General features: G+C 42.2%; 1 pseudogene; it reads left to right on the top strand.

Moving 5' to 3' along the window:
• The first annotated feature begins 3,699 nt into the window (after positions 1-3,699).
• On the top strand, positions 3,700-42,117 carry LOC140464784 (cytochrome P450 3A40-like; annotated as a pseudogene).
• Positions 42,118-72,089: the final 29,972 nt, after the last annotated feature.

Raw genomic sequence — 72,089 nt, forward strand, 5'->3', positions numbered from 1 at the left:
GGAATAAATGTTGATTTCAACAGCTTCCTCAATTCTCCCCCCCCCCCCCCCCCACAGTATCCCAGTCCCAAGCCTCCAACTCGGCACCACCCTCTGGTCCTGTCCATCACTCCCCCCTCTGACCTATCACCTTCTTCCCCACCTTCATCCACCAATGGCTTTCCCAGCTACCTTCCCCCCCCCAGCCCCACCCCGCTCCTATTTATCTCTCAGCCCTCAGCTCACAAGCCTCATTCCTGATGAAGGGCTTGTTGCCTGAAACCTCGATTCTCCTGCTACTCGGATGCTGCCTGACCTGCTGTGCTTTCCCAGCAACACACTCTCGACCCTTTCCTAATCCTGTCTGATTCCTTTTTCAGGGGGGGCCATGCACCATGGCTATGCAGAGTAGTTTAGGTCATCCGGGAAGCTGGTTCTGAGATCTTGACATTTTTGAGGAGATTGTAAGGTGGGGCAAAAATCCCCATCAGGTTGTGGATATACCCCGGAATAAAACCCTCTGAACTTTGGACATACGTTCATGGAACTTTTGCACTCAAGAAACGATAGGCCTCATCGAACTCAGGGACGGCTGATTGGGACAGACTGTGTAATAACCAAGGTAAAAACAATGACTGCAGATACTGAAAAGCAAATACTGGATTAGTGGTGCTGGAAGAGCACAGCAGTTCAGGCAGCATCCAACGAGCAGCGAAATCGACGTTTCGGGCAAAAGCCCTTCATCAGGAATAAAGGCAGTGAGCCTGAAGTGTGGAGAGATAAGCTAGAGGAGGGTGGGGGTGGGGAGAAAGTAGCATAGAGTACAATGGGTGAGTGGGGGAGGAGATGAAGGTGATAGGTCAAGGAGGAGAGGGTGGAGTGGATAGGTGGAAAAGAAGATAGGCAGGTAGGACAAGTCCGGACAAGTCAAGGAGACAGTTACTGAGCTGAAAGTTTGAAACTAGGATGAGGTGGGGGAAGGGGAAATGAGGAAGCTGTTGAAGTCCACATTGATGCCCTGGGGTTGAAGTGTTCCGAGGCGGAAGATGAGGCGTTCTTCCTCCAGGCGTCTGGTGGTGAGGGAGCGGCGGTGCAGGAGGCCCAGGACCTCCATGTCCTCAGGAGAGTGGGAGGGGGAGTTGAAATGTTGGGCCACGGGGCGGTTTGGTTGATTGGTGCGGGTGTCTCGGAGATGTTCCCTAAAGCGCTCTGCTAGGAGGCACCCAGTCTCCCCAATGTAGAGGAGACCACATCGGGAGCAACGGATACAATAAATGATATTAGTGGATGTGCAGGTGAAACTTTGATGGATGTGGAAGGCTCCTTTAGGGCCTTGGATAGAGGTGAGGGAGGAGGTGTGGGCACAGGTTTTACAGTTCCTGCGGTGGCAGGGGAAAGTGCCAGAATGGGAGGGTGGGTCGTAGGGGGGTGTGGACCTGACCAGGTAGTCACGGAGGGAACGGTCTTTGCGGAAGGCGGAAAGGGCTGGGGAGGGAAATATATCCCTGGTGGTGGGGTCTTTTTGGAGGTGGCGGAAATGTCAGCGGATGATTTGGTTGATGCGAAGGTTTGTAGGGTGGAAGGTGAGCACCAGGGGTGTTCTGTCCTTGTTACGGTTGGAGGGGTGGGGTCTGAGGGCAGAGGTGCAGGATGTGGACGAGATGCGTTGGAGGGCATCTTTAACCACGTGGGAAGGGAAATTGCGGTCTCTAAAGAAGGAGGCCATCTGGTGTGTTCTATGGTAGAACTGGTCCTCCTGGGAGCAGATACGGCGGAGGCGGAGAAATTGGGAATACGGGATGGCATTTTTGCAAGAGATAGGGTGGGAAGAGGTGTAATCCACGTAGCTATGGGAGTCGGTGGGTTTGTAAAAAATGTCAGTGTCAAGTCGGTCGTCACTAATGGAGATGGAGAGGTCCAGGAAGGGGAACGAGGTGTCAGAGACAGTCCAGGTAAATTTAAGGTCAGGGTGGAATGTGTTGGTGAAGTTGATGAATTGCTCAACCTCCTCGCGGGAGCACGAGGTGGCGCCAATGCAGTCATCAATGTAGCGGAGGAAGAGGTGTGGAGTGGTGCCGGTGTAATTACGGAAGGTCAACTGCTCTACATAGCCAACAAAGAGACAGGCATAGCTGGGGCCCATACGTGTGCGCATGGCTACGCCTTTGGTCTGGAGGAAGTGGGAGGATTCAAAGGAGGAATTGTTAAGGGTGAGGACCAGTTCGGCCAAACGAATGAGAGTGTCAGTGGAAGGGTACTGTTGGGGACATCTGGAGAAGAAAAAACGGAGGGCTTGGAGGCCCTGGTCATGGCGAATGGAGGTGTAGAGGGATTGGATATCCATGGTGAAGATAAGGTGTTGGGGGCCGGGGAAATGGAAGTCTTGGAGGAGGTGGAGGGCGTGGGTGGTGTCTCGAACGTATGTGGGGAATTCCTGGACTAGGGGGGATAGGACAGTGTCAAGGTAGGTAGAGATGAGTTCAGTGGGGCAGGAGCATGCTGAGACAATGGGTCGGCCAGGGTGGTCAGGCTTGTGGATCTTGGGAAGGAGGTAGAACCGAGCAGTGCAGGGTTCCCAGACTATGAGGTTGGAAGCTGTGGGTGGGAGTTCTCCTGAGGTGATGAGGTTCTGTATGGTCTGGGAGATGATGGTTTGGTGATGGGGGGTGGGGTCATGGTCGAGGGAGCAGTAGGAAGAGGTGTCCTCGAGTTGGCGTTTGGCTTCAGCGGTGTAGAGGTCAGTGCACCAGACTACCATTGCGCCCCCTTTATCCGCTGGCTTAATGGTGAGGTTGGGATTGGAGCAGAGGGATTGGAGGGCTGCGCGTTGTGAGGGTGAGAGGTTGGAGTGGGGGAGGGAGGTAGACAGGTTGAGGCGGTTAATGTCCCGGCGGCAGTTGGAAATGAAGAGGTCGAGGGCAGGTAATAGGCCAGCGTGGGGTTTCCAGGTGGATGCAGTGTGTTGGAGGTGGGCGAAGGGGTCCTCGGAAGGTGGGCGGGAGTCCTGATTGTGAAAGTAAGCTCGGAGGCGGAGGCGACGGAAGAATTGTTCGATGTCGCGTCGTGTATTAAATTCATTGATGCGTGGACGGAGGGGGATGAAGGTGAGTCCTTTGCTGAGGACTGATCGTTCGTCCTCAGTGAGTAGGAGGTCTGGAGGGATGGTGAAAACTCGGCAGGGCCGGGAGCTGGGATCTGGTGTGGGTGTGGAGCTGGGAGTGGGGTCGGAGCCAGTATCTGGAGTGGGTGTGATGGTGGGGGGAATAACACAAGCCTAGGGGCAGCTGTCTGGAACAGAGGTTAGCTTGCAAAGTGAAAGAAAGACCTCCATTCATGCCCCAACTTAAAACAATGAAAGCCAGATTGCAGAATAAGACAACTTTAGACACAGCCATTTCAACTTTCAATCAGTGCTCGGATACAAAAATACCGAACATTCCCCATCTTTGTGCTACATGTAAACCTGTTTCACCTTTGGTTCTTAGAGCTTTCAAACGACTTTTAAAGAGCAGCCATTGAGAGAAAATGCTGGACATTCCAAACCATTGAAAAACCATTTACACCCATTCAGTAATCAGGAGGCTCATCCAGCTGTGAGGGAGGAACAATAGCTCAGTGATCGAAACCAGATTTAGCGAGAGATAAGGGGCCTGCAGTTGAGTATAACTGTGGGAGCCCCGCTATACAAAATCAAAGAGAAGGACAGAAAAAAGACACAGAATGGAGCAGCACCAGCAACACCCACCAACATCCAGGACAAGAGGAAAAATCAGCATTCGTGGTCAGCAGCAGAGCCCACCTACAACACGAGACTGTGAACGATAGCAAGCCAGGCTTGTGTTCAAACTCCAGGGTGGCCCAAGGTCATCGATCCTCTGTCCCAGCTTGGTTAGTTAGGATAATGGGAGGTGGGCTTTGGGGCCAATCATGTAGGGCATCCCCAGTGAAGCAGGGTAGGATTCTGGGATTAGCAAATTTTGTTTTCCTCTCTCCCTATCTCTCTCTTTTCTCTGTCACCCATCAGTCAACCACTACACACTGCGGTCTTAAACTCACAATATCAACACTGGGCTGTGTTCATTCCTGATGAAGGGCTCCTTACCGAAACATCAATTTTCCTGCTCCTTGGATGCTGCCTGACCTGCTCGACTTTTCCAGCACCACTCTAATCTACACTGGGGTTCAAGTTAACTGCCAGACGTGTCTCAGACATTTGATTTCGATCCACAATAGTTGGGTTTGAAACATTATTTTTTTTTCCTTTTGCTGCACATGTATTAAATTCACTTGTTATCAATAGATTTATAGTATTCTTTGCTGCTGAAACATCTGCCTGTTGTGTTTTCCACCACACCACATTCCACAACATAAGCCCAGTGTCAGAATCAGAGGGCTGGTGAACAAGAAAGCAGGCAACAGTTCCTATAAAAAGACTGTAAGACGTAAAGTGCAGAAGTAGGCCGTTCAACTTATTAAGTCTGCTCCACTATTCAGCAAGATCATGTTTTGATTGAAGAAACCTCAATTCTACTTTCCCACCTTTTCCCCAGAATCCTTGATCACATTACTATTTCAAAATTTAGCTCGGCCTGGAATATACTCAATGACTCAGACTTAATAACCTTTTGTGGTGAGGAATTCACAAGTTCACCATCCTCTTCTCTGCTGCTGGCCTTTGGAGGCTTTCTTCATTAAAAAGTATTCAGCTCCCCTTTTCTTAAAGTGCGTGACTTCACATCTCCCCACTGATTCCCAAGTTTTTGCTCACTCACTTAGCCTGACTATAGCCCTCTGCAGACTCTTTCCGTCAGCATCATTGCTTGCCTTCTAACTATTTTTGTGTCATATGCAAATAGGGCTAAATAAAGTACATTTGCTTTTTCTCTCTTTTTTCACTCTACTCAGTATTTACTGCCCATCCCTAATTGCCCAGAGGGTAGTTAAGAGTCAACCACATTGCTTTGGGTCTGGATCACATGTAGGCCAGACCAGGTAAAGATGGTAGTCTTCAATATAAATTGCAAATCATTGTGACCCTGACACCCAAATAGTTACAGGTTGCCTTCATGAAAATGTCCCCCTTATCTCAACTCTCTGTCATCTGCCAGTTAGCCAATTCTCTGTCTATGCTAATATACTCCCTCCAACACCATGAGCACTTATGAAGTAGCCTTAAGTGTGGCACCTGACCAAAGACCTTTGGAAAATCCAAATATATTACATCCACTGCTTCCCCTTAATTTATCACATTTGTTACCTATTCAAATAATTCCTGCACATCTATCAGACATGATTTCCACTTCATGAAGCTTTGCTGACTTTGTTTGAAGATGATATATTTCTAAATGCTCTGTTTTACACTCCCTTTATCATAACAGATCCCAATAACAGATTTAAGATAACTGGCCTGTAGTTACTTGTTATTTTTGTCTTCTTCCCTTTTAAAGTTAATTCCAAGGGTCTTCTCCTGACTAGAAAAATGTGTTGCTGGAAAAACACAGCAGGCCAGGCAGCATCCGAGGAGCAGGAGAATCGACGTTTCGGGCATAAGCCCTTCTTCTCCTGAATAAGAAACACAGGAAGCGGAAGGTAAGTCAACGCAGCGACACATTTGTGTTCTGTCCTATGATGTGGGTTTTATTAAATTGGGCATTTTAATGAACTTGGATTACTCAGAGTTAGATTAAAAGAGGCATCTTGTTCGCACGCGATGTTTTAGGCTTGCTTTCAAGACTCCCGAGATATGTCATAATATCTGAGCAGGTTGCTTAAAAAATATCCATCTATGAAAAGATTAAGACACCTTGTTCGCACGCGATGTTTCATCACCTGATTTTGCAAATATCAGTTAGAGTGTTGAACATTGATAGTTTGGTGTGATGAAGCAATCCTGATCCCGCCCTCTGGCTCTCTGCCCTTCCCCCCCACTCCCTATAAACACAGCCAGCACTAGCTGAGGTTGCTCACAGTTGCTGCCTGCTGTTTGATCTCGGGATGGCTGGCACATTCCAAGGTCCAAGACTACGTGTTGAGGGACGCGCTGAAGCTTGGGGCAGCTGCCGCCAAGGCGCGGTGGGGAAAGACCACCGTGTAAGATCGGCCTGCCTAAAGAAGAACAGGGGGCCCATGCGGACGTTTTTGGGCTCTGCTGATGCCTCAGCCAAATATTTGTACAAGATTGAAAAATGCACAGGATTGTAAATGACAAGGATAAATTCGAATCTATGTTTGTAAATGTGGACATATGTACGGCATGATCAAATGTACAGACCATCAAATCATTTTATGAATAAAGTATATTTTTGAAATTAAAAAAAAAGTCCTTTTTGCAGAGAGTCTGGGGGCGATCCGGGCCGCTCTGTCCGACCAGACCTGGATCCTTCTCATCACTTTCCTGCTCCTGCTGGCCTGGTAAGTGTCTGCGGGATCTCTTTATCGCCTCGTCCAGCTTCCAACGATGGGACAAAACAGTCACAAAGTTCACCTGCAGTCGCTAACGGGGAAAGTTTGTCACCAGGTGGTCTGTGTGTTTGAACTCTGTGTGTGTGGCAGGAATTAAATCATTTCACCACTGTTTTCCAAGTTTCCACTTTGGGGGCAGACGTGAATCTCGGCAGGTGAATTTGAAACTTTGCATTTAAAGCATTTACACTAAACTGCAGCAAGGGAAGATGTCGAAATCTGGAGTTGGTTTTGTTTAAAAGACTTGTTCTGTATTTTCCAGTTTCTGAACAAAGGGAAGCATTCACAATATTAAACTACATTTCTCTGTAATAAAAGACACCACCATGGGTTTGTAGGATATTCCCTTACCCATGTTCTAAAACCTGCCACTGAAGAAGATGCTAATCATTTTGGTGGTTAAAATTATTTTTTAAACAACTTGTCCTGATCCATCTCCCCAACATGTACCCAGGCTCACATTTTGATGCTTAACGGCTGTCTTAACCTCGTCTGATAACAACAAATGCAAGATTGGGAATAAACCATTTGCAGAGGATTTTGAGTGCTACTTAAAATTATGTCACTTTTACTGTTCTCTTGCTATGGCAGGTTTTGAAGAGGACTTGGAGTCATAGAGATGTACAGTACGGAAACAGACCCTTCGGTCCAACGCGTCAATGCCAACCAGATATCCGAACCCAATCTAGTCCCACCTGCCAGCTCCTGGCCCATATCCTTCTAAACCCTTCCTATTCATATACCCATCCAAATGTCTCTTAAATATTGCAATTGTACCAGCCTCCACCACTTCCTCTAGCAGCTCATTCCATACACGTACCACCCTCTGTGTGAAAAAGTTGCCCCTTACGTCTCTTTTATATCTTTCCCCTCACCCTAAACCTCTAGTTCTGGACTCCCCCACCCCAGGGAAAAGACTTTGTCTATTTATCAAGTCCATGCTCCTCATAATTTTGTAAACCTCTATAAGGTCACCCCTCAGCCTCCGATGCTCCAGGGAAAACAGCCCCAGCCTGTACAGCCTCTCCCTGTAGCTCAGTTCCTCCAACCCTGGCAACTATCCTTGTAAATCTTTTCTGAACCCTTTCAAGTTTCACAACATCCTTCCGATAGGAAGGAGACCAGAATGGCATGCAATATTCCAACAGTGGTCTAACCAATGTCCTATACAGCTGCAACATGACCTCCTAATTCCTGTACTCAATACTCTGACTGGTAAAGGAAAGCATACCAAATGCTTTCTTCACTATCCTATCTACCTGTGACTCCACTTTCAAGGAGCTATGAACCTACATTCCAAGGTCTCTTTGTTCAGCAACACTCCCTAGGACCTTACCATTAAATGTATAAGTCCTGCTAAGATTTGCTTTCCCAAAATGCGGCACCTCACATTTATGAATTAAACTCCATCTGCCACTTCTCAGCCCATTGGCCCATCTGATCAAGATCCTGTTGTAATCTGAGGTAACCTTCTTTGCTGTCCACTAGATCTCTAATTTTGGTGTCATCTACAAGCTTACTAACTATACCTCTTATGCTCACATCCAAATCATTTATATAAATGACAAAATGCAGTGGACCCAGCACCGATCCTTGTGGCACTCCAGCGATCACAGGCCTCCAGTCTGAAAAACAACCCTCCACCACTACCCTCTGTCGTCTGCCTTTGAGCCTGTTCTGTATCCAAATGGTTAGTTCTCCCTGTATTCTATGAGATCTAACCTTACTAACCAGTCTCCCATGGAGAACCTTGTCAAACGCCTTACTGAAGTCCATATAGATCATATCAACACTCTGCCCTCATCAATCTTCTTTGTTATTTCAAACAACTCAATCAAGTTTTTGAGACATGATTCCCCACGCACAAAGCCATGTTGACTATCCCTAATCAATCCTTGCCTTTCCAACTACATCCTGTCCCTCAGGATTCCGTCCAACAACTTGCCCACCCCCAACGTCAGGCTCACTGGTCTATAGTTCCCTGGCTTGTCCTTACTACCCTTCTTAAACAGTGGCTCCACATTAGCCAACTTCCAGTCTCCAGCACACCTGTGACTATCGATGATACAAATATCTCTGCAAGAGGCCCAGCAATCACTTCTCTAGCTTCCCACAGAGTTCTACGGTACACCTGATCAGGTCCTGGGGATTTATCCACCTTTACACATTTCAAGATATCCAGCACTTCCTCCTTTGTAATATGGACATTTTCAAGATGTCACCATCTATTTCCCCACATTCTATGTCTTCCATGTCCTTTTCCATAGTATATACTGATGCAAAATACTTGTTTAGTATCTCCCCATTTTCTGTGGCTCCACACAAAGGCTGCCTTGCTGATCTTTGAGGGGCCCTATTCTCTCCCTAGTCACCCTTTTGTCCTTAATATATTTGTAAAAACCCTTTGGATTCTCCTTAATTCTATTTGCTAAAGCTATCTTATGTCCCCTTTTGCCTTCCTGAGTTCGCTCTTAAGTGTACTCCTACTGCCTTTACACTCTTGATCTATCCTGTCTATACCTGACATATGCTTCCTTCTTTTTCTTAACCAAACCCTCAGTTTCTTTAGTCATCCAGCATTCCCTATACCTACCAGCCTTTCCTTTCACCCTAACTTTCTCTGGATTCTAGTTATCTCATTTCTGAGGGCTTCCCATTTTCCAGCCATCCCTTTCCCTATGAACATCTTCGCCCAATCAGGTTTTGAAAATTCTTGCCTAATTCCGTCAAAATTGGCCTTTCTCTAGTCTATCCTTTTCCATCACTATTTTAAATCTAATAGAATTATGGTCGCTGGCCCCAAAATGCTCCCCTACTGACACCTCAGTCACCTGCCCTGCCTTATTTCCCAAGAATAGGTCAAGTTTTGCACCTTCTCTAGTAGGTACAGCCACATACTGAATCAGAACATTTTCTTGTACAAACCTAACAAATTCCTCTCCTCCTAAACCCTTAACACTATGGCAGTCCCAGTCTATGTTTGGAAAGTTGAAATCCCACCCTATTATTTTTACAGATAGCTGAGATCTCCTTACAAATTTGTTTTTCAATTTCCCTCTGACTATTAGGGGGTCTATAATACAATCCTAATAAGGTGATCATCCTTTTCTTATTTCTCAGTTCCACCCAAATAACTTCCCTGGTTGTATTTCCGGGAATATCCTCCCTCAGCACAGCTGTAATGCTATCCCTTATCAAAAATGCCACTCTCCCTCCTCTCTTGCCTCCCTTTCTATCCTTCCTGTAGCATTTGTATCCTGGAACATTAAGCTGCTAGTCCTGCCCATCCCTGACCCATGTTTCTGTAATTGCTATGATATCCTAGTGCCATGTTCCTAACCATGCCCTGAGTTCATCTGCCTTCCCTGTTCGGCCTCTTGCATTGAAATAAATGCAGTTTGATTTATTAGTCCTACCTTGTCCTGACTGTTTGACTCGCTTCTGTTCTCAACTGTACCAGTCTCAGATTGATCACTTTCCTCACAATCTCCCTGGGTCCCACCCCCCACCTTACTAATTTAAATCCTCCCAAGCTGCTCTAGCAAATCTCCCTGCCACTATATTGGTCCCCTTCCAATTTAGGTGCAATCTGTCCTTCTTGTACAGGTCACTTCTACCCCAAAATATATTCCAATGATCCAAAAATGTGAATCCTTCTCCCATACACCAGCTCCTTAGCCATGCATTCATCTGCTCTGTCCTCCTATTCCTGCCGTCACTAGCTCGTAACACCAGGAATACTCCAGACATTACAACTCTCAAGGACCTCCTTTTTAAATTCCTGCCTAACTCTCTGTAATCTCCCTTCAGAATCTCAACCTTTTCCCTTCCTGTGTCATTGGTTCCAATGTGGACAATGATTTCTTGTTGGCCCCTCTCTCCCTTGAGAACATTCTGCACCCTCTCTGAGACATCCTTGATCCTAGCACCAGGGAAGCAACACACCCTTCTGATTTTGCACTGCTAGCCACAGAAATGTCTGTTTGTACCTCGAACTAGGGAGCACCCTAACACATTTGATCTCTTAGAACCCAATGTACCCCTCATTGCATTAAAGCCAGTCTCAATACCAGAAACGTGGCTATTCGTGCTACGTTCCCTTGTGAATCTATCACTCCCTGCATTTTCCAAAACAGCATATTTGTTTGAAATGGGTGTAGCCACAGAAGGCTCCTGCACTACCTGCCGATCTCTCTTACCTTTCCTGGAGTTAACCCATCTATGTGACTGTATCTGCGACATTTCCCCTTCCTATAACTGCCATCCATCACATACCATTGCTGTTGCAAATTCCTCATCGCTTCTGTCTCTCCAACCCATTCATTCAATCTGATATGATTCGCAACCAACAGCATTTATTGCAGATATAATCCACAGTAACCCGTAACTCTCCTTAAACTCCCACATCTGACAAGAAGCGCATATCACTCTACTAATGGTCATTTTTGCTCCTTCACAATCTACAGATCCAGAAAATAACACCGTCTTATTCCTCCAAAAAACACTGCTCCTGGTTAAATTTAATAGTTATGGCTTATATTTTAAGTTTAATCAAGAGACATATATCTCAAAAAACTATAATCAAGAAAGAGCTCACTCTACTCACTACTGTAGACTTTCTGTAGGCCACACTTAAAACAATTCACTTATCTGTTTCTGTGCTGTGACTTCACCCAAACAGTTATTCCAAGATCAGCTGTGAATTTCTAGAACATTCTTTTTACAACAACGAACAAAACATTACAGGAACAGGCCCTTCAGCCCTGCAAGCCTGTGCTGACACACTTTGCCCTTCCGTACTCAAACAGTCTTCAATTTGTTATGGACCAGGCCAGACCCCCTCAAAACATTTCAAGAAAGTCGCCCAGACCCTAACTTTGCTAGTTGTTTTTATCAGGTGTAAAGTGGATATTCCAGGAGAGACTAGCTGGTCAAACCACATAGTTTTAAACAAAACAGAATTTATTTCCAAGGTTACCGAATGAAACACAAACAAAAGAGAGCGGAATACAGATTAACTTAACCTGTCCAAAAACCCAACAGATTACACCAACTCCATGATACACTTTCAAATTCCTGTGTCTATTAGCTACAGTCAACTTGGCCCTAAAACCCTTCAAACTTAGACTTTTCAGAGACTGTGTCTTTTATGACTTCTCAGGGAAAGAAGGACACCCCTCTTGCTTGAACAATCAATATCAAAAGATGGCTTCATTTTAAAACCCTTTACTAAATTGTTGGTACACTACAAAAACCATATCTTACATTGACAATAATCGTGCAAACATCCACAACTACATTTTGTTTCAGTCTGTCTTACTCCTGCCACTGAACTCCTCTGTTTCTCATTCAGGTCTTGACAATGTGTTGACAATCATGTTTTCTTGCCACGTGCACAATTTTCAAATTGAATGGCTATAACAACAAGTTTCATCTCAACGGTTCTGGCATTTTTGTCCTTAAATTTCTCCACAAACATCTATGGGTTACACCAGTATATATGATTTGACTTAGATACGTTACTGGTCACATGAACATTGAAACATTGTAATGCCAACACCAAGTTTAAAGTTTCCTTCTCAACTGTTGAATATTTCTGCTGATGAATGTTCAGCTTCCTGGAGAAATACCCAAAAGGTCTTTTTATTTTCTTGTTGTCTTTTTGTAAGGACACAGCTTGACACCCACATTACTTACATCGACAGGCACCTTGAACGGTTTTGTTTAATTAGGTGTATCTAATACTGGGACAGTGGTTAACTCCGCTTTCAGGCTGTGAAATGCCTTCTGACAGTCTGCTGTCCACTGAAACTTCTTGTCTTTCTTTAGCAATTCAGTAAGTGGAGCAGCCACATTGCTAAAATTTGGTATATTTTTTGATAAAATTTACTCAATCCCACAAATCAGAGTACTGGTCTTTTTGTTGATAAGATGGGAAACTCACCAATTACCTTTGTGGGCGGCATGGTGGCACAGTGGTTAGCACTGCTGCCTCACAGTGCTAGAGACCCGGGTTCAATTCCCGCCTCAGGTGACTCTCTGTGTGGAGTTTGCACATTCTCCCCGTGGCTGCGTGGGTTTGCTCCGGTTTCCTCCCACAGTCCAAAGATGTGCAGGTCAGGTGAATTGGCCATGCTAAATTGCCCGTAGTGTTAGGTAAGGGGTAGATGTAGGGGTATGGGTATGGGTATGGGTGGGTTGCACTTCGGCGGGGCGGTGTGGACTTGTTGAGCCGAAGGGCCTGTTTCCACACTGTAAGTAATCTAATCTTTGTTCTTACACTCCGTGAGGCCATTTGTCCATGTCCTATAACATGGCCTAGGAAAGTGACTCGGGTTTTGGCAAATTCATTTTTAGCCAGGTATATCACCAAGTCTGCCTACCAAAGTCGATCGAACAAGTCTGATAAATCTTTTAAGTGTTCCTGTTTGATTAAAAATCACCAGGTAATCAATTCATTCAACACAATTGGGTAATCCGGCAATGAACTTATTGGTTCATCTCTGAAGTGTGGTTGGTGCATTTTGCATACCAAATGGCATGACTTTAAACTGATACAGTCCATTCGGTGTTACAAATGCTGAAATTGCCTGAGCTCTTAATGACAAAGGTACCTGTTAATATGTTAAAGTAAAGATTCGAGACAACCCAGGACTAACCCTAACCCCTCATTCCTGATGAAGGGCTCCTGCCCAAAACGTCGATTTTCCTGCTGCTCAGATGCTACCTGACCTGTGCTTTTCTAGCACCACTCTAATCTTGAATCGCTTGTGGACTCAACCTGAAATCCTCTCTTGGTTCATCCTGAAGATTGTACTCTTTGGTAATCTGTAATAAAAAAAACCTTTTACAGACAGTTTGGTTTAATTTTAGTCATTCCCTTTATTCACCAATAGCATCACTGTTACAAATAACACTGATACCTATAAGCCAAACTAATTAGGTTCTAATAACCCAGGAGAGTAGGGCACCAGCTCTTCAAGATACCTAGCAGGCTACTCTACTGTGACAAAGTAGTTTCCTTTATACAAAAAGTTTACAAAAACTCTGCATGTTCTTAATTAGACAAATAACAGTGAAAGACAATAATTTGTAAAGAGAAGAAATTAATTGACAGGTCTGTGTGCACTTGACTGATCACTCCTACAGGCCCTGAGGCGGGAAAGACAAACCCAACCAAGTTAGGCATCTGCTGCCAAGATCAGGTCCTATCATAAAGAGGTACCAGTCTGAACTAGTTGGAAGAGTTCAAAAGGTAACCTTTCACAGCTCGCATGTCAGATACCATTGTTTCACAAAATGGCTTCTCAGCAAAGAGGGCAAACTTTTGATCATAAAATGGCTTCCTGACAGATTGTGTCAGAATTCCTTCAGTGTTAGGATTAGAATAATTTTTAAGTTAGGAGCAGACTCCTTTTTATCTTAAACACAGAATCATTCTATACCTGAGGCTGAAATGTTACTGTAAGGTTGTATTTAAACTGAATCATTAGTCTTCGAATTAAACATGCTTTCTTTTCAGGGTTGTGATTCAAATTCAAATAAGACTTAAGATCTGATTAGTTAGAACTGACAGTGGGGCAGTCATGGTCTGTAAGAACAGCAAGTAAGTAAAAGCTTAATGAATATTATCTTTCCCAGAGTTTGCATTTCATAACCAGTAATGGCTACTCAAAATCATCATAAAGTATTAAAATGCAATTAAGTTCAATCCACTGCAAGTAAGCACAAAGTGTTAATTTTCTACTGGCAGTTTCGGCACTAAAATGGGCTCTCTTCCTCTCTCTCTCTCTCTCTCTCTCTCCAGTGTCCTTTGAACTCTAAAGTCAGGGACTTGTAACAGAAAGATATTTTCCCCAATGAGTCTGCTTAGATTGCAAGGGTAATAAGAATCCATTATAATTGATAGGACTTGACCGTTAATTACAAGGCTTTTGATGATGCCGAGTTTTGAGGTCAGAATCAAACACTGTCATTAATTTCACAAGGGAACAGCCATGAATGTTATCACTTGTTGTCCTGTTTACGCAGATTCACTGATGTTAAGGCAAATGTTCTTAATTGCCTTAGAGCAACCTGATATCACTTGATGAGAACAGATGTTTTTATCTTCTGCATAATTTGGGTTCCCCTTTTTGTGGCCTGACCCTCCCTGCCTGTTGGCTTATTTTCTAGTGTGCAACAAATGTGTTCTATAATTCAGTATTACATTTTATTCTAAGTGTTTAAAGAACAGTTTTAAGGCTATAGACTTTCTCAAGTATCCTCCAAACAAATCCAACTTTGAAATATAAGTTGCTTGTCCCACTTTTTCAACACAGTCTTCCAAACGGTGAATTGGATATGCATCAGTCTTTGTAACTGCATTGACTTTGCAGCAGTCCACACATAACCATTGGGTGCCATCTAGTTTTGGCACCATTACTATGGGTGTCATTGTAACTCACTGTCCAGTCACTGTAACTCACTGCAATTAAGTCACCTTGGAGCATGTGTTCAATCTCCTTTTGAACCTGTGCCAACTTTAAAGAGTTATGCCTATAAGGATATTGCATGATCGGAACAGCATTCAAAATCATACCTACATCATTCAAAATTAGGTTAGTACATCCCAGCTTATTTCCACATATCTCCCCATGTGATAGTAATAACTCTTTCAGATCATTTCAATTTTCCTCTGGAAGGTAACTCAATTTATGCCAATTTTTGATAACTTCCTCATTGTCCAATTTAATGTGAGGAATGTCCATTTCAGATTTGTCTGAGCTTTGTTCCTGCATCTATGCATGTCTTTTGATACAATTGCTTTAAACTTACATCTTTCTGCTGTAGAGGAGAAAGTGAGGACTGCAGATGCTGGAGATCAGAGCTGAAAATGTGTTGCTGGAAAAGCGCAGCAGGTCAGGCAGCATCCAAGGAGCAGGAGAATTGACGTTTCGGGCATGAGCCCTTCTTCAGGAAGGGCTGAAGATTCCTGAAGAAGGGCTCATGCCCGAAATGTCGATTCTCCTGCTCCTTGGATGCTGCCTGACCTGCTGCGCTTTTCCAGCAACACATTTTCAGCATCTTTCTGCTGTAACTTAGTTAATTTGTCTGACCTGAAGATGTCTGCATTGTCATCTATCTGCTCCTGATTTGTGTCAGCCATCTGATCAAACAGTGTCTCTGCTAATTCCATGTCAACTTTCTTATCTATACTCTTGGCCTCTGCTGTTTCAACTGGTGACTTTGTGACCTCCTTACCGCACAGGCAGGAAATAATGTGTCCTGCAATAGTTCAGTTGCCTGAATTTCCACTGGCTTTTCAACCACAATAGCAGCACTCCTAGCTGTGAACCGACTATATCAGTAGCAAAGACAAGTTATATTCCTGGAGCTGAGAGTTTGTCCAGTACTGCTACCACAACTTTCCACTCTTCAGTGGGCACTCTGACCTCACGTTATATTATTGAGCATTTCTTGTTACGAATACTTTTTTGGTAATAGTCCTTCAGAGGTACAGATCTTCTCATCTTTCAATGTCACAGATTGAGAGGATCCTGTTTCTCTTATTATTGTAACGTTTTTAATTGTTGCTCCTGGCCTATGCAAATAAACTTTACCTTGGCAGGTATATGGTTTAAGAAGATCTGACACTTCCTCCTTAACCAACCTCTGACCAGGTTGTACATTCTGGTGCATTCTAGCCTCATTACCACTCCAACAAAATTCACTGGTTTATCCTGTCTTCCTACATCTGGCTTCCCAGTACTTTTCGTAACCCAACAAAACTGTGATTTCATGTGGCCTACTTTATTGCAGTGAAAACACCTGAGCTTTCTCCTTCAAGGGTTTCCTTTTTACCCTGTGGTAAGTTATCCTTATGACCTTCACTGAGATCTACCTTTCCCCTTCCATATGAGGCTTTCTCTTTTTCCCCCAATTTCTTTCCCTGACGGACTGAAATTGATATTGGAAGCCAAATTTTGTTTTATGGGCCAACTCATAATCATCAGCCAATTTAGCTACTACTCTGACATTTTAACTCTCTGCTCTTCCACACACGTTCTCACTACTTCAAGAAGTAAATTTTGAACTCCTCCAAAATAATCATCTCTCGAAGAACATTATAAGTTTGCTCTATTTTTAATGCCCTTATCCACCTATCAAATTACTTTGTTTGATCCTTTCAAACTCAATGTAGGTTTGACCAGGGTTTCTTCTTAGATTCCTGAAAAATTTTCTGTAGCCTTCTGGCACAAGCTCATATGACTTAAGATGGCTTTCTTCAACACCTCATACACCCCAGATGTCTCCTCTGATAGTGATGCAAATACCTCACTAGCTCTATTTACAAGCGTTGTTTGCATCAACAAACCCCACAGTCACTGGCATCACATTTGTTTAGCTACCTTTTCAAATGAGATGAAAACAGATTCCACAACCTTCTCATCAAATTTCAGCAATGCTTGAATACATTTCAACAGTTTCTCACCAGGCCTTTAGCTACAATGGGTTTGTTCATCCTCAGTTAGCTACCTTCAGTTTTCATCACTATCGTTTTTAAGCTGGCTTCCCTGTCTAAGTGCCAGTTTCTGAAGTTCAAACTCTCCCTTCCTATCCTCTTTCTCCCTTTTTTTCTATTAACAAACACATCGCGTTAGACCCCATCTACCACCCCCTGACAAAAAGGAACAGGAAGTGACGTCACCACAAGAAATAACATCACCACAGAAAATTACATCACCAACCCAAAGAAACCCAAACATATAAATAGAAAGTAGGAATGTTCAGCAGTGCTTCACCTGAGGCCCACTGAAGATGTTACCTAGTAGGGTGACAAAACGTCTGGAAATGAACCTTCCAGCTCAGCGAGCAAACCTAGCAAAGTTAACCTATCTGAAAGTTCAACAGATTTATACTAACCTAATGATGTTGTTCCAAATTTCTGCAACAATCCCCATAAACACCACTTGGTAAGAATAGGTAAAATCAAATGCAGGGTTTTATAGGATAGAGAAGGCAGCATGGAACACCCTCTTCCATGTAACTGTTTCTTGGATCAGCTGCCTCAAAACTACATGACTGCTTTCAGTGAATAGCCAAACTGCTTAAAAAAACACAAATCAAACCAGGGAAAAACTGAGCTGGGAGAACTGGCCACACCCCTTTCATTCTACAAGTTGTTTTTAAATTTGAAAGCCCTTTGCCTCAGGCAGTATCTGTTAGCCACAATCAAATTGGCCATAAAACCCTTCAAACTCAGACTTTTCAGAGTCAATGTTTTTTACGACCTCTCTGAAGAAAAAATACCCAGGACAGCATAACCTTGTTAAAGGAACAGCATCGTCACAACTTACAGTATCCATATTGCTCTATTCCCTTCCGGTTCATATATTCAAGTCACATGCCACCCTCTGTGTGAAAAACCTGCCTCATACATCTCTATTAAAGTACAGCTTCCCCCGCCCCCAACCCACCTTGAATCTATATCCACCAGCAACTGACCTCTCCACACTGGGGAAAATGCTTCACACTTTCCAGTCTTTATATACCATTCATATTATAAGTTTTTACCAGGTTGGCCCTCAACTTCCTGTATTTCAGTGAAAACAAACCCAGTCTATCCAACCTTTCTTAACAGCTAAACTCCCCCATACCTAGGCAACATCCTGGTAAACCTTTCCTGTACCCTCTCCAGGGCATTCACATCCTTCTGGTATTGTGATGATTCAAACTGGTACACAATATTGTGGGTGGCACAGTGGTTAGCACTGTTGCCTCACAGCGCCAGAGACCCAGGTTCAATTCCCGCCTCAGGCGACTGACTGTGTGGAGTTTGCACGTTCTCCCCGTGTCTGCGTGGGTTTCCTCCGGGTGCTCCGGTTTCCTCCCACAGTCCAAAGATGTGCAGGTTAGGTGAATTGGCCATGCTAAATTGCCCGTAGTGTTAGGTAAGGGGTAGATGTAGGGGTATGGGTGGGTTGCGCTTCAGCGGGGTGGTGTGGACTTGTTGGGCCGAAAGGCCTGTTTCCACACTGTAAGTAATCTAATCTAAAAAAAAAGCTGAAAATGTGTTGCTGGAAAAGCGCAGCAGGTCAGGCAGCAGAATCGACGTTTCGGGCATAAGCCCTTCTTCCTGAAGAAGGGCTTATGCCTGAAACATCGATTCTCCTGCTCCTTGCATGCTGCCTGACCTGCTGCGCTTTTCCAGCAACACATTTTCAGCTCTGATCTCCAGCATCTGCAGTCCTCACTTTCTCCACACAATATTCCAAGTGTGGCCTAATTAAAGTCCTATGAAGCTGCAGCATAACTTGCCTGTCCTTTCACTCAATGCCCCTTCCAATGTAGGGCATGCATGCCATAGGCCTTTTTTACTACCATATCTACCTGTGCTGCAACCTTCAGTGATCTATGGACGTGCGCACCTAGATCCCTCTGCATTTCAATACTGCTCAGGGTTCTGCCATTCACTGGAATGCATCACCTCACATTTGTGTGGATTAAACTCCATCTGTTATTTTTTCTATCCATGCCTCCAACTGTAACCTCTGTACAGTCCTCTTCACTATCCACAACTCCACCGATCTTTGTATCGTCTGGCAACATCCGAATTACACCAGCCACAGTTTTTCTTCCACATCACTTCTGTAGACATTGAACAGCAATCCCTGGGGAACACCATGAGTTACAACCCTCCATTCTGAAAAGCAACCTTCCACTGCTTCTCTGTCTCCTATGATTAAACCAGTTCTGTATCCATCTTGCTAGCTCACCCCACCTTTTATAAGAGTCTGCCATGAGGGAACTTGTCAAAGGCTTTACTGAAGTCCCTACAGACAGCATCAATGGTTTTTCCCTCATTAATTATCTTCGTCACCTCCTCAAAAACTTGATCAAGTTAATGAGGCACGACCTTCCCCACACACAACCATGCGGTCTACACTAATAAGTCCATTTGCTTCTAAATATGTATAGATCTTTTCCCTGAGAATTGTTCCCAATCATTTCCCTACCATCTTTGTGAGGGTCACGGGCTGTCATTTCCTGGACTGTCCCTGTTACCCTCCTTAGACAATGGGGCAGCATTGGCTCTTCTCCAGTCTTCTGGGACCCCACCTGTGATCAAAAAAGATACAATGATGTCCATCAATGCTCCAACAATTTGTTCTCTTGCTTCCCCCAACATTCCCTCCTGGGATAGATCGCTTCAGGGCCTGGGGAATTATCTACCTTAATACTTTTTGAGGTGCACAACACGCTTCCTTTTTAATATCAACTTGGCTTAGAAATTTGAAAGTCCCTTCCCTGAGATCATCCTCCACCAATTCCTTCTCTTTGGCGAATACCAACACGAAGTACTCACTTAGGACGTGACCTATCTCTTCTCAGTCATAACACAGATTTCCTCCTTTGCCTTTTTCCTTGCTTTTAGTTTTATGTATAAAACCCTTTGTATTCTCCAGAATCATGTTTGCTCTCAACTTTTCATGATCCCTTTGGCTCTTCTAAATCCTTGTTGAAGTGCTGTCCAACCTTCCATATACTTTAAGGGCTTTGTCAGTTCTCATCCTCTAGAACCTCCATGCAGACTTCTTTTTTTTTCTTTTTGACCAAGGTCAGAATATCCCTGGTCATCCGAGGTTCACGTAACTTGCCATTCCTATCCTTTATTCTCACAGGGAATTTTCTACCCCTGAACTCTTACCAACTGCCGTTTGAAATACTCCCACATGTCCACTGTTGATATACCCTCAAACAGCTGCCTCCAATCACAATTCTCCAGTTCCTGCCTAATATTGTTATAATTCACCTTTCTCCAGTAAAGCCCTTTCCTGTTATACAATGAATGTTTTTAACCTTGTTAACTGGATTCATACAATGGATACTTTCCCCCTTGTTAGCTGACCTTGCATGCTGAATGCTTCCAATATTGTTAAATGGCTCTACATAATGATGCTTTTCCACCTTGTTAACCCATTACCCTTGCCTCCAGCACCCCATTGGTAACTGTAAGTTCTTAGCTGATCTGAGTTATGCTTAGCTGAACGTCTTGTTTCACAAAACTCAGAACTTAACTCTTTCCCTACCTGCTCATACCCGATACACCTTCTCAGGACTGTCTGGTTGGTGATGGACATTGCCTCGCACTTGCTGCTTGAATGTTATTTACTGACGCATTATTTGACACCTATCAGCTTTGATGTCTGGATCCTCCTATGTGCAGAGATGTGTAAAGTGGTGCAACCAAGACTGATTGTGAGATCCAAGGTTATGGATTTAAAGAGCAATACTGAAGGTGGGATTGATTTCCTTCAAGTAGAGAAGACATGATAGAAGTTTTCAAAATTATGAAAGGTCCTTGTGTAGTAAGTAAGGAGAAACTCTTTCCACTGAAAGAAGGATTGGTAACCAGAGGGCATAAATGAAAGGAGTATGGGGAAAGTGGCAAGTTGCTATGATCTGGAATATGTTGCCTGAAAGGATGGAACAAACACTAAGAAAGTCCATGCTTCAGCAAACAAACGCAATGTACAACTGTGTCCAGAACTCTCTCACTCCTGAACCTTCTTTGGAAATGTTCAAAAATATCTCCATGTTTTAGTGTTGATGTGTTATGTGGAAGATTGGAGTTTAAATGAAAAGTTATTTCATGGAACTATTAATGGGAATTTGTTTGATTTAGCTCATAACCAATGTGTTTATTGTTTGTTAAGATTTTGTAACCAACTTACTTTGCAGGTACAGAGTTTTACCATATAAGTTTTTTAGACAGCTTGGTGTTCCAGGCCCAAGGCCACCACCATTCATTGGAACATTTCTACGTTATGGAAAGGTATGTTCAATTTTTCTTATCTATGGAAAGAACCCCACTTAGAATTCTGCCTGTTGTTGAACCAGTCTGCCTTAGTGCTGTTTCTTCTTTAAACCAAGTGATGAGAGAGACATTTCCCAAGCCTGTGTTTGGTTGAGCAGAGATCAAGGTTCAAAACACATGGGAGGTGAATTTGCAAACTTTTTAAAGCATAGTGAAAATGGAGAGGGGGTGGGGGAGAAAGGGGAAATTCAGGAAAGGTCACACTCTACTATATTGTCTCACATTATGGATCCCCTGTTGTCCTGAACAGAGAAATGGAAGGTGGGGAAGATGGTGCAGAGTTGTAATCGGATGAGCAGCTTTCCTCGCTGATTCTGTTGTTCCAGCTCTTCCAGTGACAGGTTCCCTCTCTCCCAATCTAGCAGCTCATCCAGAGACCCAATCTATGATGGATCTGGGGAAGTAAGGCTCTGTAGGATGTAGAAGGTACATCCGACATACCACAAGAGAAGGAGGGGAATTCAGGAAGGAGTGGGAGCAGTTGTGTATTTAGAGGCTCCCGGCTGTTTTGAGATATGTAACATTTCGACCTGGAGAAAACACTGGGAAGGTGCGCATCTGACAGCAACTGCCTTCATCCAGCATGTAAGAGTGGTTGAAGGAATGGACAAGCACATGACAGATAATGGAATAGAAAGGGATCTGGATAAGACGGGGCGAACTTCATATGGAGCATAAACACTGGCACTGACCCAAAGGACCTGCTGATGTTTTTGTTTTCTTCCTGGCCAGGGTTTGCTTGGGTTTGACACAGAATGTTACAAGAAATATGGAAAGACGTGGGGGTAAGTGCATTTAATCAACTAGTGCTGTTTGTGAAAGTTTTGATCATTATCTTTGAAAAATCCGTTTTACTCCAGTCATACGGTGCAGCCTAGGATGTGGTGTACAGGTAATAATACCAGTGTAATAGTAAAGAGCTTTCCAAACAGACATTGCACTGATGTAATCAATTATTTCTCTTTAGTGACATTGTGAGTGCAATTTCTGGGCAACCTTAATACAATTAATTCGTTTTAACGAAGATTCAGATTGACAAATGGTTCCAATGATGCACTCCCACTGATTTTGATGACATTCACTCTACTTTGTTTCAAACACATTTCATACCTATTTCCATCCAATAAAGGAAGTATGGAGTGAAGTCTCATTCAGTTGGGGACTAACTCATTTTGTTGCTGGAACTTAGGCAGTAGATTTGGCTGAATTTTGTCCACCTGTGGAGCAAAGGAGCATTTCTGGGAGAATATCCTTGTCTCTCACAGGAATTCAACCCATTGAAAACCGGAGTGGAGTGGAGTGGAGGAAAGGAGAGGAGAGGAAGACGGGGGAGGAAGCTGATGAAAACCAATTGAAATATCAGTACTTTCTGTAGTTAGCTGTTTATGGCCTGTCCTTGCCATGCTAATGTCCTGTTCCTAAAATTCCATGTTCTTCTGTCAATTATAAAGTTTATAATCTATTCCAGCACACAATTGGAATTTAACCCCCATAAATTCAACCAATTCACTTTTGACTTAAACATACAGGACAGCATGTGGATTTAGAAATAGATTTGTGAGGAGTTGAACCAAATTAGAATAATGTCAACCACTTTATATCTCTCTACTGCTCCTTTCTGCCCCAAATCCCAACCATAATCCACAACAAGTCTCTCTCTCTCTCTCTTCTCTCTCTCCCTGATTTAAAGCTCAGATTTACCATCTGACACTTTTTTTTTTCTCCTTTAGTATCTATGATGGACGCCGGCCCATTCTATCCCTTGTGGACCCTGACCTAATTAAAACCATCTTCATCAATGAATTTTACGCCTTGTTCACCAATAGACAGGTAAGCTTTGAACTACATTGACCAGAATAAACTCTTGTTCTCTTCCTGAATTATTGAAACCCGCCTTGGAAATGCCTTACCTTGAATGTAACTTAGTTGCCTGATTTTCTCCATCTGGTGTTCTGATTTCATGACATGTAGGACAAAGGTCAGGCTTACCAAACACAACTGGGATATGGGATGAGAATATAAGATAATAGGGAACAGACCATTTGGCCCCTCAAGCCTGCCTTGCTACTCAGTGAGGTCATGGCTGATCTGATTGTTTCCAATCACGAAGCTGAGGTGCAATGCTGAAATTTTGCATCTGGAAAAGTGGGATCTGATTGCTGCTCTTTCCTCACACCCCTTTCTGTTTTCCCTACACCATCTCACCCTTTGCCCCTCCCCTATTCAACGTAAATACTCATTGCGGCTTTAGCAGAAATCTGCTGATAAATTGATATGTATAGAATCTAATATCTAATCTAAGTAAAACAGAAGGTTGTCTTGACAATTTTTCTGTAGAACTTTGGTCTAAGTAGACCAATGGCTGAGTCCATGGTGGTGGTTGAAGATGACCATTGGAAGAGAATCCGAAGTGTGCTTTCACCAACTTTCACCAGCGGGAGACTGAAAGAGGTAATGAACCTCCAACCCATTCCCCAGTAATTGGAGGTTTTGTCTCTGCCTGTAATTGAGGTTTGTAAGATTATGTATTAATTGTGTGTCCAACAGAAAATTGTACGATAACAGATTATATGATCTATAGTTATACAGTCATAGAGATGTACAGCACTAAAACAGACCCTTCAGTCCAACTCTTCCATGCCGAAAAGATATCCAACCCCAATCTAGTCCCACCTGCCAGCACCCGGCCCATATCCCTCCAAACCCTTCCTATTCATATACCCATCCAAATGCCTTTTAAATGTTTTAATTGTACCAGCCTCCACCACTTCTTCTGGCAGCTCATTCCATACCTGTACCACTCTCTGTGTGAAAAAGTTGCCCCTTAGGGCTCTTCTATATCTTTCCCCTCTCACCCTAAACCTATGCCCTCTAGTTCTGGACTCCCTTATTCCAGGGAAAAAAACCTTGTCTACTTACCTTATCCATATCCCTCAGATTTTATAAACCTCTGAGGTTACCCCTCAATCTCTGATGCTCCAGGGAAAACAGCCCCAGCCTATTCAACCTCTCCCATAGCTCAAATCCTCCAACCATGGCAACGTCCTTGTAAATCTTTTCTGAACCCTTTCAAGTTTTAAAACATCCTTTCAATAGGAAGGAAACCAGAATTGCATGCAATATTCCAAAAGTGTCCTAACCAATATCCTGTACAGCCACAATACGACCTCCCAACTCCTGTACTCAATACTCTGACTAATAAAGGAAAGCATACCAAACACTCACTATCCTATCTACCTGTAACTCAACTTTAAAGGAGCTATGAACCTGCACTCCAAGGTCTCTTTGTTCAGCAACACTCCCTAGGACCTTCCCATTCAGTGTATAAGTCCTGCCCTGATTTGCCTTTCCAAACTGCAGGACCTGACATATATCTGAATTTAACTCCATCTGCCACTTCTCAGCCCATTGGCCCATCTGGCCCAGATCCTATTGTAATCTGAGGTAATCTACTTCACTGTCCACTACACCTCTAATTTTGATGTCATCTGCAAACTTACTAACTGTACCTCTTATGCTCACATCCAAATCATTTATATAAATGACGAAAAGTAGTGGACCCAGCACCGATCCTTGTGGCACTCCACTGGTCACAGGCCTCCAGTCTGAAAAGCAACCATCCACCACCACCCTCTGTCTTCTACCTTTTGAGCCAGTTCTGTATCCATATAGCTAGTTCTCCCTGTATTCCATGCGATCTAACATTGCTAATCAGTCTCCCATGGGGAACCTTGTCGAATGCCTAACTGAAGTCCAAATAGATCCCACCCAACACTCTGACCTCATCAAGCCTCTTTGTTACTTCTTCAAAAAAACTCAATCAAGTTTGTGAGACATGATTCCCCACGTACAAAGCCATGTTGACTATTCCTAATCAGTCCCTGCCTTTCCAAATACATCATGTCCCTCCGGATTCCCTACAACAACTTGCCCACCCCCAATGTCCGGCTCACTGGTCTATAGTTCCCTGGTTTGTCCTTACCACCTTTCTTAAACAGTGGCACCACGTTAGCCAACCTCCAGTCTTCCGGCACTTCACCTATGACTATCGATGGTACAAATATCTCAGCAAGAGACCCAGCAATCACTTCCCTAGCTTCCCACAGAGTTCTAGGGTACACCTGATCAGGTCCTGGGGATTTATCCACTTTTATGCATTTCAAGACATCCAGCACTTCCTCTTCGGTAATATGGACACTTTTCAAGATGTCACCATCTATTTCCCCACACTCTATATCTTCCATGTCCTTTTCCACAGTAAATACTGATGCAACATACTCTTATCTCCCACATCTCCTGAGACTCCACACAAAGGCCACCTTGCTGACCTTTGAATGACCCTATTCTCTCCCTCGTTACCCTTTTTGTCCTTAATGTGTTTCTAAAAACCCTTTGGATTCTCCTTCACTCTGTTTGCCAAAGTTATCATGTCCCCTTTTTTTGCCCTCCTGATTTCCCTCTTAAATATACGCTGCCTTAATACTCTTCTAAGGATTCACTCGATCTATCCTGTCTATACCTGGCATATGCTTCCTTCCTTTTCCTAACCAAACCCTCAATTCCTTTAGTCATCCAGCATTCCTTATACCTACCAGCCTTTCCTTTCACCGTAACAGGAATATACTGTTTCTGGACACTCATCTCATTTCTGAAGACTTCCCATTTTCCAGCCATCCGTTTACCTGCGAACATCTGCCCCCAATCTGCTTTTGAAAGATTTTGCCTGATACCATCAAAATTAGCCTTCTTCCAATTTAGAACTTCAACTTTTAGATCTGGTCTAACCTTTCCTACCATTATTTTAAATTTAGTAGAATTATGGTCATTGGCCGCAAAGTGCTCCCCCACTGACACCTCAGGCACCTGCCCTGCCTTATTTCCCAACAGTGACCAGTATCAAGTTTTGCATCTTCTCTCGTAGGTACATCCACATACTGAATCAGAAAATTTTCTTGTGCACACTTAACAAATTCCTCTCCATCTATGTTTGGAAAGTTTAAACCCCTTACTATAACCACCTTATTATTCTTACAGATAACTGAGACTTTCTTACAAATCTGTTTCTCAATTTCCCTCTGACTATTAAGGGGTCTATAATACAATCTTAAAAAGGTGATCATCCCTTTCTTATTTCTAAGTTCAACCCAAATAACTAACTTAGATGCATTTCTGGGAATATCCTCCCTCAGTACAGCTGTAATGCTATCCCTTATCAAAAACGCCACTCCCCTCCTCTCTTGCCTCCCTTTCTGTTCTTCCTGTAGCACTTGCATCCTGGAACATTAAGCTGCCAGTCCTGCCCATCCCTGAGCCATGTTTCTATAATTGCTATGATATCCCAGTCCCATGTTCCTAACCATGCCCTGAGTTCATCTGCCTTCCCTGTTAGGCCTCTTGCTTTGAAATAAATGCAGTTTAATTTATCTGTCCTGCCTTGTTCTCCGCTTTGTCCCTGCCTGCCCTGACTGTTTGACTCGTTCCTTTTCTCAACTGTACCAGTTTGATCTCATCCCTCACTATCTCCCTGGGTCCCATTTCTTCCTTCCCCCCCCCCTCCCCCCCCCTTACTAATTTAAATCCTCCCAAGTAGCTTGAGCAAATCTCCCTGCCAGTATTACTGATACATGAAAGAATCATAATTTACCACAAAATACAGAGTAACCTGAGGATATCTCAAACTCTGCTCATGTCTTCACTCCAAGCAAATCCAATTCCCCTGAAACTGTACGTTCACTGACCTCCTTTGACTCCTCATAAAATGTCTTAATTTTAAAATTCTCATCCTTGTTTTCAAATTCCTCCATGGCCTCACTCCTGGCTACCTTTGTAATCTTCTCTAGCTCCACAATCCTACAGGAATTCTCTGCTCTTCCTATTCTGTAACCAATTTGTAAATGCTCCACCATCATGTGATTTCAGTTGTCTTGACCCAAGCTCTGGAATACTTTTTGTATCTCACACTATTCCTTCAAGGCAATCCTTAAAACATTACTCAGACCATCTATCTCCTTATTTTCAATATCCCCTGTGAACCTTCTAGATTCAGCCCAGATACTGCATTATCCACCTGTCATAAACACACTTGTTTGATCTGCATGCTCTTATTCTGTCTCTTTCAAGAGAGCTCCAGATATCTTTGCCCTATTTTTCCCCTATTGTAGGTATATTCCTATCCCTCCTTTCAAAGGAAGCCCATTGTTCATTGCAGTTTGTCTGTTAATTTATAAATCTAATCCAGATTAATTTTAATTACCAATTCTATAAGTGGACATCCTGAATTAATTATTCATAAGTTCTCATGTTCTTTGTCTTTCTTTTTATCCATAGAAACATGAGCCATTTTTAACCATCATCATCATCCCCTTCAACGTTGCCCTCCTCATACTAATTCCCAAGAACAAGGTGTCTCCTTTCTTGTTGGAATGGAAACATATTGCTGTAGAACATTCTCTTAATCACACTATCGGAGCTTATACCCATCTCTGGCTTTTTGTACGACCATTATTCCAGCCTATATTTGTATAATTCACATCCCCTTAATAACTACAGTATTATTCCTAATCTTCTGTATAATTAGCAATGAAATTAATAACAGTATGCCTCCTCCCTCCTTTCCTATCTTTCCAGAACACCTGTTGTACCCAGAAATATTTAATACCCAGTCCTGCAAAGAGACGTCTTTCAGCTGGGGCTCAATTAGTTCTACAACATCCATTCCAAGTGCCTATCTTTCTGCAATACCTTGCTGTGTCTTTAGCTGCCTCTCCCCTCGCAATCCTTGTCGTTGGTCCAGATTTCTGCACCCTGTCAAGTGGGTTTAAACCTTTCTCAATACCACTAGCACTCCATACCAGTAGTCACTTTGCAAAAAAATGTCAGCTTTGTCAGCATTTATATGTCAGCTTTGTTTGGGTGCAGCCTATCTGGCCTGTACAGCTTCCTTCTGACCTGGAACAGATTCCAAAAACGTAAAGCCCTTTCTCCTGCCCCATCTCTGCAGCCACATATTCATTTATATGGTCTGTCATCCAATTTTATGTGTGTGTTAGTGTGAGTAATCCAGAGGTCACTACTTCTAAGGTCTCGCTTACAAACTAACTTCATAGCTCCATAAACACTGACTGCAGCACAATTCTGCTTGCCAACAACAACTTGGGCGTTGTCTGCTAGACGTTCACAGAAGTGGCCATTCATTGACATCCTTGGTCCTGGCATCCTGGATTCAGAGCTGCAGCAGCTGCAGATGGCTGTTCCATCTAACCACCTGTTACAATTGGCCTTCCTGTTATCTTTGTGCCACTCTGTTGCGGCACCATAGTTTAGTCGCAGTTCTGAAGAAAGGTCACTGGACCAGAAACATTGATTCTGCCAGACCTGCTGAGTTTCTCAAGCAATTTCTTTTTGTCTCAGATTTCCAGCATCTGCAGTTCTGATGGCAGGAATGCATTCCATGGATTCCTGCCTGGTTGTTCTTAGCGCAGTAGGCAGTGCGTCAGTCTCATAATCTGAAGGTCCTGAGTTCAGTCCTCAGAGAAGGCAAGACTGTGGTTGTTCTTGACTGCCAGGTGGGCACCTATCCTCTCTCTCTCTCTCTCTCTCTCTTCTTCCATACACCCAAGATGTGGAATGATCACATCTGTCATTATGTTGTCTATACTTTCCATATGTTCTGCAGCAATGCCATTTGCTGCTCAAGCTCCAAATCCAAGATCTGGAGCTGATGACGCTTCCCACACATGCAAACAACATGTGACCAACAAGCCCAGGTAATGGGTGTGGCGTTTATAATGAGACAGGTCATGTATGGCTGAGTTTTAAAGGTGTATATCTGTGCAAGCAGATAAAGTACTGGGAGTTCTTCACAGTTGCCATGGTTCAGACACAAGGAAGTTTGTGGAAGTGGATAATTTCTTATGGAAAATGAAGGAGCCATGAATTGACATTATTGTCATTGTAATCCTGAAGGGATGTGGAGTGTGTAAGATGCTCCATTACGAGATGAAATCTGTTGATGTCCAGGCACATTTGGGTCCTAACCAGCTTTGTATGTATCCCATACATTGTTTGTTCTATTTTTCTTTTCCTTCCCAGATATGTCCAATCATCAGTCACTATGCAGAAAATCTTGAAAAGAATGCAATAAAGAAAGCAAAGCTGAATGAATCTGCTGACATGAAAGAGTGAGTTACATCTTTACAAGATTACACATCTGTTGCTGCACCACAAACCCTTCCGAGCACATAAAATCGTTTTCACTTTGATCCAAAAACTTTGATTCGTATTGGTCTCCGAGTTCCAAATCATGTGATATTTGCCAGCTTTCATGAACTTATCAGTCATCCTGTGTTAACCAGTTATACCTATATATCAGCAGATAGTGATGGCTTCTTTCCATTCTAAAAACGACATGTTCATTTTGAGGTTCCTCATGAAGAATTCCATCTTTCCATTTAATTTGTCCCTTTGGATAACTTTAGCAAAGGTTGTGGATGAACTGCTTCTGAGATTTCCCCAATGTCACTTTGATCCACGCTGTAGACATAAGATCAGAGGAACAGAGATAACCATTCACTTTACCCATCCTCCACCAATGCACAGTGGCAGCACTGTTTACAACAAGTCACCAAGGAGACTTTGACAGTTCCTTCCCAAGCTGGGATCTCTCTGACCAAGAAGGACAAAGGCAATGGATACTTCGGACAACATCACCTATAAGCCAGAGCTTGTGACTTGAAATGATATCTATGGCTGACTCAAAATCCTGGAACTTCCAACCCTATGGTTATGCCTACATGAAATAAGCTGCAGTTGTTCAAGACAATAGTTCACTACTATCTTCCCAAAGGCAATTTGATGAAGCCACCCAGTGACACCTGCATCCCATAAAAGGATAACAGCCACCCTCATTGATTGATTCCTATTGTTTGAGACTGTTTTAGTCCAAGGAGAAACCCTTTCATAGTAGTTGACTGTTTTTACTCTGTAAATATAATTGGAACTGAAATGGTATCCATGTAAAAATATAAAGTCACAGCGTAAGATCTAAATAAATCTGATCACATCTTCTTTAACCCAACACTTTAACTTGATGAAGGAGCAGCACTCCAAAATCTTGTGATTGCAAATAAATCTGTTGGATGAGAATCTGGTGTCGTGTGACTTCTGACCCTAACCAGATGATACAATGATCACTGTCCCCAAAATGCTCACCTTGGCCCCCCTTATTCCCATAAACCAGATTCAGTAATATCTCCTTTCTCCTTGGACTGGAAATATGCTGTTGTTGAATCTTTTCCTATAATCGGTCTAGGAACTCTTTCCCCACTCTGCTTTTTACAATGCTTCTATCCCCAGTCTATACGCCTCCCTTTTGACATTTGCTTCCAGATATTACTGTTGTTCTCCCGACGTGATACTGTAAGGTTCCACTATTAGCATTTGCAATTTGTGAATTCACTCATCTGCACCTTATAAACTACTGTGACATCACTGTCCGCTTATCCATAGTTTCTGGCAGCCAAAACTATGATGGAAAAATGACCATTAAAATAAAATCTTCAGCTAGGCATTCCATACCTATTATAAAAGCAGCAAAATGCCTCAAATGCAATTTATGGCATGACCAACAAGGCCATGATCAATAATTGATTTTATCCACTTTATCTAGACATTGAATAGCAGTACAGCCAATGTTAGAGCTGTTCTCAGTGCTGTAAATGCAGCACTGAGTGGAGCACTTAGCTTGACTGCGCATTTGTAATCAGTATTCCAGTGAATGAAGGAGGAAACTGTCCAATTAGACTTGCTATAGCTAATTGGTTTTAAAAAATCACTGAAAACCACTTTGCAGCTTCATTATGCTGCACTAGGCTTAGCTTAACCAGATCATTTAATGGAGTCTAAATTTTCATACAATAATGGAATACAAATAGCCATAGAATCATAAAATAGGAATATGTCCCTCAAGCCTTCAATATGATCACACCTAATCATTCCACTCAGTATCCCATTTTTCACTTTGTCCTGACACCTTTGATCTCGTTAGTCCTAAGAACGTTATCTAATGCTTTCTTAAACATTCAGTCTTAATATGCTTACAGCGTGGAAACAGGCCATTTGGCCCAAAAAGTCCACATTGACGCTCCAAAGAACATCCCAACCAAACTAAACACCCTACTCAAACTCCACCCCTGTATTTCCCACGGGCAAGCAACCTAACCTACACATCTTTGGACTGTGAGAGGAAACCCACGCAGACACAGGGAGAATGTGCAAACTCCACACAGACAGTTTCCCAAGGCTGGAATTGAACCCAGTCCCTGATGCTATGAGGCAGCACTTCTAACGACTGAGCAACCATGCCACCCCGATGATTTGGCTCAAGTGCTTTTGGTGGTTAAAAAAATTCAATAGGCTCACCATCCTTTCAGTCAAAAAAATTATCCTCTCAGTCCAACTCCATATCTTTAAATTGTGACCTTTGGTCTGGACTCCTGAGTCATTGGGAAAGTTCTTCCTGCAGTTACCCTGTCCAGTCCTGTTAGAATCTTATACGTTTCTGAGATTCCTCCCTCACCTGATCCTTCACAATTCCAGGGAATATCGTTCTAACCAGTCCAGTCTCACATCAGTCCTATCATCCCAGCTGTTAAGCAGTTCTAATAAATAAATCTTTCTCTTCTTTCAGTATCTTTGGTACATACAGTGTGGATGTGGTGACGAGCACTGCATTCAGTGTGGATGTCGACTCGATCAACAATCCCAATGATCTGTTTATCACCAACATTCAGAAACTAATCAAGTTCATCTTCTTCAACTCTGTTATTATTCTTGTTTGTAAGTGATTCACAATATTTCATTTTGTTTTAGTTCAATTAGAGCAAGGTTTTCTTCTGATTTGAGGAGATATGCTGCTGGTTGCACTATTCACTCCAGCTGCCCTGGTTCCGTAGCCAGCAGTTTGCACTTCCAGTAGCTTTATGGGTAAGTCCATTGAGACAAAAAAATCCAGGACCCAGCAGATTTAATTATGGCCCTACAACATCTAATAATCATAATAATATCATCAATGATGAAAGAGGTGTTTTCTCACTTCAAGATTTGTCAGTTATTCAGTTCCAACTGCAACCACACGCCCAAAGAGAATATCTAAACCACCTCCACATGACATTTGATTGCAATGCCATTGCTGAACGCCTGCCATTGTCAGCATTCTGGGGATTATCACTGACCAGATACTGAACTGGTCCAGCCTTATAAATACCGTGCTGTAGGAAAGGTCACCTCCCAAAGCCTGCCCACATTCAACAAATCCTAGGTCAGGAATGACAAAATATTCCCCACTTGCCTGGATGATTGCATGATCTTCAATAACATTCCAAGCATGACACCTTCAAAAATGAACCTGTTAAATAGGCACCCCAGCCACCATTCAAAACATTCATCCGGTTTTCCACTGGCACACTGTAGCAGCAGTATATACCACCTGGAAAATGCTCTGCAGGAACTTATCAAGGTTCCCTCCGTACCACCTGACAAACCTACAACCTCCGTCACTCAGAAGAACAAAGATTTGGGAGACCACTGCATGCATGTTATTTCCTATGCCACACATCATTTTGACATTGCCGTGACTACAGTGTCACGTGCTCAAAATCCTAGCACTCCTTTCCTATCTGTGCTGTGAATGTTCCTTTTCTCACAAGGACTGCACCAGTTCAAGAGAATGTGGATCACCACCAGGTTCTCAATTGTATTTGGGGATGGGCAACTAATGCTGGCCTTTCAGCACCACATCCTATAAATAGTATCTGAGTGTACTGTCACTGCTTTTTGTCATCGTTATAACTTTTCTCTTTTGTTCTAGTGGTTTTTCCTGCTGTTATTCCAATCCTTGCAAAGCTTAATTTTAGCTTCTTCCAAAGAGACGTGAACACATTTTTCACAAATTTTCTGGCGAGTGTGAAGGCAAAGAGACAAAAAGGAGTGCACACTGTGAGTGTTAAACTAACCATTGAAATGGTTCAAGTTCCTGCATGTGTTTCACCACCCTCAATATTGACCCTCTCTGATATATATAATTTTATATCTAATAGGGATGTGTCAGTAATAAGAGGGAATGGATACCTGGGGAATACTGTGTTCTTTAGCAGTTGCTGAAGTTTAGCAGGCAGTTGTGTAGTTGGCATTCAGTCTAATAGTAGGCAACTATTAGAATTGCTGTCTAGGTTCTCCACCTTCTCAATGTAAAATGCAACTCAGGGTGGCAATGCAGCTTTTGTCCTTTCGCTTGGGCCTTTGCCGAGGTTCGTCCTGGAGAGAAAATGTCTGGAAATTCTACCCCCTGGAAATTCTGGTGTACAGGCTGGGTCCCTCTTCAGCACTAGGAACCCAGGAGTAAAAGGAAATTCTGAGATTACCTGTGAAAGATATGAGTGAATAGGAACTTGGGGAACAGAACAAGAGCTGACTATATCAGTAACCTCAGGATGAGTGAAAGCAGTCTGATTCTTTCTCCATTGCTTATAAATCTTGTTATTCTATCATATTGATGGCCTCCAATATTCCATCTCCTTTCCAAATTTGTTTTGTAGTTGACAGCTGTATTGTGGAATCTGCTTGGTGCTGATTGCCCGGGTTCATGGATTTGTTTCACTTTGATGTAATAAATAGCCAAAGTGAAACTGGAATTTATTCAGTTGATGGACAGTATTCATGCCTATTGAGGCAAAGACATCCTTGCAGTAGACACTTCCCAGCAGAACAGTAGCCAAATGAAACATGGAAGTTTGTGCTGAAGTTTCTAGCTAGAGTTGTTTTGCATTCAAAGCTAAGTTCACTTAATCAATTGAAGATGAAGAGACAAAGTTGAGTCCTGCAGTGGTGCAACAGCCCAGAGAGACAAGTCCCGAATATGCCAATTGATGTGTCGGTTTTTTAGCATTGTCCACAATCTCCTCGGTATGCTAGTGAATGTTGGGATTTTTTTTTAAAATCGCTGGTTACATATGCTGTCTGGGTCAGACCAGGATAAGATAGGCAGGTAGCGTACCAAATGCCACAGGAGGCTTTGCCTTTAAGGCACTGTGCATGCCAGGGGAGAGTAAGAATGAAGTAAGTAGTCATTACTCTCCATGCACTTTGTGGCTGGAGCAAATGAACAGGGAACAAGGCTATTGAAGACAAGTGGATTTCTATAATCTGCAGGTAGACCTTATGTAGAGGTAGTGGTCTCTGTCTCCTGCCCCCTTATTCCTGTTCCCTTCCAAGGGGACAAAGCTGAGCTCAGGGATGGTAGAGCTGAACAGTGCTGATTTTTGAAAAATATAGCTGAGTCCTCACATGGTGCTTGTTTAATTATCAGGATCGGGTGGATTTTCTGCAACTGATGGTTGATTCTCAAGTAACCAATGTCAGTTCTGAGAAGCAGAATGGTGACAGCAAGTCGACAGACAAAGGTACCTTCAATGGAAAGCTTCCCATTGCCTTCACCCTTGTTTCTTTCTGTTCTTCAAGTGAAAGCTTCCTGTTCAGTTTTCTTTTTGTTTGCCATTGGCAGGTCATCTAGTTTTCCTATTCCCACCTGGCTGACAATTTGGACACGTGCTCTTTGAGTGTCAGTGAGTGGCTACATAAGAACATTTTGACAAGATCTAATTTCTTGTGGGATTTTGGTTTGTTTTTGTCTGGTTCCTAGGTGTTTCTTCACAATCATGGGCCTGAAATTGGGAACTGTATCCTATCTTGTTCAGAGAAATTGAGACACTTATGATTTGTTCTCAAATCCTTTGTGAATGGGCATTGGAATTCCAGTCAGTACAATCCACACCTCAAGCCTATCAATGCCGACAATGCTTACTGAGTAGATTTGAACTGACATTTTACTTCCAGGGTTCTCTTACTAAATTCTATCTAGTTATCATCTACCCTGGGAGTACAGTATATTAATGATTTTAAATCAATGCATCATTTAATTATTTGTCATCATACTTTTAAGTAACTGGCAATACATTTTAAGAATTGCTTGCACTGGAGAAACAACATTTTATCTTTCTCTGCTGTAACACAAAGTTTGTAATAATATATTCTAATTCTCTCTGCAGGTGGAATTGACACAGAGATTCTGGCACAAGCCATGACATTTATCTTTGCTGGATATGAGACCACCAGCAATACACTATCATATACTGCACACAACTTGGCAACGCACCCAGACGTACAGAAGAAACTGCAGCAAGAGATAGATGGAGCTTTCCCAAACAAAGTGAGAACTTGCAATTCCATTCTGGTGATAATGCCCTTGGGATCCCTTTTGCAGCAACTTCTGAATTGTAGTGACTTTATTTTTAAAACCTTGTGCACATCAATCTGATGTTAACTAGTTAAATTTTGCAGTGAGAACTTCCACATTATTCAGAATTCTGCTTTGAGATGTTTTATATCCCACTGAAAGCGTTTTCATTCAGTGCCTCTCATTTGGAGTGCTCTGTGCTGTATTTTCTTCGAGATGGTGAGTGCTGCTGGCAAGGCCAATATTTGTTGTAATCTTTAAAATTCCCTTGAATGGAATGGTTGACTAGACTATTTCAGTGGGTAGTTTATATGAACTGTATTTGTTGTGGGTCAGGAATCATGTAGACCAGGTAAAAACAATAACTGCAGATGCTGGAAACCAAATTCTGGATTAGTGGTGCTGGAAGAGCACAGCAGTTCAGGCAGCATCCAACAAGCAGCGAAATCGACGTTTCAGGCAAGAGCCTTTCATCAAGAATAAAGGCAGTGAGCCTGAAGCTTGGATAGATAAGCTAGAGGAGGGTGGCTCTCTCCCCACCCCCACCCTCCTCTAGCTTATCTCTCCATGCTTCAAGCTCACTGCCTTTATTCCTGATGAAGGGCTCTTGCCTGAAACGTCGATTTCGCTGCTCGTTGGATGCTGCCTGAACTGCTGTGCTCTTCCAGCACCACTAATCCAGAATCATGTAGACCAGACTGGTTATGGTTGGTAGATTTTATTCCTGAACAGTCTTCCTGCATTATTGTTATCCAGGATGGAATGAAAACCATGAGCTTCTGACTGAGGAGAGAGTGCTTTTCAGCTGAGACACGGCTGTGGTTGAGAAAGCTATGATTGACTGACACCAATCACTTCCTAAGTACACCTTGGCAGTGAGGAAACATCAGCCTCTTGGAGCACTTACTGGGAAAAGCAATCCATGTTCTGCTTTTAATTTTGCATCATTTACTTCAAAGAGACTTTCAGAGTTACACACACACACCCTGAATCCTCTGCATTTAACCACACTCAGCCCTGTCTCTTGGTCTGATTAGTCTGAACTTCGTGACTCTTGATGCTTGGTGTCCATTATCCCCATGTTTGTTAGCTTCGTTGAAATATGAGGAGCTTTCAGCCTTCACCCAGCTGTAGTAATGGGTTTGATATTCTAACCATTCCAGGGAATGCAATATCTGAATTCTCAGTTAGATTCATTTGTGATTATTTGATGTATGACCTTCATTTTGGTCTCCCCATTATTCATACATCATCTGTACCATTAAAAACAGCAGAGAATGTTTCTCTTCTCCTGTAACTAAATATTTCAATTTTCTAAATTTCACTAATGGCATCTTGTTTTTTTTCCTTTAAAGGCTCTTCTCACATACGATGGAGTGATGCAGTTGGAATATATGGACATCTGAAACCCTACAAATGTTCCCCCCTGCCCCCCCGTATTGAAAGAGTGTGCAAGAAAGATGTCCAGCTCAATGGGATAACTGTTCCAAAGGGGACTGTAGTCATGGTTCCTGCCTACATCCTGCACCATGATCCAAAATACTGGCCAGAACCTGAAGAGTTTAGACCTGAAAGGTATTACTGCACTCTCTGCTGTACATGACTAGGCTGTTTCCATTGATAATACAAAAACAGTTGCAGCAGAATCAAAGAGTAACTTGTCTGAATCCCATTAAGTGCTGTAAACACTTTATTAACATACTAATTTACAGAATACTGATCACTGCCCCTCTCATGCAGTTTTAATCCTCTCTTCCTAAAGAGTCAACTCATGGTTGTTGATGTCAGTATTATATCATCATTGACATTTATCCCCATTATACTACAGAGGTAATCCATGCTACCCATGGCCTCTGCTTCTACAAATTGGATGAATGTCAATTTTGTGTTTTTAATTTGCCTTTTTGGGATTTTTAACTAGCCCAGCACTGGGCTCTGAGCTGCATCAACTCCATATTTTACCGAAGTGCTGTTTACATTATAATACCGATCACAACCTCAGTTTCTGACTTGGCACCTTTTCATTTCTTCTGCCTTGACTCGGTGGTCTTTGTTTCAACAAAAGGCTAGGATTTGATGATCTATTCAGCTGATGGAACTTTAAACACAGTTGTATTGACCGTGTCGTGATTCGGAGCAAAATACTTTTTTTTGGAATCCTGAAGATTTTGATTTTTGAGGTTAAGTAGCTTCTGATGCAGTTTACAATTTGTTTGTCATTTTCATTGTAAAGCTACCAGAAAATGGAAGGCAGGTTGCCGGCACCTGTTGTGGTCTATTATGTTCCCACTAGTTAAGATCTATTCACTCTGACTAAAGATCCATCTTGATAACTGGGATGATGCATTTGTCAGAGGCACCAGCTTTGGGCAGAACAGCATCCTCTTTGAATACCAACATACACTGCCTGCTTTCTAACAAGTATAGTGATCAGACCCAGACATAAGCAATTCTTATGTTGAGCCTCAGTAGCCCAATAATACAACATTGCTAAAACAACTCCAGTGAGGCCAACTAACTCAACATTGAGTAGATGTGTCGTTTATGTTCAAAACACCCTTTTAGATACCGGAGTTGTGTATTGTTCCTTATTTTCAATGGGCTACAGAGCTGAACTATTACCTACAAAGAGCTAAATGTGATATCTTCAGACTGACTGAGAAGCCTTCATTTTGTAAAGACACATCAATTATTCATATAAACAACACATAACAACCCTCGCTGTCGTGAAGCCTAAAATGTAATCTAACAAAGTTCCACAAGATATTCCCGAAGAAGGGTCATTGGACCCGAAAGATTAATTCTGCTTTCTCTCCGCAAATGCTGTTTGACCTGCAGAGTTTTTCCAGCAATTTCTGTTTTTGTTCCACAAGACATTTGTTGGTTGAACTCAAGATGTTAGCAACTCGAAGTAAACTTGTAAACTGGCCAAAAAGTAGAAAGCATTTTGTACCTGATTGGAGAAATGGAGGATATCCTGCTTAGAGGGTCCCAAGCTCAATACTGGGGATCATTATTATTTCCAACTTTCATAAGTCACCATGACCCTCTCTCATTTAGTGTTATCAAAGTAGGAGTGGAACTATTGAAGCTCCAGACTTGAACAGTGCCTGGAAATGGACCACTGAATGGCAACTAAAACTTGCAATTGTATGTGAGGAATTGCCCACAGGAAGTAAGTGAGCTGCTGTCCACAAATATCAAATTTCTTTTTCTGTGTTGTTTTCCCCTTTCTCAATGTCTTTGTAATTCAGTTTTACAGAGAGCAATAAATAATTGGGACCTATATATGGTTTAAGGGAAGAGTTGAAATATCTGAAATCAGCATAATAAAAACATTTTAATTCTATACTTTGTTTTTATTAAAGTAATTTCACATTTCATCAATATTTTTCAAGACCTGTGAGGCTATTCTGTAAAATAAACCGCCACTGCTAAAATCCCAGGGCAATATCCATCAACAAAATGCAACTTTTCCTCGGTTCTTAAAGTCATATAAATAAGGAATAAGAGTAGTTTATCAGTTCATTGATTTGCTGTCTGTGGTGAGTTTTCAGCAGTTGTGTGGAGGACACAATCACTGACAGAAACTGCTGAATTTCCTCATTTAAGTGCACATGGCAACATTCAGACTTTGAAGTAATGACTTCCAGCACTGACAGTTCCACTAACATTACTACCACAAAATCAAGTCAGTGCTGAACAAACAGTGATAGTTTTTTTTTCTTGTTATAAATTTGAAATCCAAACAGGTGTCTCATTTACAACAATGATCAGATGCTGCCGTTATTAAAGGTGCCTGTCACAGAGTGTCTGAGCCAACTGCTGGTTCAGGTACTTTGTTTTAATGTGCACTTTTGGGATGCTGTGACATGCATTATGCTCCAGTTTTACCATTTGGGATGCTAGGCAAGTGTTGGATCAAGATTGTGCATACTCTCAATAGATTACACACGTCACGTCACATTCTGGACTCCAAGTTTGACACGCAGTGGTTGTGTAACACCAACTCCATATCAGCAAGTAAAGGAATGCTGGGACAGAACCATCATTACCATTTTAAATTTTGTATTAGACCGTAGAATATAGAAGCATAATTAGGCCCTGCAGCCTATCGAGTCTGCTCAGCCATTCAATTATGGCTGATATATTTCTCATGATGATTACTGCCTTCTCCCTCTGACTCTTGATCCCAAGAACCTAACTACCTCTGCCTTAAACTTAGTCAATGACTTGGCCTCCACAGCTCCATGTGGTAATAAGTTCCAAGAGTAATCACTCTCTGGATGAAGAGATTCCCCCTCATCTCAGTTCGAAAGAGTTGTCCCTTCACTGTGAGGCTGTATCTTTGGATCCTAGTCTCTCCTCCTAGTACAAACATCTTGTCCACATCCACGCTATCCAGACCTCTTGAGATTCTGGTAAATTTCCATCAAATTCTTCCCCATCTCAAAGTCCTGCCAAACTACATTGAATACAGACCCAAAGTCCTCAACAACTACTCAAATGGCAATGCCTTCATCCCCAGGAACATTCTTGTAAACCCCCTCTGCAACGTCCTCCAATGCCATAATATCCTTCCTTAAATATGGGGCCCAAAACTGCTCACAATATTCTGAATCTGCCCACAAACTTGTACAGCCTCAGCAGAACATTTCTGCTCTTGTAATCTAGCCCTTCTGAAATGAATGCTCATATTACATTGCCTTCGAACTGCCACCTGGACCTGCATGTTAACCTGAACTAGGACTTATATCCAGTACATAACCTCACACTTTCCCATATTGATTTCCATCTGCCACTTCTTTGCTCATTCTCTTAGCCTGTCCAAGACCTTCTGCAGCTTCCCTCCATCCTCAACACGACCTGTCCCCCCACCGATCTTTGTCTCATCTGCAAGCCTGGCGACAATGCCCTTAGTTCCTTTGTCTAGATTGTTAATGCATAGTGTGAATAATTATGGTTCCAACGCTGACCCTTGCGGAACTCCACTAGTCACTGGCTGCCACCCTGAAAAACATCCCTTTGTCCCCTTCTCTGACTTCTGCCAGTCAGCCAATCCTCTATCCATGCCAGTACCTTGCCCCTAACAACATGGACTCTTACCTTATTTGGTGCGACACCTTGTCAGAGTCATTCTGGAAATCCAAACTGACCATGTCAACTGGTGTTCCTTTGTCTAATTTGCTTGTTACCTCAAAGAATTCTAACAGTTCGTCAGGCAAATGTCCCCTTTGATGAAGCCATACTGACTCTGCCCCATTTTCCCATGCATTTCTAAGTACTCCACAACCTCATCTTTAATGGATTCAAATTTTACCAATGACCACCATCAGGCTAACTGGCATAGTTTCTGTATTCTGCCTCCCTCACTCTGGCTTTTTAAACACTGGTGTTACATTAGCCATTAGCCTCTGGAACCATCCCAGACTCCAGTGATTCCTGAACGATTACCACCAATGACTCTACAATCTCCACAGTGGTCTTGTTCAGATCTCAGCGGTGTAGTCCAAATTTCGGACCTTTCAGCTTTGTCAGCACCTTCTCTTTCAGTAACCAAAAGAGAAAATACTGGAAAATCTCCAGGCCTGGCAACATCTGCAAGGAGAGAAAAGAGCTGACGTTTCGAGTTTAACTGACCCTCTGTCAAAGCCTGCCAGGCCTGCTGAGATTTTCCAGCATTTTCTCTTTTGGTTTCAGATTCCAGCATCTGCAGTAATTTGCTTTTATCCTTCTCCTTCAGTGGTGGCCACTACTCCTACCTCTGCCCCGACTCCATTGAAGTTCCGGTATGTTACTGGTGAATTCCACTGTGAAAACTCTGTTCTCCAGTCACCTGAAGATACATCTACCTCACCTGCACCTTAGCCAATTTGACAATGGTCTCTTTCCCTTTTGTTTTGCCAATATAACTAGGTTCAGTAAAGAGAATAAGGAGTCTCGGAATCCAAATATCTTCTTGCCATTTGGAGTGGGCCCTCGGAACTGCATCGGGATGCGATTTGCTCAACTTATGATGAGGATGGCACTTGCTTCATTCTTGCAACATTTGACCATTGTGCCATGCAAGGAGACACCGGTGAGAATTTCAGCATATAAAAAATTATCTGAAAGTGTAAATGTGTTTTGAAGTTGGATTTAAAAATTAAGTGGATAATGGGACAGGAAGGAGATCATGGCCTGGATACATAAAACTTTTCAGTCAAACATTCCCATTGCCCTCCTCACCATTGCTCATTCTATTCCAGATCCCACTAGAAATGGATGTGAAAGGACCCATGCATCCCAAAAAACCCGTGATCCTGAAATTTGTGCCACGGGTGAATGCTGATTCAAGGGAATAAGGCAGTGGTCCACTTGGAGCTGTTAAAATATTTAGGAGCGTGAATGCCTTGAACCAAAGAGAAATGGGCTGTATCACTGCAAAGGAAATAAAAATACATGGATAAACAATAAGTCTGTCTCATCAGAGGAAGCCGGGATTAAGTGATGAGGATCTATGATCTTCAGATGCTGTGACTGAATGTTGAGTATATTATAACAGAGTATGCAATAGGTAAACACACTAAAGTAATACTGTAATAATTAGAATTTTAAAAAGTTTTGTTCACATTTTTGATATTTTAATGAATAATTTTGTGACTACAGTCTATTTTGAAAGATGGATATGTGTTGTTTCTAATGTACCGTACTAAGTGTTTTCTAGTGAAAACATTCACTCAATTCTGTTAAGCAATTTGCATTTATAATTTTAAAAAAATACAATATCAAATTTTGACTAGCTGTGTCTGAATTTCAAATTTGGATCTGATCAATGCCGGACTTGTAAAGAACAATTTAATGTACACCTAGACCCACTGAGACAGGGAGCATGCAAACTTTATTCTGCCATTGTATCAATACGAAGTGAAGCATGGAATATGTTGCAGTCTGCCCCAGCAGCATTCGCAATCAGTATGAAAGATGATTAGCCTGCAGATCTTAATGCTGCTACAAAGACACTGTGCTTGGGGACTCAAATCCATTCATAGACTGGACCAGGATACACCTCTGGGCTCTTAGCTTACTGTCAGTGCTGACTCTCTCTGAGCCTATCAGGATGTTTGCAGCATGTCTGTCTTGCCTTGCTGTTACTGTTGGTGCAGATAGATGTTCTGAGTGAGTGGCAGCACAGTGATCATGTTACATTAGTGGTGTTGGGATAGGTGAGGCTATGTATAAAGATGCTGCAGGCCAACATTGCTCTAGTTTTCCTGATTAATTAGTGCAATGCCAACCTCTGTAGACAAAGAGCTGCGGAGGTTGTTCTAAGATGTTGGTGTCTTGTGTCCAACATTGAGGGCCGAAGGAACACGCAGTGAGCTGGAGTTGCCAGGTATGCATTCTGATTGTTGTTTTGGAAATTCTTGACATCAAGTTTCTATCTGACACATGGCAGAATGGAAAACTGAATATCAATGAGGCATGACTGTGTAATAATTCCTGAAGAAGGGCTTATGCCCGAAACGTCGATTCTCCTGTTCCTTGGATGCTGCCTGACCTGCTGCGCTTTTCCAGCAACACATTTTCAGCATTTAAATTTACACAAGTAGCCCTCTTGCTACTCATGAATGAGATTCTCACCATTCAGAATTTGGTCACAGAATCTGACCTTTTTCTCAACATTGAGAATTTCATTTCTGCCAATTTCACGTTTTTTTCAGCAATGACCAAGTTGTTCAGGAGCTGCAAAGATTTTGCTCAGTGTCACACTTTTTTATTGTTTGATTTATAACATTATCATTTCAAAGAAAAAAGTTCAGTCAGTGAAGATGGAATTCTTAAATAAATTCTCGAAGAAATTCCAAAATTTGTTAGCATTTCTTATAATATTTCAAACTCATTGTTTTTTGAAGTAACTTATCAAAGTCACCTTAAATTTCCTAAATTCCAATTCACATAATTACTCACTAGCGTTTCTAAAATGCCAAATTTATGTGTCTTCACTTTTAATTAAAGACTTTCATTTAATTTATCATGACAGTCACACTGAACTTCAGGTTTTCACTATTTTAAAGACTAGTGGATTTTAATTCCAACTTAATTTAAACTAAAACTTTAATCAGCCAGAGAACAGAATAATACCTGCTTCACAAAGCAAAGTTATTGTTTTTATTCTTTCTTCAGGTGCGTTTCCAATGATAGTAATCAAACTGAAGAAGCAGCTAACTTTCAAAGATGGTAAAATTGTCAACATTCTTAAACCAAATAGAGTTAAATAGGATACTGCTTTCACATTCTGAGCTCTGAAATTCGCACCAGTTTTTGAAAGAGACAGTCTCTTCCCAAACGTTATTCCACTTTAAATTCAGATTCAGTTATCCTTTCTCTCACTCAACCCAATTTTCAATTTCTGACGTTTGCTGCTTCATCTAATTTGGAAAAACAGTAAGTTGTGTCTTTCCTTTAAGCTGCTTAAAGAAAGCAATTGCAGTTTATAAAATGATATTTTAAAAACTCTAGTCTGGTTATATCAAAGTGTTTTGTAAAGTTCAAATTGAATTTCAGCCAGACATCTTAGGCAAACATAAGTTCAAGGTCAAAGTTTATCAGCAAGCATTTCAGTACCTTTCACCGATGCAAAACAAAATCATTGGTTAAATTAAATCCACAAAAACAACTTTGACCTAAAATGTAATACAGTTTCCAATTCTGGCTGCTCAAATTTAAAATTGAAATGAATAAACTCAACAAACATTCCCATTTTCATACTGCAAAGAAACTTAGATATATTGATTCCTGTAATGTATTAACTTAAAGTACCAATTTTATTTATTCTATTCCTAGGTCTTGAGGAACATTTAGAATTTGTATATGGAAATATATAAATTAGGCACAGGTGTAGGCCCTTTCATCCTGCTCCATCATTCAATAACTCTGAGAAGGATGCAGAATTGCTTCAGTTTCATTTGGACAAGTTGAGTGGTGGGCAGATGTATAGCAGATGAAGTGTAATGTGAATAAATGGGAGCTCTTCCACTTTGGAAGCAAAAACAGGAAGGCAGATTATTGAATGGTAATAGATTGAGGAAGGGAGAAGTGCAACAAGACCGGGGTGTCTTTTGTACACCAGTCGCTGAAAGTAATCAGGCAGATATGGTAGGCAATGAAGAAGGCAAATGCAGGCATTTCTCCTATAACACCGTAGTTGTGTTCCAGTGAAACCTTGCTTAATAGAAAATCTCTTAATATAAATAATGAGGCCTTTGGGAAAAGTTGGGGTTAGGGGCAGACCAGCATAAAACCAGCACTCATGATGGCTCAAGAATCACCTAAAGGTCTAACACAAAGTATAACACAGCCTGTATGAAGGTTGAAATCATATTTATTAACAAAAGTAAATTTAGCACAGTACATTTCAAAAATGTGAGAAAGCTGCTCTCTGTACAGTACCTCTCACAGAAACCTGCTCTGTTGGCAGCTGACATTGGTGCATGCACAGAACAAAGTGAGCAAACCAATCCCTGCTTGAATCCCACTATTGCAAACAGAGGTAAGCATTCTCAAAACTACCGTTTCCTTCAACAGTAGAGCCAAATTATGCTGCCGAAACGTGTGTTATCCCAGAACTACGTTGATCTTTCATAGTGAGAGGATTTGAGTACAGGAACAAGAATATCTTCTGCAATTGTACAGGACCTTGGTAAGACCACACCTGGCGTATTACATGCAGCTTCCAGTGAGGAAGGATGTTCTGGCTATGGGGGAATGCGACAAAGGTTTGCCAGATTGATTCCTGGGATGGCAGGATTGATGCATATAAAGAAATTAGTTTGGTTAGGATTTATTCATTAGCATATGGAAGGAGGTGGGGCAATCTGATAGGAACCTTTACAATTCTACCTGGATTAGACAGCTTAAATGCAAAAAGAATGTCCCTGGTGAGAGGGGAGTCCAAAATCAGGGGTCACAGTTTAAGATTAAAATGAGGAAAACTTTGTTCACTCAGTGAGTGGTGAGCCTGTCATAGAAATTCCTGACATAGAAAGCAGTTGAGACCAAATCATTCAATGTTTTCAGAATAGAGTCAGATATAGTTCCGAGGGCTAAAAGGGATCAATGTGGGAAAAGTACAGAGTCAGATGTTCAGCCAGGATCATATTGAATGGCAAAGCAGGCTCCAAGGGTTGAATAGTCTACTCCTGCTCCTACTTCTATGTTTTCATGTAAAATCATGGCTGATTTGATTGTGGCATCAATGGGACTTTCCTGTTTGCCCCCATAACACTTGACTTCCTGAGCAATCAAGACTGTTTCAAACTCTGTCTTAAAAAAACTCAATGACCTGGCTTCCACCTCTCTGGGGAAGAGAATTTCTCAGACTAAAAACCTAATGAGAGAAAGAAATTCTCATCATCTCTCTCTTAAATGAAGTGTAACATGAGATGTGAATACACAGAAGGTTCAAAGGTCAAAAATCATCAAGCAGGAATTATTAATTGCACTGATATCAAGTCAATACAGACATGAAGGGAAATTAAAGTTAAACAAGGATGTTTGAGATGGAATCAAGCCTGTTGTTTACATTAGGAGGATGAGTCCTTTCTCGGCCTTCTCCTTCTAATAGCCTCCATTCCCCCATTTTTGACGGTTCCAGCTACCCTTCCACACCATTGTGGCCTGCTGCTGGAGGTTCCATTACAGAAGGATCAAATTAAAGTTTAAATTTAAAGATAACTGAATAGCATTTCTATCTGAAAACAGACCATGTGTGCACAATACTTTGGAGATGGATTGAGAATGAATGGTTCTTTTGTTACAATAGAGTCCTGCTATTTTCACTGTATCTCAGGGAGAGAGTTTGACAACAGACCGAACAAAGGCCAAGGAGAGTCTCAGGAATGTTTGGTGTTTTTAATTTGGAGTCATTACATAAAGATAGGTTGTTTGTTTGCCGTACAGTGAACTTCTGGTGTTATGTCCCACTTTTTATTTGTGTGTCTTGGTCTCTTAAGGTGGGTGATATCATTTCCATTTTTTTCCCCTCAGAGGTTGGTTAATGGGGTCCAAATTGATGTGTTTATTGATGGAGTTCCAGTTTGAATGCCAGGCCTCTAGGAATTCCCGTGCATGTCTCTGTTTAGCCTGTCCTCAGATAGATGTGTTGTCCCAGTCGAGATGGTGTCCTTCTTCGCCTGTATGTAAGGGGACTAGTGATAGTGGGTCATGTCATTTGGTGGCTAGTTGGTGTTTGTGTATCCTGGTGGCTAGTTTTCTGCCTGTCTGTCCGATGTAGTGTTTGTTTCAGTCCTTGCATGGTATTTTGTAAATTATATTCATTTTGTTGGTTGTAGTAAAAGGATCCTTTAGGTTCATCAGCCACTGCTTAAGTGTGTTGATAGGTTTGTGGGCTACCACGATGCCAAGGGGTCAGAGTAGTCTGGTAGTCATCTCCGAGATGTCTTTGATGTATGGTAGTGTGGCTGGAGTTTCTGGGCGTGTTGAGTTGACTTGTTTGGGTTTGCTGTTTAAGAATCAGCGGATTGTGTTTGTTGGGTACCCTTTTTTTTGAATATGCTGTATAGGTATTTTTCTTCTGCTGCTCGTAGTTCCTGGGTGCTGCAGTGTGTTGTGGCCCATTTAAATAATGTCCTGATGCAACTCCGTTAGTGGGTGTTGGGATGATTGCTTCTGTAGTTAAGTATCTGGTCTGTGTGTGTTGCTTTCATATAGATGCTGATCTGCAGTTCTCCATTAGCTGTTCGTTCCACCATGTCACCTCAGAAGGGAGTCTGTTGTTGTTCAGCTTCTCTGTTTTGAAATTTATGCCAGTAAGGATATTGTTGGTGATGTTGTAGGTTTCCTCCAATTTGTTCCATTTTGTGATGACACAGGTGTCATCCACGTAGCGGACCCAAAGTTTGGGTTGTATGTTAGGGAGGGTTTTTTTATTCAAGTCGCTGCATTACTGCTTCTGCTAAGAAACCAGATAATGGTGATCCTATGGGTGCTCTATTGATTTGTTGAAAGCAAACATCGGAAAACAAACCTTCCAGCTCAGTGAGCAAATTTACAACCTGAACCTCAACACAAGCTACACATTTTCTCAAAAGTTACGTTGCATAAGTTAGTAAAGCTGGAGAAATCCAAGTTCATGAGAAATTAAAGATGATCAGATCTGCCTGGCAAATCTAATGGAATCTTCAAAGGCAGAACATGCGTTCTGGAAGTTTCATGTGCCAAGTTGGGAAATTGAATAGAATCAGAGTGAATTCCTGATGATTGGTGAAAAATTGATTTGGTTCCAGATGAAATTGAATGACCACTCACAAAACTTTAAAGTAAAAAGGGATTATTGATTGAAATTAAAAGCAGAAGGGCAAGTGTTCTGTTTGAAATGTTCATTTAAGGTATATGTGCTTACAAGATATAGACTAATCGTGTTTGTTTTGTTTTCATGTTGGTTACAACAAAAATTTCTGTTTAAAATGTGAATCTTGTTGTGTAGTTTTTTTCAGTTAATGACCAGGAATTCAAATACTTCTTAACAAATTACCAATCTCTGCTGAGATTGTTAACAATTAGATGGGAGGTTCCACATCCACCTCATAACACCAGTTAATGTGGTTTTACAAGGTCTACAATACACAACAAGAATGTTTCAGGATTTAAACAAACTCTCTGGATACAAAGTCAGAAATGTTTACTAATGGTCTGTTCAATGTTCTTCCTTCACAGTTTATTCCCCTACTGGTGAACTTTGAAAACAGATGTTCAGAGACTTGCAAGGGAATCCATCATGTGAACTAAGACTTTACAAAATAAAGATTAACATTCAGTGTCATAGCAACCAACACAAAACATGCCATTGTTTTGGAGGAATAAAAGGTCTCCCTTGGCAGTGAACTCAGGCTAAATGCTCACTTCTTCCCTAACAAATTCAAAAGCAAGAAACAGAATCTACCAGAAACACAAAGGCTGGAGCATAAAAGATTACGGATTCAGGGCCCAGATGACTATTTGTAAATAATTTGAAGATAGGTTTGCTGAAAAAGACACATGTTGTTGAAGTTTTTCATCTTGTATCCGTCAGGTTTATGCGCAAGAATTATTTGACACTATATGAGAGGAGTGTGCGGAGAGCACCTCACAAATAGGGCCTGTGCAAGCCTAATGTTGAAATAGGCCACATCATTGTCCCCACATGGAATTACAACTATCCCGATTGGATCATTTATTGCCAAATACCACACGCAATCATGAACGGAACTAATGTCACTTGTTATCCTGAAAACTGTCTAATTTACCTCAAATTACTCAGAAAGGTGTATCAAAGATATGAGCAACAGATGAAGCAAGTTTGTTCATGCAGTATGAATGGTGCTTACCACTCCAAGACAATAAGATGATGGAAGAAGACAGACCAGATCTAAAAGTTGAAGTTCTAAATTGGAGAAAGGCAAATTTTAATGGTATTCGGCTGAGCTTTCCAAAGCTGATTGGGGGCAGATGTTCGCAGGCAAACGGAGAGCTGGAAAATGAGAAGCCTTCAGAAATGAGATAATGAGAGTCCAGAGAAAGTATATTCCTGTTAGGGTGAAAGGAAAGGCTGGTTGGTATAAGGAATGCTGGATGACTAAAAAGATTGAGGGTTTGGTTAATAAAAAGAACGCAGCATATGTCAGGTATAGACAGGATGGATTGAGTGGATCCTTAAAAGAGTATAAAGGCAGTAGGAGTATACTTAAGAGGGAAATCAGGAGGGCAAAAACGGGGCATGAGAAAACTTTGGAGAAACCAAAGGGTTTTTAGAAATACATTAAGGGCAAAAGGGTAACTAGGGAGAGAATAGGGCCCTTCAAATATCAGCAAGGTGGTCTTTGTGTGGAGCCGCAGGAGATGGGGAGAGATATTAAATGAGTGTTTTGCTTCAGGATTTACTGGGGAAAAGGACATGGAAGATATGGAATGTAGGGAAATAGATAGCGACATCTTAAATAAGGCCATATTACAGGGGATGACGTGCTGGATGTCTTGAAATGCATAAAAGTGGATAAATCCCCAGGACCTGATCAGGTGAACACTGGAACTCTGTGGGAGGCTAGGGAAGTGATTGCTGGGCCTCTTGCTGAGATATTTGTATCATCGACAGTCACAGGTGAGGTGCCAGAAGACTGGAGATTGGCTAATGTGGTGCCACTGTTTAAGAAAGGTGATAAAGATAAGGCAGGGAACTATAAACCAGTGAGCCTGACCTTGGTGGTGGGCAGGTTGTTGGAGGGAATCCTGAGGGACAGGATGTACAAGTATTTGGAAAGGCAAAGATTGATTAGGGATAGTCAACATGGCTTTGTGCAAGGGAAATCATGTCTCACAAACTTGATTGAGTTTAATTCAGATAAATGCGAGGTGCTGCATTTTGGGAAAGCAAATCTTAGCAGGACTTATACACTTAATGGTAAGGTCCTAGGGAGTGTAGCTGAACAAAGTGACCTTGGAGTGTAGGTTCATAACTCCTTGAAAGTGGAGTCGCAGGTAGATAGGATAATGAAGAAGGCGTTTGGTGTGCTTTCCTTTATTGGTCAGAGTATTGAGTACAGGAGTTGGGAGGTCATGTTGCGACTATACATGACATTGGTTAGGCCACTGTTGGAATATTGCCTGCAATTCTGGTCTCCTTCCTATCGGAAAGATGTTGTGAAACTTGAAAGGGTTCAGAAAAGATTTACAAGGATGTTGTCAGGGTTGGAGGAACTGAGCTACAGGGAGAGGCTGAACAGGCTGGGGCTGTTTTCCCTGGAGCATCGGAGGCTGAGGTAAATCTTATAGAGGTTTACAAAATTATGAGGGGCATAGATAGGATAAATAGGCAAAGTCTTTTCCCTGGGCTTGGGGAGTCCAGAACTAGACGGCATAGGTTTAGGGGAAAGATATAAAAGAGACCTAAGGGGCAACTTTTTCATGCAGAGGGTGGTACATGTATGGAATGAGCTGCCAGAGGATGTGGTCGAGGCTGGTACAATTGCAACATTTAAAAGGCATTTGGATGGGTATATGAATAGGAAGGGTTTGGAGGGATATGGGCCGGGTGCTGGTAGGTGGGGCGAGATTGGGTTGGGATAGCTGGTTGGCATGGACGGGTTGGACTGAAGGGTCTGTTTCCATGCTGTACATCTCTATGACTCTATGACTCTAAGTAACAAACAGGATTGATAAGGTCAGTGTGGTGGATATGATCTATATGGACTTCAGTAAGGCGTTCGACAAGATTCCCCATGGGAGACTGGTTAGCAAGGTTGGATCTTGTGGAATACAGGGTGGACTAGCTATTTGGATACAAAACTGGCTCAAAGGTAGAAGACAGCGAGCGGTGGTGGAGGGTTGTATTTCAGACAGGAGACCTGTGACCAGTGGAATGTAACAAGGATCAGTGCTGGGTCCTCTACTTTTTATCATTTATACAAATGATTTGGATGTGAGCATAAGAGGTATAGTTAGTAAGCTTGCAAATGACACCAAAATTGGAGGTGTAGTGGACCCAACCCCAGGGAAAAGGCTTTGTCTATTTATCCTATCCATGCCCCTCATGCTTTTATAAACCTCTATAAGGTCACCCCTCAGCCTCCAATGCTCCAGGGAAAACAGCCTCAGCCTGTACAGCCTCTCCCTGTAGCTCAAATCCTCTAAACCTGGCAACATCCTTGTAAATCTTTTCTGAACCCTTTCAAGTTTCACAACATCTTTCCAAAAGGAAGGAGACCAGAATTGCACGCAATATTCCAACAGTGGCCTAACCAATGTCCTGTACAGACGCAACATGACCTCCCAACTCCTGTACTCAATACTCTGACCAATAAAGGAAAGCATACTAAACGCCTTCTTCACTATCCTATCTGCCTGTGACTCCACTTTCAAGGAGCTATGAATCTGCACTCTAAGGTCTCTTTGTTCAGCTACACTCCCTAGGACCTTACCATTAAGTGTATAAGTCCTGCTAAGATTTGCTTTCCCAAAATGCAGCACCTCACATTTATCTGAATTAAACTCCATCTGCCACTTCTCAGCCCATTTGCCCATCTGGTCCAGATCCTGTTGTAATCTGAGGTAACCCTCTTTGTTGTCCACTACTGGCAGTTTACTTGCATTAATTTGCATATTGCCCCTGGCAATGCCTTTACCAATCAAAGTATGCTTTCCAATCAATCATTCAGCTCTTTCCTCACTTTCTGTATAAATTTTGGTTTCCTTTTGTTTTGGTATTTCCCATCTTGACTTTGCCCTTGTCCAATCTCTTCCCATTTGCATTCAAGATTCTTCAGATGTTTTACATCAGTTCCACAATTTCAGTTTTCTGGGTCCAGCTACCTTGTCCTCAACATGGCCACCGAAATGCAAGGTCCTATTTTGGTCAGGCAAATCAGGGCAGGACTTATACACTTAATGGTTAAGTCCTGGGAAGTATTGCCAAACAAAGCAATAAGATGTAATGCCTATCAAATAAATTGAGAAATATGGTTTGCAGACTTGGAGTGCAGATTCAAAGTTCCTTGAAAGTGGAGTTGCATATAGACAGGTTACGGAAGTGTTTGGTGCACTTGCCTTTATTGGCCAGTGCACTGAATGTAAGAGTTGGGAAGTCATGTTGCCACTGTGCAAGACATTGCTTAGGCCACTTTTGGAATATTGTGTTCAATTCTGGTCTCCCTGCTTTCAGAAAGATGTTGCTAAACTTGAAAGGGTTCAGAAAACATTTACAAGGATGCTGTCAGGGGTGGAGGATTTGAGCAAAAGGGCGAAGCTGGATAGGCTGGGGCTGTTTGCACAGTCAGAGGCTGAGGGGTGACCTTATAGAGGTTTATAAAATCATGAGGGGCATGGATAGGATGAATAATTAAGGTTTTTCCACAGGGTAGGGGAGTCCAAAATAAAAGGACATAGGTTTAAGGTGAGAGGGAAAAGATTTAAAAGGGACCGAAGGGGCAGGTTTTCACGCAGAGGGTGGTGCGTGTATGGAATGAGCTGCCAGAGGAAGTGGTGGAGGCTGGTACAATTACAACATTTAAAAGGAACACTAGATTTACACACAATATTCTAACAGTGGCCTAACTAACGTCTTGTACCGCTGGAACATAATCTCCTAACTCCTATACTGAATGCTCTGACCAATAAAGAAAAGCTTACCAAATGCCTTCTTCACTCCCCTATCTACCTGAAACTCCACTTTCAAGGAACTATGAATCTGCACTCCAAGGTCTCTTTGTTCAGAAACACTCCCTAGGACCTTACCATTCGAATACCATTTAGGAAATACACAAATTCTCCATTTTCCTCCCACAGTTCAAAGATGGGCAGGTTAGGTGAATTGACCATGCTAAATTGCCTATAGTGTTCAGGAATGTGGAGGTTAGGGGCATTAGTCAGGGATAAATGTAGAGTAATGGGGAATGGGTCTTTGTGGGTTACTCTCAGAGGGTCGGCGTGGACCTGTTGGGCCAAAGAGCCTGTTTCCATATTGTAGCGATTCTATGATTCCTATAAAAAGGCATTTGGATGGTATGTGAATAGGAAAGGCTTAGAAGGATAAGGGTCAAATGCTGGCAAATGGGACTAGGTTAATTTAGGATATCTGGCCGGCATGGACAGGTTGGACCAGAGGGTCTGTTTCTGTGCTGTACATCTCGGTGACTCTATGATATGCAATCTATCTTTCATCAGGAAGGTCAGCAAGTTGAAAACAGACATGCACATTCTCCGATCACCACCACCCTCCTTCATCTCACTGAGCTCATTCTCACTTTGAACAACTTTTCCTTTAACTTGTCTCACTTTCTCCAAGTCAAAGGCATGGCCATGAGTATCAACATGGATCTCAGTTATGCCTATCTCTTGGTGGATATGTTCTAGTCTTACTCTGGCCCCTGCTCACAACTTTTTCTCCCATGCATTGATGATATCATTGGTGTTGTTTCCTGCCCTTGTCCAGAATTAGAAAAGTTCATCAATTTTATTTCCAACTTCTATCCCTTTCTCACCTGCACTTGGTCCAGCTCTGATTTTTCATTTTTCTGGGGAAAGGCTGTCCACCATTATCCAGTACAAATCCACTGACTCTTAAAGTTATCTCAACTCCACTTCCATTCCAGTTTTTCAGTTTCTCCAACTCTGTCGCATCTGTTCTGATGATGTCACCTTCCACTGGGGTGCCTCTGACATGTCCTTGTATTTTTCTCAACACAGCAGACATCCCACTGTGGTTGACAGGGCTCTCAGCTATTTCTGACCCATTTCCTACCCTGGTTGCTTTTCTTCCTGACCAGAACAAAGAAAGGATTTCCCATGCACACCTTCTAAGTGAAACACACATTAATTGTAATCTAGTCTACTGTATTTGCTGCTCAAAAGGTGGTGTCCTTTACATTTGAGAGATCAAATGCAGACTTGATGACCACCTTGGGGAATACTTATGACATGTCCATGACAATGGCCTTCCAGTTGCTTACCATTTTCAATAAATCATGTTGATCCCATGTTAATATTTCTGTCCTGGGCCCAGCTGAATATTGTGTGTGCCTTGATAGCTTTGCCCTTAGCAGAGTGGATCCATTTTCTCCTTTTCACAGCATCACTTACACTTATTTTCTATCACTCCTTTACCAACTTCCCTCCCTTTGTCTTTAGCTCTGTGCATCGTCATCATCTATACCTCTGCCTACCTCACCAACATAAAATCCACTAGTTTTAAACTCTTTTTGTTTCCAAAAGAAGCGTCATGTTGGACTTGAAACATTTTACATCTTTCTCTCGCCACAAATGCTGCCAGATCTGTTAAGTTTTCAAGCACCTTCATTTTTTTTAACTCTTCACTGCTTGGGCTGCCTTCAAAACAATTGGTAGGATGGATGTTCTGTCTAATGTTCTGCTTTTGTGCCTTTGTTAAACCCAATTGTTGGAGTGAGACAGGTGCTACAAAGGTCTTAGATTTGTCTAAGTGTTGCAGGGTCAAATGTACTCCTTCTATACCATAATAATGCTATTGTCTGTGAAGTAGAGAATTTGTTCTGAACAGACCAATTTCTAGACATTTCATCAAGTGGGAAGCATCTATGATTTTCCAAATTCTACTACTGAAATCACCAATGAAGAATCAGCTCTCTTGGACACAGGGCGATGACAGATCAAGGTTAGAATCAAATCCCTCTTTGGCCTCATCCATTATTTCTGGAGTTTGGGCAGATACATTGCTCTCTGGAGTGCACTGTTTCTGGGTTAGAGTGAACTAAAGGGTCATGAAACATTTGTTTGTCCGGGGGAGACTGGCTCAGATTGTCAGCTAGCTTTTATGGCAAAGCCAATCCTATGGAGCTGCCCTTCTTCAGGTTTGCTTTTCCTGAAGTGCAACTACCAACCTTGCTCTTTGAGCTAGACATCATCACTCCTCCATGTATCAGTCAGGGCAGCAATGTCAATGTCATTGTGTCATAGCCCCTGGGATTTGATAGTGATGCAATCTTCAGGCCTGTCACTGAATTAGGTTGTCATTGCATTAGGATCCTGATATCCTGGGTCCTGAGCTTCATTTTGAGATAACAAAGCATCTGAGCGTTCCTTTCCCATGGTTTAGCTTTCGCAATGAGGTGGGGATGCATCTTGGGCCAATTACATGGCCTCATCTCCCACAACTGAGGGAGCACTGTATGCCAGCAGATAACTGAGCTATGGTAATTGTGACTATCTTAAGAAAGGAGACAAGACTGATTGTGGTAACTACAGAGGGATGTTCCTGCTGTCCATTACAGGGAAGGTGAATCCTCTTCAACCACCTCCACTTTGTGGGTGAAGACCTTCTACTGGAGTGACAATAGGATTCTGTCACTCCAGTAGTAACTGAAATCATAAAGTAGATACGATCTTCATAGCAAGACAAGTCCAAGACAAGTGCAGAGAGCAGCAACATGGCCTTCTTTGTTCTCATTAAAGACACTGGCTCTGTCAATCAGGAGGGTCTATTGGTCATGCTCCTCAAATTTGGCTGCCCCCAGAAGTTTATCTACATGTTACACCTGCTGCATGATGGTGTGCAAGCAAAGATCCTCACAAATCCAATACGAGTGCAACCTGTTTTAAAACAAAGCTGGATCACTGCACCAATGCTTTTCTCCATTGTGCTCTCTGCAAATACTCTAAACAAAAATTATGAAGCTTTTTGGCTGAAGTAGAGCTTCTCTATAGGATGGCCAAGAAAACGTTCAAACTGTGGCATCGCCAGTCCAGAACCAAGACCACCCAATCTGTCATCTAGCTACAGTTTACAGATGACCATCCCACTCAAAGGCCAAACTCTCAATAATCATCATGAGGCATAAGGCATGAGGAAATGGGCTTTAGGCTAAATATCTGGAAGACACAGAGGTCTACTAGCCTGTTCCTGTTGTACAAAATTGCTAACTATCAGATCCATGGAGTTTGGACAATGTGGGGATCAATTCTTATCAAGGGCAGACATAGACAATTAAATTCAACATTGTCTCCACTGTATCCTGCAGTCTTTGGCCATCTGACGAACAGACCTTTTTGAAACTCAAATCTCAACTCCAGCAACAAACCATGGTCCACAGGGCAGCTGTGAGACCAGCCTGTAACAGCTGCCCTCCTGTATGTGTCAAATTCATGGACAATGTACAGGAGATACCTATAAAGCCTTGAGAAATACACTTAGTGATGCCACACAAAATTCTGTCGAATTGTTGGCAGGATAGACACTCCAATATGTGTGCTTTCTTGCAGGCCAACGTCCCAGCATTGAACCCAGGTTACGGCCAACCACCTGCTTTTGGTGGACCACACGATTCACATCTCTGAAAGAGGACTCCCAAAGCAAGCTCTCTACTTGGAGGTTTGTGACTGCAAGTGGTTATCAGAAGGACAGAGAAACATGTTCATGACTGACCTCAAAACCTCCCTGAAAAAATGCAACATCTTTACCAACTCTTGTCCAAGACCATCCAAAACTGGAGAAGCAACTTTTTTTGGAAGTGCCAACTGTGTTATGTGTCTCCAAAAGGCACAGGTGATGATTAAGTGCCAAAATTAGGAGTGTGTGCAAAACTGAGCATCCCACCCTCCTGCCTCTTCAAATAACCCCTGCCTCAGCTGTGGCAGGGTGTGTGGATCCAGCTTTAGTCACTTCGGGACCCACATCTCAGGAGTGGAAGATTAGTCTGGATCCCAAATGACAACCTAAGAAGTTACCAGTGTGAGAAGCACAATGAAGTGAAAAAGTTTGCTCATGAGGTTATTACACAGGAATTTCTGTGGCTGTTGACAATGAAATTCAACAATTGCCCTTTCCATAAACCTTCAGAAAACATTCAATGTGAAGGTCTAAGAGTTTTTTTATTTGCTTCTGTCCTTAAACCAACAGAGAGCTTGTGTCCAATTACATTCTGAACCATATTCAGCAGAAAACTGGCTGAAAGTCAAGAAAAAACACATTCTTGGCTCCTCTTGAGTATTTCCAAATTGCTTATTGTTTACTGGATTGGCACCGAGCAGTTGCACAAAGGGACAAATCATTAATCAAGTTCCTTCATCTGACCTATGCCTCAATGTCTGTTCAAAAACCAGTGACCATTTCACCCATTCGGGAAAGGCTATTAACTCACCTTAACGTCTGGCCAAATACAGTAAAGTGCCATGTTTTGTAATACTGAGTCTGAAGCTGTCTGAAGAAACGTTAAATCACAGACTCTGAATCAACAGCAACACAGCACTGGAAGTCCAAACAACAGCTGATGTTTTGCCTGAATACAACATAACATCCGCTGGGACTAGGCTTATTATTATCCTTGACCAAAACAAGCAATTCTTCTGGTAAAGGACTGATTGGGTCAGAATATTTGCTGGTGAACTTTTGAATTCATCTGCCAAGTCCTCGGGTATTCAAGAAGGTCACTTTTAGGTCCAGGAACAATTTATTCAAATAGCACCAAGTTAAGGAAAAACAAAGTTACTGCAGTTGCTGGAAATCAGATGCGAAGCAAAAGGGAAATGCTAGTAATCTGTGCAGACATTAGGCGGGCTAATGTTTTAGGTGTATCCTTCTTCTAAATGAAAAAGTAACACATTTGGGAAGACGAGGAGAAAGAATGTATTAAAAAATGTACGAAAAGACTTAACAGCAATCTAGGTTGGTTCAATACATTGCATCAATTGTATTTTGATCTTTTACTATAAATTCTGTGTCCTATGATCCTGCCCCACAAGCCACCTGACAAAGGAACAGCGCTCCGAAAGCTTCTACTTCCAAATAAACCTGTTGGACTGTAACCTGGTGTTGTGTGATTTTTACCTTTTAAAAAAAATGACAGCCCCAGAGACAAAATTGTGAGTGAAATGTTTCTGTCCATTTACTTGGTTCAGATATCATTTCACTCACAATTTTGTCTCTGGGGCTGTCATTTTTTTTAAAAGGTAAAAATCACACAACACCAGGTTACAGTCCAACAGGTTTATTTGGAAGTAGAAGCTTTCGGAGCGCTGTTCCTTTGTCAGGTGGCTTGTGGGGCAGGATCATAGGACACAGAATTTATAGTAAAAGATCAAAATACAATTGATGCAATGTATTGAACCAACCTAGATTGCTGTTTGTTCTACAACATTTAGGACATTTCTTGCCCCATGATTTCTTCAAGTGTCCGATGTTTGCAGTATTTTACACATCCTGTAAGTTTTATCTCATGCTATTAGGACCCCAGAGTGAGTTCATTTGAAGTGCATTACCTGAGTCATCCACAGGACAATCTCATAAAAATAATCCAAGAGGCTCCTCTGCAATGTATATTCTGTATAAGAACTGAAACATAACATTGAATTTAAATTATTTTAAAGGTATTTGAAGTTTTTTAGCTATGTAATGTTGCTTGAAAAAGTGACAAAGTTAAGAAGTTTAAGAAGAAATTTTAAGAAATCCTTTACAGATATATTTTCTGTTGAAACTATTTGTTGTATTTTAATATTGGACAATTCATAGCCAGGTAGTTTTATAAATCACAAATGATTCACTTCAATATTCATGAAAAATAAACATAATTTTACAACATGTATTGATCAGAGAACAAGATTCAGTTTTCAGATATTCTCTATTGAATAATCATTAATATAGTATCACTGCAGGCAAAGGATGCTAAACTTTTTCAACCTCATATATATGATGCTTGGCCTGTTCATAAACATTACCATGGTGAAATTCCTCCGCTAACCTTTCTCAGGACAGATGAGTAACAGCTATGCCATGTATGCAGAGAGTATGGCTCTGGGGTGTGAACTGCACTTCCATACCTTAGTAGCCATCTCTCCTGAGGGACTACCATTGATGAAGAGGTGCAGAATCACCTCACCTGTACCAGTGCTACCTCCTTCAATCTGTAATAATGTGTCTTTGACAACAGGGACCTCCGGCAATCAACAAAGACTGTTGTGTTGACTACAGCAAAACCAGGTCTGTCTATCAACATTACTTAAGGTCTTTGAGCACTTCCCCCAGTGGTGCCCAGTGGTCCTCCCACTCCATCCTGGGGATGGAGTGGGAGGACCATTAGGAGGACAGCCCGGATGGACCTTTATGTGTGTATGTGTGTGTGTGTATTGGGGGGGATGGAGCGGTGTGGAACCATTGAGAAGAACATTAGGAGGGACATTGAAGAAGAACATTGGGAAGACCTATGAGAAGAACGTTAGGGGCACCACTGAGAAGAATATTAGGAGGTCCACTGGAACCACACAAGCAAGCCCATGAAGACGTACCTACTAGCATGGAAACCTTACTCCTGAAGAACCAACTCTGAAAAGTGTACTGTAGTAGCCTGACAGCCGACTCCATCGGCAGGGGTTCTATTCATTGGTTCTATCACTGACAGGACGGCCAAAGGAAAACATGTGAGGATCCACTGGAGGTAACCCTAAAGCATGAGAGACACTGTGTGCATGAGGAGAAAGCTGCCGACTGTTTCCATGGCGCCTCCTGATCCAAGGGCGTCAACCATCTTGAAGCTCAACAACGACATGGGATGGCGATGGTAAAGAAGGAGCAGGAAGCCCAACCAGGGTCTGCGAATGCATGGTCTCTCCCAAGTAACAATGTGTTCCCATCGCGGCAAATGAAAACGTGTGGATCCAAAAACAAATGTGGCTCTTTAGTCATCGGAAAATTCATCGAATCTAATCTGACAGTCATCTTCCTCAACTCTGAGGGACCGTCCTAAGACGGACTCCTGCAGAACAACGCGATTCCTTCAACATTCAGACAGTCTCCACAGCATGTGGTATAGCACAGATGTGAATCAATATATCATCCGTTTTTGTGATCCCATATACTTGAATTATTCAAGTTTCCATGCATATTCATTTAATTATCTTTAGCTTAAGACATGCACATTTCAACATGTATTCAAAGCTCTACATTGGCTGAATTCCTTTGAACCAGCATTGACTAGTGACACAAATTTAAGGTTGCAAGAATCCTGTCAAAGCCTGGGGATGGAGTGGGAGAACCACTAGGAGGACTGCTGGGAGTGGCCGGATGGATCTTTGTAGGAGTGGGTGGAACCATTGCGAAGAACGATAGGAGGACATTGAGAAAAACATTGGGAAGCCCTTTGAGAAGAACATTCCCATCTTCTGATGGGAGACAGACTACAAAGAATAAGGGTAAAATAAGCAAACTGTAATTGTTGATGATTCTTTTCTATCCCATCATTCTCTTTCCTCTTTATTCACTTAAACAAACAAGTAAGATTCTATTCTCAGTGACATCTCCTTGCACGGCACAAGAGTTAAGGGTCAAGAAAGAAACGGTACCACCTTCATCACAAATTGGGCAAATCACATTCCAAGGACCCACTCCAAATATGTGGAAGATATAAGGATCCCAGGACACCCTATTCTCTTTGCTTCAACGAATCATATTGACAAAAACAAATCTAGTGGACAGTATTATCGCTAAATTTCCTTATAGTTTAAATTTATCAGAGTGGATGAAGAATGTCACAGTTTTAAACTGTCACCATAGTTTTGTCCAACAGCTTCTCCACTGAGTTGTTGTTCCACAGACACTGAGTGTTAATCTTGATGTGTAAGTCCAGGTTATGGTGTGTGGCCAGACTGATCAACTGTGAGGAACAGGAGAATAGCCATTGTGGATCCTGTCCATGTCTGATGTTCAGCTCTGTATTCAGAACGGTAATTGGGATGCTGAGCATGTGAGTGAACTCCACTTTTAAAATGTACCCAGTCAGAATTTAGTACCTCTAAATATCTTTCAATCTTGACCCATTTGGTCTATCCAATTTATCAATTTATTAACATCCTAAAATACCTCCCACTTAAGATTACAAAGGGGAAAGGTAAGTAATAGACAAGTAACCAGAATCCCCCTCCACTTCCCCCCACAAATCCTTAAGAGATACAAATTCAATTTAAATTCAATTTATGAATAAATTTTGAACTAAAAAGCTAGTCTCAGTAATGATGATCATGAAAATGCAATCTGGCCCTAAAAATCTTTCTGCCTCACTAATGTCCTTCAGGAAAGACAATCTGTCATCCTTCCCAGTCTGACCTACACGTTATCAAAGAGACTACAGTGATTATACTCAGTGGCATATCAGCTTTCCAAGGGAAAGTAGGGATGGGCAACAAATGCTTACATGCCATAAGAGAATTAAAATGTAATGCGACTGCTGAATTGCATCACTAGGGTAGCACACAAGAAATCAAGCCAACTTAGCTATTCCTGGAATCATCTGAAAAGTTAAAGATTTTAATAAGTATGCATGATTCCAAAATTTAGCTGACTTTTATAAACAGGTTGACAGAAATGCTAGAGGATCCTTTGAAAATGGAAAAAAAAACCACCCAACTTTCGAGATCTGCAAACAGCAGTTTAAACAAACCTAGAAGCCAAAGTCCACAGTTAGTTGTCTGCTCTGTCCTGAGGTAGTTAGTTTCAGTGTTGTTAGCACCATTATATTAAGCCTTAGCAATTCTAGAGCAATGGAATATAATCAAGAAAAATATTACTATTGTCTGTTCCTGATTAAAGTTATTGGAGAGTAGGTGGCGTGGTCAACAAACTTCAGAATGTTACAATCATGTTAATTTGAGAGAGAGAGTAACTCAAACACATTCCCAACACAACACTAAAAACAAGGAACACAATTACAAAGCATTAGGAACCGATGTTTATTGTGTTTGTAGGGAGGGGGGTTTGGAGCGGTGGAGCAGTATACGGAGGAAATGCATTGGAGGTCTGCCTGGATGACATGGGGGGAAACACATGTTGTTCAAAATAGGTGGACATCTGGGGACTGACCCTTCCAGCTGCCAACGAGATTCATTCCTTCTGTTCACCTTACCTGTGTTCATCTATCTCTACCCCTCTCCCCACCCAAAACCCTCCCCCAAGGCTCCTTTATCTGCAGCTCCCCTTAAACACCCTCTCAGGCCTGAAGAATGGTTACACCTGAAACATTGACTTCTCCACTTCCTGATGCTGCCTGGCTTGCTGTGTTCTCCCAGCCTCCTGCTTGTCTACCTATGATGAACGCTTAAAGGCTACAACCCACCACAGGTGTAATTGCCTGTCTTCCTGGTTGTCTTCCAATAGGAAATCAGGCAACCTGCCTTTTGTTTGGTGGGGGCCTCCACTTGCTCCAGTTTGGGGCAATGGGCAGAGATTAAGGGGCACAGATTGAATACTGAAAGCTCCAGTAAAAATGGTAGTGCATAAGTTAGTTCAATTTTTTTAAAGAAATATGGATTACCCCAAAGAAATTAAATCAGATCAAAGTTCAAATTTTGTCACGAATATTCAAGGGAATGATGGCTAGAATTGGAATGAAAGAAGTTACATCTTCTCCTTATCCGTCACAATCTCAAGGTGCAGTGGATAGAATGCATCAAACTTCAAAGACTATGATTTGAACTTATCTTCGGGAATGCCCTAATGATTGGGATGAAGGAATTTCTTTGCTATTGTTTGCCATTAAGAATAGTCATAATGAGTTCACAGGATTTAGCCCTTTCTGAACTGACATCAGGTGAAGGAACTACTCAAATTGATAAACCAGCGTTCAGATACTGTGCTGCTGGCCTAGTAATTAAGTCACAGCGATAAATTAATCAAAGCATGAGAGCTGGTCAAAAAGTACTTGAAGAGTGCTAAACTGAATGAATTCTAGATAAACTGCCCAAATTTCAAAATGTATTTGCTGGAAATAGTGTTAGAAATCTCACATATCTATGGAGGACTATTAAAAGCAGGGTTTACTGCATTTTTATCAAATCAGAAATAAATTGAATGATGCAAATTACACAGAGTACTCCAAAGGAGACAAAATCATTGAGTGTGTCATGTTGATATGTAAAAGGGATATGATGACAGGGAGAGTAGTCAGAAGTGTATTGACAGTAGAGAAAGAAATAGGTAAAATTGAGATATCAGAACAATTGGAGAATGAATCAGAAATTGAGAAGATGATTCTCCAGAAATCAAATTATATATAATTTTATTTGAAAGAAAATCTATTGAAATGACTGGCAAAGGCTTTTATAGACTCATCAATCAATTTATGATTAGGCCAGGAAAAACATCTTTGGCTGTTTGTGAGGTTAATGTAGGGAATGTATTAACTAGAAAACAACATCCTTATGGATAGAATTCAGAGAAATTCTCTCACGTGAGAAAAGAAATTAAGATCATGATTTTATTGAACTGGGTCAATCGAGCTCATCAGTTGTGATGGTGCCAAAGCAATGTGGGTTGTATTGATTAACAACAAAATTGATTTATGAAAACAATATTGGCAAGTTCTAAAGACTGAGAGCCAGAGAAATGTTAGTCATCAATAATACTGGATAAATTCTATCAATGCAAAGACATGCCATTTGGAATGAAAAATGCACCAACAACATTACTGTGATTTAACCAATGAGGTCATTGAAGAACTATATAACTGTACAGTTTACACTAGTTACTTGGTTGCGTTCAGCCAAACCTGGGAAGAACATTTACATCTTATGACAGAACGGATTGTTTGTTTCTTTATAGCCAATTTAGTTATAAATCTGGTTAAAAGTGAATTTACCAGAGTGAAGACAAATTGTTTATGCCACATGAGAGGAGAAGGTTACTTCCCACTTAGAGAAGTGAAGGTAAGTGCTATTTTAGATTTTCTTATGCTTCGGACATTTTTGTTTGATAAGTATAAATGGATTTTATTATAAGTTTGTTTTGAACTTCAGAACTGTGATGGCTCCTTTGACAACTTTGTTAGATTGCCTTTCAAAGTTGTGCTGACAACTGGGTAGTTTTAGCAACACTGAATTATAGGAGGTCATTCAAACTTGATTGTTAATACCAACATTATTGGTGTAGATTTTTTTTACAAGACAATGAAATGAGGATCAAATGACCTGACAGTTATTTCTTAAAGAAAGTTAGTCTGTAGCAACACAGTGTCATAGAAAGGTATGGCATGGAAACAGACCCAACTTGTCCATGCCAACCAGATAACCTAAATTAATCTAGGCTTATTTCCCGTTCTTGGTCCATATCGCTCTAAACCCTTCCTTTTCATTTTTCCATTCAGATGCCTTTTAAATGTTGGAATTGTACTAGCTTCCTCCACTCCCTCTGGCAGCTCATTCCATACATGCACCATCCTCTGTGTGAAAAAGTTGCCCCTTAGGTCCCTTTTATATATTTCCCCTCTCACCTTAAACCTATGCTCTATAGTTCTGGATTTGCCCACCAAAGGGAAAAGACCTTGGATATTTCCCCTATCTATGCCCCTCATGAGTTTATAAACCTCTATAAGGTCACCTCTCAGCCTCTAACACCCCAGGGAAAAAAAGCTCTAGTCTATTCAGCCCTCTCCCTATAGCTCAAACCCTCCAATCCTGGCAACATCCTTGTAAATCTTTTCTAAACCCATTCAAACTTCACAACATCCTTCCTTTTGGAAGGGGGACCAGAATTGCATACAATATTCCAAAAGTGGCCTAACCAATATCCTGTACAGCCACAATGTGACCTCCCAACTCGTATACTCAATGCTCTGACCAATAAAGGAAAGCATACCAAACACCGCCTTCACTATCTTATCTACATGTGACTCCACTTTCAAGGAACTATGAACCTGCACTCCAAGGTCTTTTTCAGGAATAGTCCCCAGGACCTTACCATTAGGAGTATAAGTCTTACCCTGATTTGCCTTTCCCAAAATGCAGCACATCACATTTATCTTAATTAAACTCCATCTGCCACTCCTCAGCCCATTGGCCCATCTGAATAAGATCCAGTTTTACTCTCAGCTAAACTTCTTCGCTGTCCACTACACCTCCAGTTTTGGTGTCATCTGCAAACTTACTAACTATTCCTCCTATGTTGACATCCAAATCATTGATAATAATGTTGAAAAGCAGTGGACCCAACACCAATCCTTGTGGCACACCACTGGTCACAGACCTCCAGTCTGAAAAGCACCACCCACTCTGAATTCTACCTTTGAGCCAGTTCTGTATCCAAATGGCTAGTTCTCCCTGTATTCCATATGAGTCTCCCATAAGGAACCTTGTCGAGCACCTTACTGAAGTCCATATAAAATCACGTCCACCACTCTGCCCTCATCAATCCTCTTTGTTATTTCTTCAAAAAGCTCAATCAAGTTGTTGAGACATGATTTCCCAAGCACAAATCCATGTTGACTATTCCTAGCCTTTTCAAAACATGTAAATCCTGTCCCGCAGGATTCCCTCCAAATCCTTGCCGACAGTTGATGTCAGGCTCACTGGTCTATAGTTCCCTATCTTCTCCTTACCACCTTTCTTAAATAGAGGCACCATGTTAGCCAACCTCCACTCTCCCAGCACCTCACCTGTGACTATCGATGATACAAATATCTCAGCAAGAGGCCCAGCAATCACTTCCCTAGCTTTCCATGGAGTTCTAGGTACACCCGATCAGGTCCTGGGGATTTATCCACCTTTATACATGTTAAGACAACCAGCACCAGCTCTTCTGTAATATTTCCCCTTACGCTATATCTTCGATGTCCTTCTCCATAGCAAACACTGATGCAAAATACTCGTTTAGTATCTCCCCTATCTCCTGCATTTCCACACCTAGGTTGCCAGAGATGGTGGTGGAGAGGTAATGGAAGGGGAGGGGTGTCCGAGATACTCCAGATGAACTTGAGGACGGGCTGGAAGACGTTGGTAAAGTTGATGAACTGTTCAACCTCCTTGTCAGAGCACAAGGCGGCGCCAATACAATCATGGATGTAGTGGAGGAACAAGTGGGGGTGGTGTCAGTGTAACTGCAGAAGATGGATTGTTCCCCACATCCGACAAACAAGCAGGCATAGCTGGGTCCCATACGGGTGCCCATGGCTACCCCTTTGGTTTGGAGGACCTGGGAGGATTGAGAAGTTGTTGAGGGTGAGAACCAGTTCAGCCATGTGGATGAGGGTGTCAGTGAAAGGATATTGGTTGAGATGGTGAGAGGAAGAAACGGAGGGCTTGGAGACCTTTGTTGTGGCAGATCGATGTGTACAGGCACTGGATGTCCATGGTGAAGATGAGGCTTTGGGGGCCACGGAAACGTAAATCTTGGAGGAGGTGAAGTGCGTGGGTGGTGTCACGAACGTAGGTGGGGAGTTCCTGAACTAAGTGGGGCAGGACGGTATCGAGGTAAGAAGAGATGAGTTCGGTGGGACAGGTGCAGTCTGAGACAATGGGTTGACTGGGGCAATCAGGTTTGTGCATCTTAGGAAGGAGGTTGAATTGGGCAGTGCGGGGTTCACGAACAATGAGGTTGGAGGCTGTGGGTGGGAAATCCAGAAGGTAATGTGGGGCAAAAATCCCCGTGAGCTTGTGGTTATACCCCGGATTAAAACTCTCTGAACTTTGGACAAATGTTTAGGCAAAGTACTTTGGACCACAATTCACAACAGATTTACATAAAGCACAAAGGTGTGGAACGTTCGGTATTTCTATGCCCGAGCGCTGATTGAAAGTTGAACGGCTCTGTCTGAAGTTGTTTTGTTTTGCAGTCTGGCTTTCATTGTTTTAAGTTGGGGCAGGAATGGGGGTCATTCTTTAGCTTTGCGAGCTAACCCCTGATCCAGACAGCTGACCCTCGACTTGAATATTACACAATCAGTCTCATCCAGCCTTTCCTGGTTAGGATGAGCCCATAGCTTCTTGAGTCCAAGATATCAGTGAATTGTGGTCCAATGTACTTTGCAAAAACATATGTCCAAAGTTCAGAGGGTTTTAGTTTGGGATATATCCACAGCTGATGGGGATTTTTGCCTCACCTTGCCTTGTGGAGAGATGGGCTTCAGACTGCTCACTTTCCAGAGGCTGTTTTCAACCTGGGCATTTTGTCCAAGCCTGGAGTGAGCCTCACAAAGACATCCAACTTACCTACTCCACCCATCCCAACCCCATAGTGGGTGACCAATGATCAGGGGTGAGGGAGACTCATAAAGTTCAGAAATAAATGTCATCCACGTCTTTTTCCTTGGTGAATAATGATGGAAATTAATCATTAAGTAGCTCACCCGCTTCCTCTAGAACCATGAATAAATTTCCTCCTCTGTCCTGATGTTAGACCTATCCTTTCCCTGTTACAGTTGCTCCTAATATATGGAAACAATGTCTTGCAATTCTCCTTAAGTCTGTTTATAAAGGACATTTAATGGCCCCTTCTAAACCTCCTAATTTCTTTTTAAATTTATTATCTGCTTCCTTTATGCTCCGCAATGGACTTGTATTATTTCTGCTTCCTAAACTTTACATGTGTTTCCTTTTGCTTTTTAAGTAAACTTACAAACTAAACTTTTAAGTAAACTTACAAGCCGTTGAACGGTGGCACAGCTTCCTCGCAGCACCAGGGTTCAATTCCCGCCTCAGGCAACTATCTGTGTGGAGTTTGCACATTCTCCCCATGTCTGTGTGGGTTTCCTCCCATAGTCCAAAGATGTGCAGGTCAGATGAATTGACCATGCTAAACAAGATTGCCCGTAGTGTTAGGTGCATTAATCAGAGCGAAATGAGTCTGGGTGAGTTGCTTTTCGGAGGGTTGGTGTGGACTGGTTGGGCCGAAGGGCCTGTTTCCACACTGTAGGGAATCTGATCTAAACTTTCATCACCCACGGTTCCCAAATGTTGCTAGCCTTATCACAGGAAAGTGCTGGTCCTGAACTCTAGACAGCTGGCTTTTAAAAGACTCCCACATGTCAGATGTAGATTTACCTTCAAATCGGTGCCCCCAATCTATTTTTTCTGGTTCTGCTTAATTCTGCTTAATTGTAATTAGCCTTCCCCCAATTTATTTACTTTCACCTGAAACCAGTCTTCTCATTTTCTTTAACTATCTTAGAAATTAAAAACTTTTCCCAAAATGGGCTGCTTCCCTAGTTTTACCATCTACATATTGTTTCAAAAATCCCTCCTGAATGCACTTAACAAATGCTGCCCCTTCTAAGCTCCTGGCGCTAAGAGAGACCCGTGCATATTGGGGAAATTAAAATATCCCACTACCACTGCCCATTGTTTTTACATCTCTCCACGATCTGCTTACATATCTGTTCCTCCATCTCCCACCAGCTATTGGGAGGCCTTGTTATGACTTGGCATTGCATGTTTCTTATTTCTACTTTCTACCCATATGGACTCACTGGATGCGATCTCTAAGATGCCCTGTATTAGTACAGCTGTGACATCCCCATTAATCAGTAACGCAACTCTTTCATCCCTCTCGATCTCACTCGAAACATGTAAACGATGGAATGTTGAGCTGCCATCTTGCCCTTCTCTCAACCACATTTCTGTAATGGCTGTCTTATGGTAGGCCCATGTTCTAATCTGACAGCGAAGGAGGTCACCGGAGTGTAGGACGTGACCTTGATCAGGTGGGCCAGTGAGCTGAGGGGTGGCAGATGGAGTTTAATTTAGATAAATGTGAGGTACTGCATTTTGGAAAGGCAAATCGTTGCAGGACTTATACACTTAGTGGTGAGACCCTGGGGAGTGTTGCTGAACAAACAGACCTCGAATGCAAGTTCATTGTTCCTTGAAAGTAGAATTGCAGGCAGACTGGATAGTGAAGAAGGCATTTGTTAGTCAGTGCATTGATTATAGGAGTTGGGAGGTCATGTTGCAGGTGTACAAGACATGGGTTAGGCCACTTTTGGAATATTGCATTCAGTTCTGGTCTCCCTGCTACAGGAGGATGTTGCAAAACTTGAAATGGTTGAGAAAAGATTTACAAGGATGTTGCCATGGTTGGAAAGTTTGAGCTATAGGGAGAGACTGAATAGGCTGGGGCTGTTTTCTCTGGAGCAGCCGAGGCTGAAGGCATAGATGGGGTGAAAGCCAAGGTCTTTTCCCAGAGTGGAGAGACCAGAGGGCATAGGTTTTAGGTAAGAGGGGAATGATTTAAAAGGAACCTAAAGGGCAACGTTTTCATGCAGAGGGTGGTGCATGTATGGAATGAGCTGCCAAAGGAAGTGGTAAAGGCTTGTACAACATTTAAAGGCATCTGGATGAGTATATGAATAAGAAGGTTTGAGCAATATGGATGAAACCCTGACAAATGGCACATGAGTAATTTAGGACATCTGGTCGGCATGGACAAGTTGGACCAAAGGGATAGAACTTAGGAGATATTATTAAAATCTCCAGCACAGACACAAATAAGACAGAGTGTAGGGAAAGGATTAGCGATCAAACTTCAAGCACACTGGCCAAACGAATGACGATGAGAAGAGGGATGGTTAACACAGGACTGAAGGTAATATATCCGAATACATGCAGTATAAGGAATAATGTAAGTGAGCGTGTGGCACAGATCAAACTTGGCAGGGATAACGTAGTGGATATCACAGAGACATGGCTGCAAGTGAATCTGGATTGGGAGCTGAATATTCAAGGATATCCATCCTGTCAAAAAGTTGGACAGTTGGGCAGAGGGGGTAGGCTTGCCTTATTAATAAGAAATGAAATTAAATCAATAGTAAGAAACAAAGTAGGATCAGATGGTGCAGAATCTGTGTGGGTAGAATTGAGGAACCACAAAGGTAAAAGAACTATAGTTGGAGTCACGTACAGGTTTCTAAGCAGTAATTAGGAGCCAGGACGCAAGATACACCAGCAGATAGAAAAGATGTGTAGGAAAGGCCAAGTTACAGTGATCATTAGAGACTTCAATATGCAGGTGGACTGGGAAAATCAGGTTGGTAGTGGATTACAAGAAAAAGGAAATTGTGGAATATCTGCAAGATAGCTTTTCGGAGCAGCTTGTGGTGGAGTCCACCAGGGTACAGGCAATACTGGATTTAGTGTTGTGCAATGAGGCAGACTTGATAAGGGAGCTTAAGGTGAATTTACTCTGCAATTTGAGAGGGAGGAGACAGAATCAGAGGTAACAGTATTACAGCTGAATAAATGCAACTACAGAGGCATGAGGGAGGAGCTGACTAGAATGGACTGGGAGAGGAGCCAAGCAGGAAAGACAGTGGAACAGCAATTGCAGGAGTTTCTGGGAGTAATTCAGGAGACACAGCAGAGATTCATCTGGAGGGAAAAAAAGCATGGTACAGGGAGAATGAGGCAACCATAGCTGACTCGGAAAGTCAGGGATAGCATAAAAACAAAAAAAAGAGAAAGCAAATAATGTGGTGAATGGCCAGAGGATTGGGAAGCTTACAAAGACCAATAGAGAGCATCAAAAAAAAAAGGAGGGTGAAGATTTAGTATGAGGGTAAGCTAGCCAGTAACATAAGGGAAAACTGTAATAGTTTCTTTAGATATATAAAGGGCAAAAGAGAGGCAAAAGCCAACATCGAGCCACTGGAAAATGGCCCTGGAGATAGTAGTGGGGAACAAGGAAATGGCTGAGGAACTGAATATTTACTTTGCATCAGTCCTTACAGCAAAAGACATGAGTAATATTCCAAACATTCAAGAGAGTGAAGTGGCAGAGCTGAGTATGGTGTCATCACCATGGAGAATGTGCAAGAAAAACTGAATGGCCTCATGGTAGATAAATCACCTGGACCAGATGGACTACACCACAGAGTGCAAAGGGAGATAGCTGAAGAGATAGTGAAGGCGTTAGTGGTAATCTTACAGGAATCATTAGCATCAAGGAGGTCTTAAAGGACTGGCAAATCACTAATGCGACACCCCTGTTTAAAAAAGGAGTAAGGCAAAAGATGGAAAATTACAGATGGATTAACCCAGCCTTGGTTGTGGGTAAAATCCTGGAAGCAATTTTGAAGGATAAAATTTCAGAACACTTGCAAGTGTATAGTAAAATAGGGCAAAGTCAGCATGGTTTCATCAAGGGGAGGTCATGCCTGACAAATCTGCTAGAATTTTTTGAGGAAATAATGAGCAGGTTAGACCAAGGAGAGCCAATGGATATATCGATCTGGACTTAGAGGCAAAGTGCTAGTATGAATAGAAGCTTGACTGACTGGCAGAAAGCAGAGAGGTTGGCAGCCGGTGACAAGTGGTGTTCCACAAGGCTCAGTGTTGGGACAACAACTTTTCACTTTACACATTAACAATCTAAATGAAGGAACTGAGGGCATTCTGGCTAGGTTTGCAGACAATACAAAGATAGGTAGAGGGACAGGTAGCATTGAGGAGGAGGGGAGGCTGCAGAAGGATTTGGACAGGTTAGGAAAGTGGGCTAAGAGGAGGCAGATTGAGTACAATGTGGAAAAGTGTGAGGTCATGCGGTAGGAAGAAGAGGCATGGACTATTTTCTAAATGGGTAGAAAACTCAGAATTCTGAAATACAAAGAGACTTGGGAGTTCTTGTCCATGATTGTCTCAAGGTAAACTTGCAAGTTGAGTCAATGGTTAGGAAGGCAGATGCAATGGTGAAATTTATTTTGACAGGACTTGAATATAAAAGCAGGTATGTACTTCTGAGGCTCTGGTCAGACCACACTTGGGAGTATTATGTGCAGCTTTGGGCCCCATATCTCAGGAAGGATGTACTGGCCCTGCAGCGTGTTCAGAGGAGGTTCACAAGAATGGTCCCAGGAGTGAAAAGCTTAACATATGAGGAACATTGGAGGACTCTGGGTTTATACTTGATGGAGTTTAGAAGGATAAGGGGGAATCTAATTGAAACATACAGAATACTGAATGGCCTGGACAAAGCAGATGTAGGGAAGATGTTTCCATTGGTAGGTGAGACTCAGACTCAAGTGCACAGCCTTAATATAAAGAGAAGACCTTTAGAATAGAGATAAGGAGAAACTTCTTCAGCCAGAGAGTGGTGAATCTATGGAATTCATTGTCACAGAAGGCTGTGGAGGCCAGGTCATTGAGTATATTTAAGACTGAGATAGATAGGTTCTTGATTGTCAAGGGGATTAAGGATTACAGGGAGAAAGTGGGAGAATGGGGTTGAGAAACATATGTGCTGAAAAATGTGTT

The sequence above is a fragment of the Chiloscyllium punctatum genome, chromosome 40 (assembly GCF_047496795.1).
Source record: "Chiloscyllium punctatum isolate Juve2018m chromosome 40, sChiPun1.3, whole genome shotgun sequence".
NCBI lineage: Eukaryota > Metazoa > Chordata > Chondrichthyes > Orectolobiformes > Hemiscylliidae > Chiloscyllium > Chiloscyllium punctatum.